Source organism: Vigna angularis, chromosome 3, assembly GCF_016808095.1.
Source record: "Vigna angularis cultivar LongXiaoDou No.4 chromosome 3, ASM1680809v1, whole genome shotgun sequence".
Classification (NCBI taxonomy): domain Eukaryota; kingdom Viridiplantae; phylum Streptophyta; class Magnoliopsida; order Fabales; family Fabaceae; genus Vigna; species Vigna angularis.
This window is the reverse complement of record NC_068972.1, coordinates 37,486,203-37,547,150: the sequence shown is the minus strand read 5'-3', so window position 1 is coordinate 37,547,150 and position 60,948 is coordinate 37,486,203. Positions and strand designations below refer to the sequence as shown.

Sequence of the window (60,948 nt, the reverse complement as noted above, 5' to 3'; positions counted from 1 at the left end):
GCGTATTTAATTAAAGGTACTGCCTTATGGCAGGCGTTGTAGGGTGCTAATACCTTCCCTACACGTAACCGACTCCCGAACATAGAATCTCATTTTCGCAGACCATGCTTTATCATTTTATGGTTTTTCCGTAGTTTTCCAGAATAAACTATGGTGGCGACTCCAAATCTCTTTTTCAAAATTTTTCCTTTTTTCGGATCTTCGTCCCGTCGCGATTTTTCGGTTGCGACAATAACAATTAACAAATTGTTATGAGAAATGAATGAGATTGAGTTATGATCTATAGAGTGACGTTTTGGTTGGAGTGAGTTAGGAATTCATGATAAAATAAGTTTAATGAGGTTTGAGTTGGGTCATACACACTTTAATAGGTCAATTTAGGTTTAGAATACCAAATGAAAGTTGTAGATATTAGTAGAGGTGTATAAGTTAGAATATGTGAGGTCTGGGGAATGTAGGTTTTGCAAAATTGGTGTTATGCAGAATTCTACAAACTTTTTGTTTCTACATTCGTAAAAGCAAGTTATGGGGCTGGACAAGTTAGTTTGGGATAAAAATCTAGATGGCTAAGCAAGAGTTATTGTTGGGCGACAAGACTTCTCTATTTTACTATTCACAGAGCGAGTGGTGGCTCGTTGAGCGAGGAGGGTGTTTTCGCTAGGTGAGACATATACAATAACTTGTCATAGTCTGACATCAATACATATATCTAGATGGTTGAGTTTATGTTCATGGTATGCTTAAGATGTTTGTTTAACTATTGTATGAAATGTAATGTGTGATAAATCGTAATAATGTATGTTTGTTTTTTTTTAACATTAGCTTATCCTTTATATGTTTATTATTTATTTGTTTGTTTATGCTGATTTTCTTTTTGCAATACCTGGTGATGACACATATATTTAGTTTAGTAGATAAGTTAGATAATCTAGTTTTTATTTTGAAAGACATTGTGTAAATAAAACATTTGATTTATTTGGTATTGTGTATAAAATGTTAGACTAATAATTATTTTGAGATAATTATATAAATATATATTTTATATTATTTGAGTTAAATTGTTCTATTATATTAATTTTATATTAGTTCCTTAATGAGAATATTATACATATCACTTATATTACATAAAATTCTTGATCAATGTCAAAACCATTAAAAACGCACCCAAAATCCCTCTGAACGGACGCTAGGTGTCAAGCAGCGAGGATTTGGAAATCAGATAGTGGAAGGCAGGTGTCAGCAGATAGTGGTAAATCTTGCTGTGTGTTGTATGACTCGGGGGCAACACATTCCTTCATCTCGAAGGCGTGCGTTGAGAAACTGGGTTTAGCTGAGAGCGAGATGTAGTTCGACTTGGTGGTGTCAACCCCAGCGGTTGGTGAGGTTAGAACGTCTACGGTTTGCGTCAAATGTCCTATAGAAGTTGAGGGGCGTAGATTTAAAGTTAACCTCATTTGCCTACCTCTTCAAGGTTTGGAGGTGATTCTAGGGATGGATTGGTTGAATGCCAATCACATTCTTATAGATTGTGGAGAGAAGAGACTAGTATTCCCTGATGAAGAAGAAGAAGAGTTTTCGGTAACGCTCGGCCAAATAAGACAAGATATCATGGAGGGTACCAGCTGCTTCTTAGTGTTGTCATATCTAGAAACCACTGAGGACGAACGTTATGGACGTTCGGCGCAAGATGAACGAAAGGATAACCGTTCGGTCATCAGAGAGTTCATGGACGTATTTCCTGATGAAGTTCCAGGATTACCTCCTCCAAGAGAAGTGGAATTTTCAATCGACTTAGTGTCAGGAGCCGGCCCAGTATCCATTGCCCCGTACAGAATGTCTCCAGCAGAGTTGGCTGAGCTCAAGAAGCAGATTGAAGATTTGATGGATAAGAAATTCATCAGGCCGAGCGCATCACCTTGGGGAGCGCCTGTTCTCTTAGTGAAGAAGAAGGATGGCAGCTCTAGGCTTTGTATTGACTACAGACAGTTAAACAAGCTGACCATCAAGAACAAGTACCCTTTACCAAGGATTGATGATCTACTGGATCAACTACATGGAGCTACAATATTCTCGAAGATTGATCTGAGGTCCGGTTATCATCAGATTCGGGTTAAGGAAGGGGACGTCCAGAAGACAGCCTTCCGGTCTCGTTACGGACACTACGAGTATGTAGTGATGTCGTTCGGTGTAACGAACGCACCAGCGATATTCATGGACTACATGAATCGCATCTTTAGGTCGTACCTTGACAAGTTTGTGGTCGTCTTCATTGATGATATCCTCATCTACTCCAAGAGTTGTGAAGAGCATGAAGAACATTTGAGGATGGTGCTGAGCGTATTGAGGGAGAAAGAGTTGTACGCTAAGCTATTCAAGTGTGAGTTTTGGATGAAGAACGTACAGTTCTTGGGGCACGTAGTCTCTGCTGAAGGTATCTTAGTGGACCCGGCCAAGGTACGAGCGGTGTTAGAATGGGAGAGTCCGCGTTCGGTCACTGAAGTCCGAAGTTTCATGGGGCTTGTGGGCTACTATAGGTGTTTTATTGAAGGATTCTCTAAGATAGTAGCTCCGTTGACTCAGCTAACCAGAAAAGATCACCCGTTTGCGTGGACCGATCGGTGTGAATTAAGTTTCCAAGAACTGAAGCAAAAGTTAACGAGCGCTCCAACCTTGGTCATTCCTGACACGGCCAAACCATTCGAAGTCTACCGTGATGCTTCTCATCAAGGTTTGGGCTGTGTGCTTATGCAAGAGAGGAGAGCAGTCGCGTACGCTTCTCGGCAACTGAAGATACACGAGAAGAACTATCCTACGCACGACTTGGAGTTGGCAGCAGTGGTCTTCGCATTGAAGATTTGGAGGCACTACTTGTACGGATCTACATTCCAAGTCTTCAATGATTACGAGAGTCTCAAGTACCTCTTTGATCAGAAGGAGTTGAATATGAGGCATAGGAGGTGGCTTGAGTTCTTGAAGGACTATGACTTCGAACTACTCTACCATCCAAGGAAGGCGAACGTTGTAGCAGACGCTTTGAGTAGAAAGGTAGTTCATGTCTCGTCCATGATGGTCAGAGAATTAAGCTTGGTGGAGAGTTTTAGAGATCTAAGGTTGCAGTTCGACTTGGAACCGAACAATATCAGATGCTGTAACCTTAGAATATCCAGTAACATCTTTGACCAAATCAGAGAGAAGCAATCGGCGGATGAAGACCTGATGAAGATTTTGAGCGCGCTCGGTACAGACCAAGCCAAGTACTTCAACACTGTAACGGACGGTCTCTTACGCTACAGAGATAGGACGTGCGTTCCTAACGATGGCGAGCTGAAGAGGATCATTCTTGAGGAAGGACATCAAAGTCGTCTTAGCAAGCACCCTGGCATGACTAAGATGTATCAAGATCTCAGGAAATCTTTCTGGTGGCCAGGAATGAAGAGTGATGTCGCTCGTTTTGTAGCATCCTGTCTGACTTGTCAACGAGCAAAGGCTGAGCATCAGAGACCGGGCGGTCTACTACAGTAGTTGGAGATTCCTGAATGAATGTGGGACAACATCTCGATGGATTTCGTGACCCACTTACCCCACACGGTCAAGAATCACGACTCCATCTGGGTGATAGTGGATCGGCTGATGAAGAGCGCACACTTCTTAGCCGTTAATTTGAAGATGTCCATGACGAATCTTGCACAACTCTACATCAATGAGATCGTTCGTTTGCATGGAGTGCCTTCTAGCATCATCTCTGACCGAGACACAAGGTTTACGTCTCGGTTTTGGCAGTCCCTCCAAAGTGAATTGGGTAGCAAACTGCAGATGAGTTCAGCTTATCATCCTTAGACAGACGGTCAATCTAAAAGAACCATCCAGACGCTTGAAGATTTGCTGAGAACGTGCGTACTGGACCACATGGGCGTATGGGATGAAGTCTTACCTTTGGTTGAATTCACCTACAACAACAGTTTCCAGTCCAGCATCGGAATGGCTCCATTTGAAGCTCTCTACGGGAGGAAGTGTCGAGCGCCACTATGTTGGTTCCAGGAAGGAGATAAAGTGTTGACTGGACCTGAGCTTATTCAGCAGACGATCGAGACGGTGAAGTTGATCCAAGAGAGGTTGAAGACGTCGAGGAGCAGACAGAAGTCTTACGCTAACAAGAGAAGAAGGCCTATGGAGTTCACTGCAGGAGATCATGTCTTCCTTAGACTGAATCCAACCACTGAGGTAGGCAGAGCCGTTCGTCCCAAGAAGCTATCTCCCAAGTTCGTTGGGCCTTATCAAATCCTAAGAAGAATTGGACTAGTGGCGTACGAGTTATCCTTGCCTCCTCAACTATCCAATCTTCATCTAGTCTTCCACGTTTCTCAACTTCGGAAGTACATAGCCGACCCTTCTCATATACTGGAGTTGGAGGACGTTCGTCTTCGTCAAGACCGCACGCTGGAGATGCAACCAGTTCGTGTTGTAGACAGCCGCACCAAGTACTACAAGAGGAAAGCCATCAAATTGGTGAGAGTGGTGTGGGACGAGAAGACTGGCGACTCTACGTGGGAAGTGGAAGATGCCATGAGGGACTTGTATCCCTATCTGTTTTCGGGTAAGTATTAATTTTCGAGGACGAAAATTTTTGTAGTTAGGGGGAATGTCAGAACCATTAAAAACGCACCCAAAACCCCTCTGAACGGACGCCAGGTGTCAAGCAGCGAGGATTTGGAAATCAAATAGTGGAAGGCAGGTATCAGCAGATGAGCGGATGCTCGTTTTGATGAGGGAAGCAAAACTAATTTTTTTTAAACTCCCGTCACACTCTCTGCATGCACCCTCCTTCTCCAAACTCTGAAATTCTCATTTTCTCCTCCTTCTCTCTAAAAGATATCCCTTCTCTCTACAAATTCTCACCTTTTCTCTTCTCCGATCACCGTTCAGGCACCAGTTCTACTCTTCCGGCGTAGAGGACAATCGTTTCAACAAATCAGTTTCGGATTCTGAACTGGTAAGTTCATCCTTCCTCTATTCGTGTGTTTTCTGTAACATGCAAACCTAGATTCTTGGTTGCATGAGTTGATCCTATCATTCTGAGTATCTTTCTGGTTTTATGTTGGTTATAATTCTTAGAACGTGCCGTAGAACGTTAAGACCTCTGTTAGAAGGAGAACCCTAGTTCGTATCTGTGAACGTTCGACTACCTTAAAAGGTAAGGGAAGTTTATTTAATTTAATTTGTATGTTGTTGTACTGCATGAACGTTCGTTTATTTAATGAGTGGAAATGAAATACGACTGAGTTATGTTTGGATGGTATGAAATATGAAAGTGATTATGATATGAATGTATAAAGTTATGAACTTTAGGTTAAGAAATGAGTTGGAATATAAATGACCCTGATATGAAATTCTCCTAAGAAAGTGTACGTTAATTACTGAACGGTCCTTGACCGTTCGGTAATTCTAGTAAACTTGGTCAGAAGTGGATTCTTTCATTTGGGAAGAATCCTATTTGAGGACGAGCGTCTGCATTTCGAATCACTATGCTTGAGCGTTCGGCCAAGTATAGCTGTGTCTTGGTGTCCCGTTATAAATTTAAGTATCTATATATATATGTATATATATATATATATATGGGGTTTGCTAACGCGCGTACGCCTGTTTTTCAGTTGGTACGTTTTAGCAATGTGTACCGGATTTTAGTAGACAAAAATATCCTTATATATCATGGATTCTAAGTTTTAAAGTTAAGGATATTTTAATAATTTTCATTCTCAAAACTAAAAAAAAAAAAAGAAAATCCCCCAAACCCTTACTCACCTCTCTCATTGCTCTCAACCCTTTCTCTTTCATCTTTCTCCCTCCAATCTTTTCTCTGTCATCCCTACTGTAGCCCCAATTGAAAAAAATCAAAAATTTCTCTCAACTCTTTCTCTTTCATCTTTTTCACTTCAATCTTTTCTCTATCATCCCTACTGTAGCCTCAATTGAAAAAAATCAAAAATTTCTCTCAACTCTTTCTCTTTCATCTTTCTCACTCCAATCTTTTCTCTCTCATCCCTATTGTAGCCCCAATTGAAAAAATCAAAAACACTTGCCGTTAAACAATCTTACAAAAAAAATGATTTTATAATAAGTTTTCATCTTATAATTTTTGTCTTATCTAATTTTATCCAATTTTCACAAGCATAAAAGAATTGGTAATTGACTTGGAAAAAATCAGAAATACTCGTTGTTAAACAATTTCTTACAAAAAATGATTTTATAATGAGTTTTTATTTTATAATTTTTGTCTTATCTAATTTTCACAAGCATAATGACATCAAAGGAATTGATAATTGGCCTGGAAAAAAATCAGAAACACTCATTGTTAAACAATTTCTTACAAAAAATGACTTTATAATGAGTTTTCATTTTATAATTTTTGTGCTATATAATTTTATCTAAATTTCACAAGCATAATGACATCCAAAAGAATTGGTAATTGGTTTGGAGGGTTTTTATAGAGATGATGATTCAACATATGCACGTGATGAAATTAGAGAGGTTAGTGAAGATGGTAAAATTGAAGAGATCTTGAATGAACCTTTGCTAGATAAATTGTTTAAAGGCAAATGTTTCTGATTTTTTCAATTGGAACTACAGTAGGGATGACAGAGAAAAGATTGGAGTGAGAGAGATGAAAGAGAAAGAATTGAGAGGAATGAGAGAGGTGAATAAGGGTTTGGGGTTTTTTTTTTTTAAGTTTTGAGAATGAAAATTATTAAAATACCCTTAACCTTAAAACTTAGAATCCATGATATATAAGGATATTTTTGTCTACTAAAATCCGGTACACATTGCTAAAACGTACCAACTGAAAAACAAGCGTACGCGCGTTAGCAAACCCCTATATATATATATATATATATATATATATATATATATATATATATATATATATATATATATATATATATATATATATATATATATATATATATATATATATATATATATATATATATATATATAAGTAATTGTATATATATATATATATAAGTAATTGTATATTGTAGTTATTCTTAAACACTATCCCAATAGTATTTAGGTATAATTATCAAGGCTTTTCTCTTTAAGTTTAGTAGCATTTGGTCTCATACCAGGTGTTCGTCCTAAACAAGTGTTTGGTCCTACACCAGGCACTCGTTCTATCTCCTTAAGTTAAACTTCCTAATACGAGCGTTCGTTCAAGCCCTCTAGGGTTCGCTCACTATAGTGTTCAGTCTTTGACTGACATTTGGATTTCTTGATACTAAACTCAATTAAACTAAGTATTCACAAGTGTTCGGTTTCTTCATGTGAATCATTCTAAGTATTAGTTTTGAATGCCTTGAAATATCCTTATTCATTGGTTTCATTCTGGAGTCTTTGTTCTTGGTTTGGTCTTTTTGATGTTCAATTAGAGTTCTCAAGAGTCAGTTCATCTAATTGGCTCAATGTTGTAATTGGCGTTCGTTCCATTAGTTTCTGGTGATATATGATTGTACTCGTTATCTTTCTCAACCAGATATCAACCCCTTGGCCTTAATCTATTCTTAAATTTGAATCTCTCGATCTCGCTCTACGTGTTCGGTCTCGTTCTGAGTTCGGGTTGAACGTTCGTTATTTGGAATCCTCATGAATCTTTGTACGAGGTGGTTAAATGAGATGTTTATTAATGAAAGATGAAGAAAATGTGATATGGAAATGTTGTGGATTATGGACGAGCGTTCTGGGGAGGAACGACTCATGTATGAATATTGGAATTTGTAAAGTATGACTGTGGGCATGCTAAGCTGGCTGTTCATCCTAATGTTCTATGAGTACTCGTCTTCACGTAGAGGAGGGTAGGTCATGTGTGGGAACGGCAGGAGGTCCTAGTCCTTAGGGGTACTTTGGACAGATAGGACTAACCTCGAGTGGCAGCTGTTGAGGGCATCCCAGTTACTACATCACCCAGGTGCACGAACGCCTGTAGCTACACAAATTTCATACAGTCCGGACAGTCAGTCTAGTAATAGGCTTTGTATGATATGTATGATGAAATTTATCTTGTGTGTGGGATTGTTTGAAATGTATGTTTATGCATGAATTAAATTACATAAGCTTACCCTGTGTTTCCTGTCTTGTCTTGTATTGTACGTTTGTCTTGTCGCTGTAATGATCATCCGTGTGGATGTGAGCAGAAGGGGACGAGCTGTTGGAAGATGCGCTGGAAGAAGAAAATTTGGTCGAGGTTGAAGTTAAGACCGAACAGTAGAACGTTCGGTCAATAGTTTAGTTTTTGTAGTGAGGTGGTCGTTCGATCACCTTCCCCTTTTGTTATGTATGACCGATCGGTATATTATTTTGTAAACCGTTCGGATAGTTTTGTACCGCTGTACAGTTTAAATTTGTAACTCTGTCTGTAAGGTCGTTCGGCCATAACCGTACGCTCTTCTTAGTATAAGACTGAACTGAAATATTATTAAATGTAATTATTCTATTATATATTTTATTGCTGTATTTTTGGGATGTTACAATCAACTTAATCAAAATTTATTAAATAGAAAGTATTATTTGAATATTAATCACTTTTGAAGTACAATCACTTTTAACTAATATTAAATATTATCTAGATACCAATTATAACTAAATCAATAATTTATAAACAAAAAGATAAAAAAGAAAAGGTATTAAGAATACAAACAAATGCTGTTTCAAAAAACAAACTATTTTACTCCAAAATTTTATGAATTTAAGCATTCTAATATATACTCATTAGTTTTATTATTCAACTAAAATAAGTAATGAAAATATAGACTTAATAATGAATAATATATATAACTTGAATCTCTTTAATTAAGGTCCATTACTTTTTTTTCTTTTTTTTTTCTTCCCCTTACGGAACTTGTAAGAACATAGAAAATATAGTATTAGAGTAGATACGTGTATTAAAATAATGAGATTGAGTATTTTATTTTAAAATAATCTTATAATATAAATAGAATTTTATAAAACTCGTCTCATTATCTAAAACATTGTTTATATCTCTAAACTCTTTCATCTTCGTTCTCTCTTACTTCTCTCTACAAATTCTCGCGCTTGGATTCTCTGTTTGATGATCAGGAGGTACCTAGACAATCACTGCGTCAAGGGCTACAAATCTGACCGATCAATTGGGCAAATCGAGCGGGTAAGCGATTAACCCTTTTCTCTAACGTATAGGGTTTTTGATCCTGCGAAATGATTTTGTTTGCATGAATCAAGAGTTCCTTTCCTTCAATTTCTAACTTAAATTAGGTTCTAAAGGTCCTTTTCTATCACCATTCGGTGATTTGTAGGTGTTTTTAGAGATTCCTTGCGGTGCAAGTCACGGTCGGGGTATTTTTAGAATGGGGCAAGGTTTCTAGAGGTAAGGAAAGCTAGTTAGCTCTTTTAAAATTTTAATATGTTGCATGAATTTGATAGTGATTATGTTTAAGCTGTTTAAATTGAAGAAAATGTAATCTTGTAAGTAGTAATTGGATGCAATGCATGTTTTGTATGTTGATGAATGTTGATCATGTGTGGAATCTGTTATATATGTGTTCATAATGTTTTAGTTGATGTGGTTGAGTTGAATTATACGGAAATTGGACTGCTATAGTGGAATAGAAATACTTGTTAGTGGTTGTCAAGTCTAAAGTGGAGGTTTAAGGTAGTGAAATGGGAAAAAGAGGTGGTTGAACTGATTGGTTGAGGTTGGGGTTGTTTTGAACTAGTTTGGACCTGTTTAATACTTAGTGATGTTAAAGAATTGAGTTAGTAAGGTGGTAGCGGTAATGAGGTAGAGTTCTACTTATGTTAGAACTCAATTTTGAGAAAGTGAGGTTGTGAAAACGTGAGTTTGGAGTTCTGTGTGCAAATGGTCAGTTTGGACAGTCTTGGTATGTCATTTGGGACTTGTTAGAGTCCCTAAGTTGCTTGGAATTGTGCCACAAATGGTAGAATTCAATTTGGGTCTCTAAGTTGAGTTTTTGAGAATTTTTTAGAGATTTTGAGTGTCTTTGTTTAGAATTTGGTTAGAAGTGTCTAAACAACCTTAGTTAAGTATATTTAAGTATATAACACAATCTAGGAGGGTTAGAAGTTGGCAAAAATAGTTAAAATTGGTAAACTTGGTATAGGTTGCGTAATTCTGCAGGTTTGGTGCTGTAGATTATGCAGACTCGCTAAGCGAGTGGAGTCACTCAACGAGTGGTTTTAGAGGTTAACTCTTTGTTTGATGATTCGCACAGTGAGAAGGTGCGCTGAGCGAATGGTTAAGGTTTGGCAACACTGTCAGTTTTATTCGGATAGCGAATGGGTGCGCCCCGCAAGTTAAGTGGAGGTCTGAACCATTGTCTGGACTTTCGCACAACGAATTGGGTCGCTGAGCGAGAAATTGGGGTCTGGTACTATTGGGAGTTTCATTCGCTCAGCTAGCTAGGTCGCTGAGCAAGTGGGTTGAAGTTTGGAGGCATTGTCTGTAGATTCGCACAGCGAGCTGGGTTGCTGTGCGAGAACATTCTATGGACGCTTAGCGAGGGTATGTGCTGAGCGACTGGTTCTTGTCTTTGAGTACCCTATCTCTTCTTGTTTTTTATTGGTTTGATATATAAATTGGATTTGTTGGGAGTGAAGTATGATTATGTATGAATTGTATGAGCAATAAAGTTATGAGTTAAGATTCAAAGTATGGTTTTAAAGTGGTAAAAGTAAGTTTCAAAGTGAATCATCTTGGTGAGGTTCAAGTATGTTAGAATGAATGCAGGAGTTCAGTCTTGGGGGTTATCCTGAAACTCCAATGGTCTTTCATTTTCTTGTAGAGAGGATTGATCCATGTCGTGAGGAGTAGTAGGAGGTCTTAGTCTTGGAGGCTTTCAGTATGCTCCAAGGCTCGGAACATACTCACCTAATGAGTGTGGTAGGGTGAAACTCATTGACAATGACTTTGCAACGCAGTATAAGCTACCACGAGTGCACGACCCGCCACAGCTCGACAATCATTTTAAGTCCGGACAGTCAAAGTCAGTGTTGTGTCATGTATAAAATGTGTTAGAGTTTAATTGAATGGTATGATTGTACGTTATGTGCTTGATAAATATGTTGATTGATCTTTTATTTAAACTAGCATGTTGTTTGTTGTTTGTGTTTTGTATGTGTCATCTCTAGGTGTGAGGAGAGGAAGATGAGGTGTTTTTGGAAGAGACATTGGACGGAGGAGATACTACTGAGTAGTTAAGTTTAGAGTAGTTTTGTATATAGTTTTCGTTAGTTTCTTGTATATAAAATTTTAAATTCTATAATTATTTTAGATAACTGTAAAGTTATTACTTTATATTATAGTTGGATGACTCTTCTATATATTCATATCTGATGACTCTTCTATATATTCTTCTATATATTCATATCTGATGACTCTTCTACATGTTCATATCTGATGACTCTTCTACATGTTCACAGACGATGACTCTTCTACATGTTCACAGACGATGACTCTTCTACATGTTCACAGACGATGACTCTTCTACATGTTCACAGACGATGACTCTTCTACATGTTCACAGACGATGACTCTTCTACATGTTCACAGAGGATGACTCTTCTACATGTTCACAGAGGATGACTCTTCTACATGTTCACAGAGGATGACTCTTCTACATGTTCACAGAGGATGACTCTTCTACATGTTCACAGAGGATGACTCTTCTACATGTTCACAGAGGATGACTCTTCTACATGTTCACAGAGGATGACTCTTCTACATGTTCAAAGAGGATGACTCTTCTACATGTTCAAAGAGGATGACTCTTCTACATGTTCAAAGAGGATGACTCTTCTACATGTTCACAGAGGATGACTCTTCTACATGTTCACAGAGGATGACTCTTCTACATGTTCACAGAGGATGACTCTTCTATATATTCGTCACAGAAGATGACTTTTCTATATATTCGTCACAGAAGATGACTCTTCTATACATATTCGTCACAGAAGATGACTCTTCTATACATATTCGTCACAGAAGATGACTCTTCTATACATATTCGTCACAGAAGATGACTCTTCTATACATATTCGTCACAGAAGATGACTCTTCTATGACTCTTCTATTCTATATATTCATAGAAGGCGACTCTTCTCTTCTATATATTCATAGAAGGCGACTCTTCTCTTCTATATATTCATAGAAGGCGACTCTTCTCTTCTATATATTCATAGAAGGCGACTCTTCTCTTCTATATATTCATAGAAGGCGACTCTTCTCTTCTATATATTCATAGAAGGCGACTCTTCTCTTCTATATATTCATAGAAGGCGACTCTTCTCTTCTATATATTCATAGAAGGCGACTCTTCTCTTCTATATATTCATAGAAGGCGACTCTTCTCTTCTATATATTCATAGAAGGCGACTCTTCTCTTCTATATATTCATAGAAGGCGACTCTTCTCTTCTATATATTCATAGAAGGCGACTCTTCTCTTCTATATATTCATAGAAGGCGACTCTTCTCTTCTATATATTCATAGAAGGCGACTCTTCTCTTCTATATATTCATAGAAGGCGACTCTTCTCTTCTATATATTCATAGAAGACGACTCTTCTCTTCTATATATTCATAGAAGACGACTCTTCTCTTCTATATATTCATAGAAGACGACTCTTCTCTTCTATATATTCATAGAAGACGACTCTTCTCTTCTATATATTCATAGAAGACGACTCTTCTCTTCTATATATTCATAGAAGACGACTCTTCTCTTCTATATATTCATAGAAGACGACTCTTCTCTTCTATATATTCATAGAAGACGACTCTTCTCTTCTATATATTCATAGAAGACGACTCTTCTCTTCTATATATTCATAGAAGACGACTCTTCTGTTCTATATATTCATAGAAGACGACTCTTCTCTTCTATATATTCATAGAAGACGACTCTTCTCTTCTATATATTCATAGAAGACGACTCTTCTCTTCTATATATTCATAGAAGACGACTCTTCTCTTCTATATATTCATAGAAGACGACTCTTCTCTTCTATATATTCATAGAAGACGACTCTTCTCTTCTATATATTCATAGAAGACGACTCTTCTCTTCTATATATTCATAGAAGACGACTCTTCTCTTCTATATATTCATAGAAGACGACTCTTCTCTTCTATATATTCATAGAAGACGACTCTTCTCTTCTATATATTCATAGAAGACGACTCTTCTCTTCTATATATTCATAGAAGATGACTCTTCTCTTCTATATATTCATAGAAGACGACTCTTCTCTTCTATATATTCATAGAAGACGACTCTTCTCTTCTATATATTCATAGAAGACGACTCTTCTCTTCTATATATTCATAGAAGACGACTCTTCTCTTCTATATATTCATAGAAGACGACTCTTCTCTTCTATATATTCATAGAAGACGACTCTTCTCTTCTATATATTCATAGAAGACGACTCTTCTCTTCTATATATTCATAGAAGACGACTCTTCTCTTCTATATATTCATAGAAGACGACTCTTCTCTTCTATATATTCATAGAAGACGACTCTTCTCTTCTATATATTCATAGAAGACGACTCTTCTCTTCTATATATTCATAGAAGACGACTCTTCTCTTCTATATATTCATAGAAGACGACTCTTCTCTTCTATATATTCATAGAAGACGACTCTTCTCTTCTATATATTCATAGAAGACGACTCTTCTCTTCTATATATTCATAGAAGGCGACTCTTCTCTTCTATATATTCATAGAAGGCGACTCTTCTCTTCTATATATTCATAGAAGGCGACTCTTCTCTTCTATATATTCATAGAAGGCGACTCTTCTCTTCTATATATTCATAGAAGGCGACTCTTCTCTTCTATATATTCATAGAAGGCGACTCTTCTCTTCTATATATTCATAGAAGGCGACTCTTCTCTTCTATATATTCATAGAAGGCGACTCTTCTCTTCTATATATTCATAGAAGGCGACTCTTCTCTTCTATATATTCATAGAAGGCGACTCTTCTCTTCTATATATTCATATAAGACGACTCTTCTATATATTCATATAAGACGACTCTTCTATATATTCATATAAGACGACTCTTCTATATATTCATATAAGACGACTCTTCTATATATTCATATAAGACGACTCTTCTATATATTCATATAAGACGACTCTTCTATATATTCATATAAGACGACTCTTCTATATATTCATATAAGACGACTCTTCTATATATTCATATAAGACGACTCTTCTATATATTCATATAAGACGACTCTTCTATATATTCATATAAGACGACTCTTCTATATATTCATATAAGACGACTCTTCTATATATTCATATAAGACGACTCTTCTATATATTCATATAAGACGACTCTTCTATATATTCATATAAGACGACTCTTCTATATATTCATATAAGACGACTCTTCTATATATTCATATAAGACGACTCTTCTATATATTCATATAAGACGACTCTTCTATATATTCATATAAGACGACTCTTCTATATATTCATATAAGACGACTCTTCTATATATTCATATAAGACGACTCTTCTATATATTCATATAAGACGACTCTTCTATATATTCATATAAGACGACTCTTCTATATATTCATATAAGACGACTCTTCTATATATTCATATAAGACGACTCTTCTATATATTCATATAAGACGACTCTTCTATATATTCATATAAGACGACTCTTCTATATATTCATATAAGACGACTCTTCTATATATTCATATAAGACGACTCTTCTATATATTCATATAAGACGACTCTTCTATATATTCATATAAGACGACTCTTCTATATATTCATATAAGACGACTCTTCTATATATTCATATAAGACGACTCTTCTATATATTCATATAAGACGACTCTTCTATATATTCATATAAGACGACTCTTCTATATATTCATATAAGACGACTCTTCTATATATTCATATAAGACGACTCTTCTATATATTCATATAAGACGACTCTTCTATATATTCATATAAGACGACTCTTCTATATATTCATATAAGACGACTCTTCTATATATTCATATAAGACGACTCTTCTATATATTCATATAAGACGACTCTTCTATATATTCATATAAGACGACTCTTCTATATATTCATATAAGACGACTCTTCTATATATTCATATAAGACGACTCTTCTATATATTCATATAAGACGACTCTTCTATATATTCATATAAGACGACTCTTCTATATATTCATATAAGACGACTCTTCTATATATTCATATAAGACGACTCTTCTATATATTCATATAAGACGACTCTTCTATATATTCATATAAGACGACTCTTCTATATATTCATATAAGACGACTCTTCTATATATTCATATAAGACGACTCTTCTATATATTCATATAAGACGACTCTTCTATATATTCATATAAGACGACTCTTCTATATATTCATATAAGACGACTCTTCTATATATTCATATAAGACGACTCTTCTATATATTCATATAAGACGACTCTTCTATATATTCATATAAGATGATATAAGATGACTCTTCTATATATTCATATAAGATGACTCTTCTATATATTCTATATATTTTATACATCTATAAAACTTTTATAGATAAATCACTGGATTCTAATTTCTTGTAGTATTAATTTTTTGGAATCTTACAACATTTTCTCAATATCAATATCTCTTTGTATGCAAAAATCAATATTTAAGGTTCTTGAAAATACGATTTCTGATTTTTTTTTTCGTCTTCCGATGGAGGATTTGTGCAATCCCTTTAATCAAGTATTTTTTCGGAAAACACGAGCTTCGTAATTATCTCACCTAATTTCTATTTTTTTATTAGCAAAATATTGTTGCTCAGAGTAATTTACATTTTTTGATAATTTCTTTTTTAATAACTTTTAGTCTTTTTGAGAGCTACTCGAAGTAACCTTTTTAACAGGCTAACTTGTGTTTTTTAAAACAATCTCTATATCTTTTTATTTTATCTTATACATATTTGTTATATTTCTGTATTCATTTTAAAAGTAAGGCAATTTATATATTTATTTGATTTATAAAAAATATATTAATACATTTATATTAAAAAATAAAAATTGAAACTAATTAAAAAATAGTATACTTTTTAACCGAAACCATCTAGCAATGCTATTAATAAATTGTTTATTAATGAATGCAAAGTTTTTGGTTTAGTAATTTATTTTACATTTAAATAAATTGCAAGCAAAACATACATGGTTAGTCACAAACTCCCGTAAACTTTTTAGACATACCCCATAAATAATCTCGAACTTTTTACAATTTAATATAAAAATTAAATTTCTTACAATTTAGTTTAAAAATATAAACTTTATAAATTAATATAAAATTTATGCATTAAGATATCCTAATCTTAAAATTTTTCAGAGAATTAAAAGTGCAAGTGTTTTCAGAGGTTAAGAAAATTTATACATTGTTGAGAAATTTATGTTACATGATTAGTGAGAAGAAAATGTTGGAAATACCTAAGTCCATCTTCAACGCTAACGTACCTCCAATCGACAACCCTCAAAATCCCCACACCAACTTCTTCCACCCTCACTCCATTCCCACCCTTCTCTTCACACATCCCCACTTTCAAATCCCCCACCAACGCACTCGCCACCGCGACGGAGCAGCACCCCGGCGCCGGAAGCTCCTCCCAGAACCACCCCTCTCCACCACCCACCAGCCTCACCTTCCCCTCGCGCTCCACCGCCGTGAAAACCCCTCCCCACCCTTTCAGCACCACGTTCCACGTCACCCTCACCTCCTCCTCCCCCTCCTTCAAAACCACGCCGCCGTCACACCCCACTCCAAAGCGAAACACCCCCGCCGTCTCCATGCGCAATGTCTCACCCGCTCTCACGCCGGAAGCCACAACACCATCGCGGGTGGAGACGGAGACGGAAAAGACAAGGTCCTCGAGCGAGAGACTCGGCTTCGGGGGCCTCTGGCTGCGGCGAGCGGCAGCCGCGTGGCCCATCACGAAAAGGCGGCGGTAGGCGACGGCAGAGGAAAGGATGGCCAGAGAGGGAAATTGGGTAGTCAAGAGAGGCTTCCAAACGTGATCGGATGACATGGAAGAGAACCATGACTTTGACACGCAAGAAGCTATGGTTAGGGTTTTGGGGTCAAGGTAGGTGGCTACGAGAATGAGAGCTTCCCATGGTGGTGGTGACATTCTCGTACTGTAGCAAAACTTTGTTTCCCTTAAGGTTTGCTTCGGAGTTACAGTGAGATGAAGATGATAATGATTTGTGTCGTTTTGAGGTTTCTGGCATCGTGTTTAAATTGTTTGGAAAACGAGGTGGTGGAGGAGACACGTGGAGTAAGGGTGTTGTTTGCATGGCTATGAAATGCCACGTTAGATTGGATGGTGAAAGGTGAAGCCTGCCTTTGTTATGGCACGTGCTAGGTTTTATTTAGAACATTCTTGCCACATTTATTATTTTTTAGGTGTGAAATTAAATTGAAGAAGCACTTTATAAAGAAACTAATAAATTTTACTTTATATTTAAATGCGTTCAAATGTTATTTTTAATTAATATTTTATTTATTAGATTAATTTGAGACATAAATTATGTAATAATATTTTCACTTAATTTAATATCCCATTAATAGCAACATTTTAGTTAATGTAATAGGAGAAATAATGGGTATAATATAAAGTCATATACTCGATTTTTTGAATAATTATTTTTTAAAATTTATATCAAAATTTTACATCACATATATATAAAAAGGAACGAGTGAGCATTACTTTGATATCTATGTTTTTCTTATCCTTATTAGGGAACAATAGTGAGTCTCGTTTTAAACTTAGTGACAAGAAAAATTATGTTTAGGAAATATTTTTTAAATGGAAGAAGTCATTTAAATACACCATTTTTTAAAAATAAAATTCAAGTCATTTACGACTTCGGTGTTTTTATAAATATTTTAAAAATTAAATTAGCAATTGAATTGACAGAGTTATGGAGTAAATATGTTGTTGACAGAATTAATGGATTAGTTGAATTCATGGACTATTTGAAATAGTGGGTTAGTTGAATAGTATAGGAAGGAAATGATAAACTTTAATTATAATAAACGGTTTGGAGTTTTTTAAGGTTAAAAAGAGTTGTTTAATGTTGCTAAAATAAGTTTGCTAAAATTGAAAAATAAATATGGATATCTAATCTATTATTATTATTATTATAAACAATTATCTCACTTTTTTTTTCACCAATCTTCGTATAACACTAATGAAAGTTGAACATGGCTAAGTGAAATATTAACAAAAATGAATTCTTTCTAAAATTGGTCTATCAAATGCACTTGTTAAAGTTATAGCTTTTTAACATGAGTTTATATAAAACATGGACGTTTAGTTTATTTGACATGTAAAAGCTTCCTTTAATAGACGTTTTACATTGAACCATTGAACTTGTGTATTGTAATTTTTGTTCTTCTGAAACTCCTCTATTTTTTCGGGTATACAATCTTATAGTTAGTCTATTGTATTAGAATCATCCTTTGAATGAGTTTCAATTCAACTTTTTACATGTGTTTTGTGTTAACTATGATCGTACCTATGATTTGAAGCTATTTGAGTCTCATAATTCTTAAATTTGAGTGTATGTCTTTTTCAACCTTATAATGATCACGGTTTATTGTTAATTTTTTCTTGCGTCTCAAAAATTTTGTTCTCATAAAGTGTCTTGCATTTTGAACATGTTAAGTCTTAAACTTAAGAACTACATCTTATTTTTGTAATGACTTGCTTTTAAAGAATGAATTTGTAGATACCAAAGTTTTATGAAAAGAATAAATCTGCTTTAAAGCAATAAAGAGATTGTAAGAAGAAAGGGCAAAAACATGATCATCTTCTTTAGGTTTATGTGATTATACCAATAGCTTGATTTTTTTTTAAAGCATACATACATATATATATATATATATATATATATATATATATATATATATATTTAAAATTGAAGTGTTTTGTGAAATGAAAAGAGGGGAGTGCAGTTAATAATTATGGGGTGTAGAAAGGGGGAAGTCCCATTTGTTTTAAGGGACTAAGACTTCAAAGCCCAATAGTAAATAATTTCAGAATTCTAATAAATTTTAGCGTGGAGTAAAATTAGATTATCAGGTTTCATGGGTAGAAAAAAGGAGGTGCAGGAAGAAATAGCCCCAGGGTCACTCCACTTCTTATCTTACCAATACTTTTTCTCAAAAATTACTTTTGTATTGTTATTTGAACAATTATGAGATGTAGCTTTGTAAGATTTCATACATTCTCTACCTTAATTAACATGTTACGTAAATAAACAACTGTGTTATATAAAAGTAATGCCACATCTTTTACTCCGATGATAATTGTATCGGATATAGTGTATACCGAAAGGTTATCACCACTACAACAGTGGTCAACCAGGATGAATGATTTTTGGGTCAGTGTTTAAGTTATTGGACCAAGGGTCCAGCAGAAGATAAAATAATCAAAGGAATAATCAAGAATATCTAATTGAAGATTTGATTAAAGATATTGATAAAACCGTTTATGAGTAACTAACTGGATGTCTAGGTAAGGTTATTTTTATTTGGCTTATGAAACACTTATAAATACAATGACAAGGCCAAAGGCCTGGTACGTTCAATTGAGACTCCTCTACGTTCTACTTATGTCCGATCAGGACTTAAATACTAAACTGTGATAAACAGTTCATAAAACCGCTCCTAACTTGAGCGTCAGAGTGCCTTTTGCAGGTACCTCCCCCATCAAGAGCACAACCGAACGACATCTAGAGTCCAACTGAACGACATCCAGAGTCCAAGCAAGTGGGGCATTCGATTCCAGCGTCGGACAGCAACAAAGCCACGTCAAAAAGGTTAGTCTCTCGGTCCTACAAATCCCTACCGAAACATTTTGACGCCCACCGTGGGACCGAGAGCAGACAGAAGAAGCCCAAAATGTTTCGGTAGGGATTTGTATGACCGAGAGACTAACTTTTCTGACGTGGCTTTGCTGCTTTACGATGCTGGAATCAAATGCTCCGCTTGCTTGGACTCTAGATGCCATTCGGTTGTGCTCTTGATGGGGGGAGGTACCTACAAAAGACACTTTGACGCTCAAGTTAGGAGCGATTTTATGAACTATTTATCACAATTTAGTATTTAAGTCCTGATCGAATGTAAGTAGAACGTAGAGGAGTCTTAGTTGAACGTACTTGGCCTTTAGTCTTGTCATTGTATTTATAAGTGTTTCATAAACTAAATAAAAACAACCTTACCTGGAAATTCGGTTAATTACTCATAAACGACTTTATCAATATCTTTAATCAGATCTTCAATCAGATATTCTTGATTATTCCTTTGATTATTTTATCTTCCGCTAGACCCTTGGTCCAATAACTTAAACACTGACCCAAAAATCATTCGTCCTGGTTGACTTTTAGGTAGTTTGGTTGACCATTGTTGTAATGGTGACCGAACAGTTAACAATTAATAACTGTTCGGTATACACTATATCCAATATAATAACTTTTCTTAAAACAAAGTTGTTCAAAACCACCTTAGTAAGTACATTGAAGATAAACTTAATAAAAACTCATTATTTTTCTGTATTTCTTTTTATCATATCTTAATATATCATTCATATATTTCACCATCTTTGTTTCATGTAGACATGAGGTGTTGAGAAAACATTTTTCAATGAATAATAATATGTTGATATATATTACCATTCATTTGACATCATTTGACATATATTATAAATATAAAATAGTTATAAAAAGATGAATTTTTATTTTTATAAAAAAAATGAAAAATAATATTAAATATGAATGTAACAAATTTGTATTTAAAATTATCATTATTTTTTTTTTCGAAATTAACGATTTGAGGATATACCTTGCAATGTGATCTCTTCCTACTACAAATGGAGTGAGAATTTTGATAGTATACATTATTAGCAAAAGCATCCAAATTTAAGTAAAAACCCTAAAAAATCGACACATACAAACAAATGGTTCTTCACGAGACCAATCCAACACAACAAATTGAATACTCCTCTTTGTGTGGTTGAGACATCTCACTCTCTCTTCCACTTATCCTATTTGGGAATTTTGTAATGCACAATTAAGAAATACTTAATTTCATTATGAGTTGTTAATTAAAAAGCAGCTATGATTTGTTTTAGGTTATTTTGAGAAAGAAAAGTTTTTTTTTTATGAATAATTAAGGAGTAAGAAAGAAAAAGAAGAATAATGCATGAAAGGGTTCACGGGCATTCAGTGATTAGAAGGATTCCCAAACTTGTTTCTTTCTAAAAATAAGACAAGATAAAGAAATGCTGAGATCGTACTGTATGCTGTTTTTTTCTTGTTCTATCGCTTTCTATGTGCACATCTCACAATCTATCATTCACATGCATCCATCATATTCTTTAATCTTTCTTTCAATTTTCTACTTTCATATAGTAAAATCTCCTCACTTAAACTTTCTATCTTTTAAAAAAGGATTAAAATATAAACCTCATTAGTATTTTAGAAGAAAGTTCACTTTTTTTTTTATGTGGGTAAATAATCTTTAGGAGTATTATTATGATTAAAAATTATAAAAGTTCTAATTTTTATTTTACAAATCAGCATCTGTTATATATTATACTTCAATTTAAATTTTTAGTTAAAAAATGTAATATTTCATATTTTCCAATCTTAAAGTAGTGATTTTTTATTCTATATTTTAAAGGTGTCTAACCCTTCATTTGGAACAAATAATAAAGAATAAAAAATTATATATGAGTTCCAAAAGTTCTTATGTCACATAAATATTCCCTAATGATTCCATGCTATAATAATATAAGGACACGTTCCAAAGTTTCTCTAACACATGTCTCTCTTTCAACCACCAACATGTCGTTCTAATTCCATTTCCACATTCATGGGGACAGTAACATACTGCTATAGAAAGGTTGAAAAAGTTTTATATAAATAAATAAATAAATATATATATATATATATATATATATATATATATATATATATATATATATATATATTCTCTAGAGAATTCAAAATTATCACTACTATCACTTGGATTATAATTTCTTTTCACAAAAATAAGTACATTTTCAGAGTTTTTTTTTATATATTAAATAATATTATCAGAATCTACTTGTTAACCTCGGTGAATGCTTATATTTATTCTTACTTTGTGAATGAGTTATTTTCCAAGCATCACAAAAACCCTTCATTTCGGTTATCAAGGAACTGAAAATGTAACATCACGTACTATACTAAAACTCTCATTATTTCTAACTTATAATAGACAAACTAAACTCTTCAATATTCATATATTAACCACTTTTACTGCAAATTAGATGAAAATTAGATACATGTTTTATTTTTTAAATTTAAGAAAATTTAACAGAACATTGTAATAATATTAATTGAGAGTAAAGAATGATAGTTACGAGTAGAGACAAATTCAGCATATGATTGAGAACGATAACGTGTTGTGATAAGAAACAGGAGGTGTGAGAAGAGCCAATTTAATATGCTATGTTGTAGAATCTGCAGTGGTCATAATGAAAAAAAAATGGCTGTTTCTTCGCTACCATTTGCATCAAATTTCAGGTGAAAAAATGGACAAAGTCTCAGCCAATTTCCCATATAAGTACCCAACTCTGCTCTACTTGGAAACCATTCTTCACATAACACAACTTCCCTCTGTGTCTGAAGGAGTGTCGCAGTGAGTCAGCAATATGCCTACAAACCTAACCATCCTTCTCTTTTGCCTGCTTCCAATGCTTCTTCTTTTCAAGGAGACTCATGTAAGATAACATCTTCAAGGTTTATGCATTCTTTTTTCCACCAGACAGAATCATTATATGTTTCTGTAGCATAAACTAACGTTGTCATCTTCAGGCTAAGACTGTTGTTGCTGCTACTACCACTGACTCTCCAACTCCAGCACCAGCACCAGCACCAGCACAAGAACCTCAGCCTAACAAGGTAACAAAACAACCATGTTTTTATTTTTTTTTACTTTCTTGTGTTGATTTTGTCCCTGTTTTCTTATTCAGTCACAGCATGGGAGCACTGAAGGCAGTCTTCAACCACAAGGTATGAATGAATGATGGATATATATATAAGATTGGTATATAATAAAGAAAATGAATGATGAAATTATTACAGAATGTGGTCCTCGTTGTGCGGAGAGATGTTCAAAGACACAGTACAAGAAACCTTGTTTGTTCTTCTGCCAGAAGTGTTGTGCCAAATGTCTGTGTGTTCCCCCTGGAACCTATGGCAACAAGGAAGTATGTCCCTGCTACAACAACTGGAAGACCAAAAGGGGAGGACCCAAATGCCCTTGAATCTTCAAACTTTCACAATCTTAGATTTCTTTCGATCGATCTTAAAACGAAGAAGTTACCAAAATCTGTATTACACAGCCTATGTATTTCAATCAATATTTCAAATTAACTTCCCTTTCACTTTGCAAATGGACCTTCAAATGATATAAGAAATACCAAAATACTCGTAAAACATGCATGCAAGTAATTTCTATGAGACAAAATCTTAATTGAAATTTTTAACTCTTTAAACTCAACTTGATTTAGACTTGTAACACTTTCGAATCATGGATCTGATATAAAAGGAAGAGAGAACGGTGAATACATTTTTCAAAGTCATAAGTTTAAGAATATAATTTTAGAAAGATGGATTTTTATAAGAAAACCAGGAGTAAAATATTTAATTTTCTATTTATGATCTTATAAAATAAATTTAATTAAAATGTTAATTTTTATAAAACTTTTATTTGTTTTTCCTACAACTTATAAAAACAAAATCTTACCATATTTTTTTATAGCTTTAAAATTTTTGGATATATTTTTAAAGGAAAAATAAATTATAATGATTATCTAAACACTCACCACATGAACGAATTCAATTACTTTTTTTCGGGAAAAGCACCTTAACTTTAATTAATTTTTATGTGTTGAATAGTTAATTTTAATTTATAAAAAAAAGTTAAAATTGAGTAAAGTTAAATTAAGGTTTTTTTTTTCGAAAAAAAGCCACTAAATTTATTCTCCTCACAGACAAGTTTTACTATTCATTGTAGTAGTCCGAGATTACACATAACTTTACCCAAAATTATATTAAGATTTTATATCATTATAATTTATATAATTCATACCAATGAGCAGTTAATATTTTCATCACTGCTAGATATCCAAATTGAAAAAAAAAATACTTAGAATTATCAATATGTAAAATTAGTCAATGATAATATATTTAATTATTGGCTAAACATATCAAACACATTCAAGTATTTAAAGTGATTCTTTTATATTTTTTATTGTTTTTATTTTTGCATTATATTATAAAACTTTTTAAAAATATAATTTTTTTTCATAATTTAAACTAAAAAAAATAAAGGAGAAAAATTTAAGTAAATAAACTTAATCCACCAAATTTGGATAGGAAGAAGTTATGTATAATTTCTTTATATTATTTGCATATTTTTATCAATTATTTTATAATATTTGTTTAGATTGTTTATAAATTATTGTTAAGACAATGTATACCATACTTTTAACTAGTTCATTTATTCTTGAAACTATATCAAGATATACAATTCAAAATTAAAAACAATTTTAGATTAATTTGTGATTGCACTTTGATACATAGAAGAAATATAACGACGACTATGTAACTAAATAAATAAAATTATTACTTAACGTATATAAGACTAAATACTTTTTTTGTTCTCTAATTTATTTAAAAAATTTAATTAGACTCCTAATTTTTATTTGATTCAATTAAATTTTCTAGTTTTTAAAAATAATCAAATTAAGTTTTCTAAATTAATTACAAGATGTTATTATTAATACTAATACTGACACGTGTCTGTCACATATTATTAATACTATTATGGGACACTGTAATGATCTAACATGTGATTTTTTTTATAAGAAATGAAAAATAAAATAATAAATAATTTAAAAAATAAAAAATATCATAAATTAACATGTAACATGTAAAAACATAACATTAATGTTAATCTAATAGAAAGAAAAAAATTAAATCATTTTTAAAAGTTAAAAAACTTAATTAAACAAAATAAAAATAATGAGTCTAATTATTTTTTTTAAATAGAGGACGTAAAAAGTATTTAGCCTTAAATCTTTTATTATTTAATATTTGATGGTGTGAGCTCTCCTATTGTGTAAGGGTTGGAATGAGTAATTACAAATTGTTGATTCTGTCGTCATGTAATTACGAAGAGTAATCACAAAAATTATATTAGAGGAGCAAAACATACATGCATATTAAATGTAATTATAATTGCACCCATATAATCAACAATACCGACACTTCAATATTCATACAAGTTAATCTATATGGATTGAGTTAATTCACTTTTTGACACTCCTAAATATATACCCTCCTTTTTCTCTTTTATTTATTCTTTAGAGAAAATAATAGGATATAATAATACCTATAATAATAATAATTTTATTACTAGTAGTAATAAATTTCTTTGTGAATGGAAAATATATAAGTTTATAAAATATGGAAAGATTATTAAGAAATTTTGGTAACTTAATTTGTAAGACCCATGAAAAAATATATTTATAATAGTAAATTTTAGCATTTTATTAGTAATAATAATTTTAATGGATAAAAAAAAAATGTAGATTTTTGGATATAAAATTATAGTAATTCTAGAGGGAGAGCTTCAAATTTTTGATAACTTATTTAGGATTTTTTTTAAGAAAAGTGAATAGTGAATAGTAAATAGTAAATAGTGAATATTGAATAGTAAATAGTTAAAAAAAATATTAAAATAAATTGTGGAGGAGAACACTCCACGTAGAATTAATGATTCAGAGATAAGAATGGTGAATAAAAAATAATTTTTTAATAGTAAAAATGAATAGTAAAAGTGAATAGTAAAAATGAATAGTAAAAATGAATAGTAATTTTTTTTGGCTATAAATAGCCAAGGGGGGGAGGCTGAAAATTTGCACCAAAATTCTAGAGAATTTGTGAGAGAAGAGAGTTTGAAAAAATTCTAGTTGAAGAGGGGAAATTCTGGAAGTTTCCGGAGACCGATTTGAGAAGAGGAAACTAAGTCTGGAATAGAGGTAAGGGGAGCTAACTTGAGTATTTCCTTTTGTATTATTTTGAGTCTTGAATATGCTATATTTTGCTTTTGTCTGATCTTAAATCTTGAATATGGAGTATTTTGTTTCTGTATGATCTTGAATTTTAAATGAGAGTATGCTTTTGTATTGATATCCAAGTGTGATAGTTGTAAAATGTGATGTTGATTATGTTATGCCATTTGTATGTTATTAGTTGTTTATTTTTGTATTTTGGAAGGATTAGAAATTGTCTAACCGGCTCTGCCAGATTCAACTTCTTGTTTCCCCAAACTTTTTATTTCTTTACTTATTTATTTTATTGCATTTTTGGAAGGATTAGAAGTTGTCTAACCGGCTCTGCCAGATTCAACTTCTTGTTTCCCCAAACTTTTTATTTCTTTCTTATTTATTTTATTGCATTTTTGGAAGGATTAGAAGTTGTCTAACCGGCTCTGCCAGATTCAACTTCTTGTTTCCCCAAACTTTTTATTTCTTTCTTATTTATTTTATTGCATTTTTGGAAGGATTAGAAGTTGTCTAACCGGCTCTGCCAGATTCAACTTCTTGTTTCCTCAAACTATTTATTGCTTTACTTATTTATTTTATTGCATTTTTGGAAGGATTAGAAGTTGTCTAACCGGCTCTGCCAGATTCAACTTCTTATTTCCCCAGACATGTATTGTTCTTGTTATTTAATTATATTGTATTTTGGATGGATTAGAAGTTGTCTAACCGGTTCTGCCAGATTCAACTTCTTGTTTCCCCATAAATTTTTATATTAAGATTATTTTTATGATTATCAAATATTGTATTCTTATATGACCATTTATAGTAATATTTTTTTTATTGTTAATTGTTTATAATTATCTTGTATGAATTCTGTTATGAATGTTTATTGTGATGTTTGATATGAAATTATGCATTTGAAATATAGTATGAGTCTCGGGGAGAGACTCTATAATGGCATGGTATTAGTGTATATGTTGATGTTGAGGGTCCTGTTGTTGGTGGTGATCCTAAAACTCTAATAATCTTCCAGTCTCAATTAGAGAAGGATGTGTTATGTGGTGAGAGTAGTAGGAGGTCCTAGTCTATGTTTATAGACATTAATGGATTAACCTTGTGGGTGATGTGATATATTATATTTGGCCAAAAAATTTTTGTTGTTGAAATCACCACAAGTGCATGACCACCCGAGACTTCCATCAACATTATATCCGGATAATAGAGTCTAGTATGATAATTGCATCTTGCTAGAATTTATGGTGAATTATTACGTATAATAATAGTGTCATGCTTTTCTTTGAACTTTGCATGGTAGCTCACCCTTACTTGTTTGTTTGTGCCGGAAAAATCTTATTTTTGCGATGATCGTATAATATTTTTGTTATACGGGAGCAGATGAGGGAACGACGTCTGAACCAATTCAAGTGAAGAAGGAAGCAGCAGAAAATTGAAGAATATTTTAAGAAAAAAAAATAAAATTAAGAGTGTTTTATTTATGTGTGAAAATATAATGTATTTCCAGTGTGAACTATGTAACTCCTAAATGGAGGATTGTAATATTGTACGATGTTTTCTTTATTAATGAAATAATTGGTGTGTGAGATGTTTTATAATTTGGGGTGTTACAATACCACTTAGAATTTATTAAACTTATCCTGAATATTCTTGGGTTGGTTTATAAATCTCATATTAAATGATATTAATATTTAAAGAGAAATATTTTATACTTGTTTTTGAATATTATTAATATATATTCATCGATAATTGTTGTATCTTCCCATTTGAATGAAGTTATATTATTATATTGTTAGTTAAAATATATTTTTTAATATATAAATTTCTATTACTACTATAATTTTTTGTATTTTTGGTGGAGATTTCTTTTGTAAATTTCTTTCAAAAATTAAAAAAACGCGTTTTCCATCATTTTTTTTCTGTAAAACGTTGTTGGTGGGTAATTCTTCTGTGGATAATTAGTTACCATATAATTTAAAAATTTGTAGGAAATTTTTTACAAAAATTTCTATGAAAAATATCTGCAAAAAATTTTCTTGCAAAAAGAATTCGCAACAATTTTTCTTGAAAAAAAAAATTAATTCGAAAAATAGTCGGTACTTTTTCCTGATAATTTAAATTTCGCATGTATATATATGTTAAAAAATTGTTTCATTCATTTATTTTTTATGTGTTGTTTGTACTGTGAATTAATGATTATTCTACGTAAATAAATAAATATAAAAAGTTAAATATTTTTTATATTTTAATTCTTATTACATAAATATTTGTATTTATGTCTATTTTGTAAAGGGTCAGGTAAATGAAAACTAAACTAATTTAAAAGAAATTAAACTCATTTGAAAAAAAAATTAAATAGATTGATACAGTCTAATTATAAATTATAACTTCTGCCAGGAAAAATGTTAATTAATCTTTATAACATTTACTTTTGAAAATGTAAAATTCTTTCATATTAATATTCCATGAAAATGAAACTATTTTGCTATTGCTATTTGTTACTTATCACATCTCATGTTTTACTTTTATTATATGAGAAAAACTATTTGCTGTCTTCTAACAAAATAAAATGATAAAATAATAATAATTCAATGTAAACCACTTCAAATTAAGTTTAACTTTCACACTGTCCATTTGAAAAACAAAACAATAAAGTTACAATTGAAGTATATATATAGTTTATTAAAAATACCTAAAACTAAGCATGTAAACTATAATAAAGAAAAGAAATAGAGAAAGTAAAAGATAAAATAAGAAATAGCAAATAATTAGATAGAAAATAATAAATTTATTTCATTTATTTATTATTAGTTTTAATTGCTTACGATTATTATATTTATTAAAATAAAAATAGTCCGATAATTAAATAGGGTATTGATAATCATAATCAATTTAAGAAGATAGATATAATGTTTTTTATAAATAGATTTATTTTTGGGTAAATGCTAAAAGATAAACCTCATTATATCCTAACCAATAAACTGTTAAAATTGAGTTGATTATTAAATCGAAGGTGAAAGGGTGGAATTAGCTATAATTAATGGGCTTTTTCTCCCAGAATAGGTGCAGTTAAAACGTATGGGGTACAGTAAGTAAAAGCCTAATTATAAGTTGGAACCATTGGTCTCATCATAACATAACAAGAGCACAATCCCCACAATCATAGATATTCTGTTTCCATAACGAGAGCTTCTTTGGAATAGTATTTGGTTCATTCTCTTCGAATTAATTTAATTTTTATTATTATAAATTAGAATGAATATTAGTTAATTAATTTAATTTTTAATATCAGAACTAAAGTTCTCAATTTGGCCCTTCTTACATAGTTTGGCCCTGGTCCCCATGGGTTAGGATTAGGAAAATCATGTAAACCAAAAAGTCCTTTGTAGAAAAAGTCCACGGGGCCAAAATATTTACAAAAGTCCCATGGGCTAGGGTCAACCCATGGACTTTTCTTTAGAAAAAAATATTCATTTTAAATACAAAGATGTAGTGAGTCACATATTTATCTTTGTTAGTAATAATTTATAACCATAATTGATTCATGTGTAATTATAATTTTTTGCCAATAAAATTAATTTTCTACTTCATAACTATTTCTATATTAATAAGTTTAATAATAATGCTTTTATACAATTATTTCTTAATTTCAAAATTCTGTTTTGATAATATTTTTCATTTTAATTTTGGTTTGTAAATTTGACGGTTCAGAGATATCAACATAAAATAGGTTTGAAAGTTAAAAAATTTAATTTAATTTGTAAAATTTTGATGGACTAACGAATTTATTTATAGATGATAATCTATTTTGTCACTAGTTTAAATCAATATCATTTGATTAAGATTTGTTATCAAAATTACAATTTTTTTTAAATTGGTGTGAACATGTTAAAATTTTGACTTAATAACTTTTTTACTTTTTTAATTTTCCAAATTTAATAAAATTAATATTTATTATTTATAAAGTTATATAATTCTTTTAGAATTTTTTTTATGAAACATATAATTTAGTCATTTACATCAATTTATATATTTTTATGTTTTTTCATATATTTTATATTATATTCATTTGTCTTTTTTATTAGTTTCTTAAGAGATATTAATGTAATTTATTTATTATTATAATTTTTATTTATTTTATATGTTAATAATTAAATACAATAATAATTTTAATTTTAGTATTATATATTATAACGTTATATTTATTTAAAAATATTGTATATATTATTTAATTATTTTTTATTACAATCGGCTCAATTATGATAAATAATTCAATAAAAACGATCTTTGTTGGATAAAGATAGGTCTGGTTTTAAAATATTAATTTAATCTAAAAGGTTAGAATAAAAAATTTGATTTTATAACCACCAGAATTACATCTAGATCTTGTATACTAACATATATGATATTTATAACAGTTTTGCCTAACAAGGATTTTCACTAAAAAGTTAGTTCTTTTATTACGTGAAATTAATTTTAAACTTTAAAAAGTTTGTGGTTTAATTTTTTAATGTATATATATTTATACAAAACATTCAACAAAAGAATTTTATATGACAAACTATAAAAAATAAAAATTTTACACTCATATTAAAAATTCATCCAAACACTATATTTGAATTTAAAATCTATCCATAATTAATATTTTAAATATTTATATAGATATCATAATTCGATTATTGAAAAATCGAATTTAAAATTTTCTTTTTTAACTTTCCAAAATAATAAAATTATATATTTAGAATATACTTATAATTAAACAATTATTTTAAATATTTTTTTATAAAATTAATATTTATATTTAATTAAAAAAATATTATATATCATGTAAAATTTGGGAACTATTGAAATTGTAAAATAAATAAAAGAAATAACTAAAGAAACATTAAAAGTGAATTAATTTACTTTGGGGCTAGCTCCATCCTAATCCTACCCAAACCCACTTTATGTGGGGTTTTGGGGATTGGGGCTTTTAAAAAGCTCCCTATTAAGTGGGTTAGAAAATCGAGTCTTGATTTTAGAAGGAATGAGGGTCAACCCACGAGTTAGGGCTCAAATGACACCTCTAATCAGAATTTCGAATTATTAAATTACTCTTTCAAATTTTAATAGTTAGTCTTTTTTATGACTATTAGTATTTAAAATTTAATCAACTTCGAATTTTAATATTCAAATATATATTAAAAATAATATTTTCAATTTACTTTTTAAACATTTGAATCTGCTGATTTAACTTGAACACTTTCAATCTATAACCTCTAAATATATGTTTTATTATCATTTAAATTTTAAATTAGACATTAAATTGAAAGAAAACTTAAGACTTAAAATCAAATTTTAAAAATGGTTGAAAAATATGTTTTCGTTATCATCATTTAAACCATAACTTTTGTTACATTTGTTGTAATTTTAAAGATTGATATAATAATTCGAATTTTAAAGACTGATATTCATAAAAAGAAATATTATAAATGAACTAAATTCCAAATAAAATATATATATTTAAATCTTTAAAGAAGTGTATTCATATATATCTTTAAATTCGAGATAAAAGATATATTCGAGTCTGATTCAAACTATAAGTCTTTAAAAATTGAATAAACTATCTTTAAAATTCGAATTAAAGGCATATTTAAATAAGCTTATTCATAAAGTAAAATTCTCTCCAACAAATTACAGATAAAATTTAAAAAACTATTTAGTTAATTTATATATAAATCATGAAAAATTATAGCTTAATATCACTTTTGATCATTATTTTTGTCAAACTTTGTTTAATGTAAGACTATTTTTTTATGGTTAAATGTGGTCCCAATTTTAATTTAGGTTCCATTTGTTTTTTTTATGATGACGTATTAATGTTATGTGTCAAGTTAATATTAACATCCGTATCATCTTATGTGTCAATATTTTATATTCAATTCAAATCTAATTTTCATTAATTTTATTCAATTGAGTTTTAATTTTGTTTATTTCTAAATTGAGTCTAAATTTATTTTTAAATTGAGTCTAAATTTATTTTTTTATTAAAATTCACATTTTTATTAAATATTTTTTTCATGATTTTTAAACCAACTATAACTATATTATTAGAATATAATTATTAGATGTTTATTCAATCTTTTCTACATGTAAAAAAATAGGGCTAGAGTTGGTTTAAAAATAATGAACAATTTTTCTTCTAATTTTAAAAATAATAAAGGATTTTTCTTCTAATTTTAAAGATAACGAAGAATTTGCCATATAATTTTAAAAAGGGTTAAATATGGTTTTAGTCCCTACACTATTAAGCAAATTTGTTTTTAGTCTCTTTTTCAAAGTAAGGTACATTTTAGTCCTCTTCCTTAAAAAAAACCTTAATTTTTGATTCTCCGGAGGATAAAAAAATTAACGTTTTTTTTAAATAGAAGGACTAAAATGTATCTTACTTACTTTGACTTTGAAAGATGGACTAAAAACAAATTCGCTTAAAAAAAACCTTAATTTTTGATTCTCCGGAGGATAAAAAATTAACGTTTTTTTTAAATAGAAGGATTAAAATGTATCTTACTTACTTTGAAAGATGGACTAAAAACAAATTCGCTTGATAGTTTAGGGACTAAAAACATATTTAACTCTTTTAAAAATAATGAAGAATTTTTTTTCAAATTTTAAAATAATGAAGAATTTTCGTTCTAATTTTTAAAATAATATAGAATTTTTCTTCTAACTTTAAAAATAACGAAGAATTTTCCTTTCAATTTTAAAAATTGTGAAGAATTTCCCTTCTAATTTAAAAATAATGAAAAAAATTTCTTCTAATTTTAAAAATAATAACAAATTTTTCTTCTAATTTTAAATATTAAAGAATTTTCCTACTATTTTTTAAAATAATGAAAAAATTTTCTTTTGAAATTTAAAATTGAGACTAAATTAAATAAAATTAACCATAAGACACTAATGCGTACCATTGATACTAACTTTATACGTTATACTTGACATATGACGTTAATAACACACGGTAGTTTGACAAGTATCCAACTTTTTTTAAATTTTGAAAAAAAAAATTAAAAAAAAAAACTATTGGCACATATATTATTCATATTTTTACTGTTTAATGTGTTTCTAATTTTCATAATTTATGTTAGTTTAATTCCTTTTTCATTGAATAAAGTGGATGAAAAGAGGATCAAATATTGAGCCAAAACTTATTTTATGATCTCTTAAAGATACATTGTATTAAATTTTGTAAAGATGTCCGTAATATATAAGAAAAGTTAGGAAGCTAATGAAAAAACAGTGTTTTCTAATAGAAAGCATCACTCTGATGTTCTTCGGTCAAGAAAAAGGCCCAAGAATGTGGCTTGACGGCGTGTGTGGATAGTTTGTTGAGAAACAGCGGTTGGTGTTTTGGTTTTGAAAGATGAGCATGGGTCGGAGGTGGAACTACGACCATGCGTTTTTTATGTTGTGTCTGCTTCTTGTTCTGTTCTTGTGCATTTTGCATGGGAAGCACCACCGTAGTTGGCTTGGCAGAAGCAGGTTCCAAAGTTGCAACAGAAGGCTGTGGACGAGGGTACAACAAATCTGTTGGGAAAAAGTTGTATTGTTGGAATCCTGCCATGGATGTTTTTGATGTCTTCGATGATCACACAAACCAGGATGAACGACAAAGACAACTGAGAACTGAGAACTGAGAAGAGAGTGAATGTTGTATTTGAATATATATAGAAAGGCTTCAAGGGATTCTTATCTTTTTAATAGATTACACTTGTAGATATCAGATTTGTTTTAATCATACTAGATTTTGGATTCTGTCATATCTTTTTAGTTAAACCTGTTTAATCTTATTTTTTTCTTTATCTTTTCAATATTTCATTTTTCTTTTAAAAAATCAATTTCGTTCTTATGTAAACGTGATTTGTATTTTGTAAACATTTATACAAAAACAATTTAGTTTTAAGATATCGAGTCCTCACTATCTTAATTTATTTTTATTAAAATTTGTAATTAAAGTTCAATGTTTTAAAATAATTTAAGAGTTTTCAGTTTTTAGTATTTCTTAGTATTTTTTATTTTTTTAATGCTTTCTATATATATTAATATAAATTTTATCTTATGTAATGTACTTTATCTATATCATTAGTTTTATTTATTTTACTCTTTAAATAACAATCTTAAATATTTTTTTTATCTTTTATGTAATTATTTATTTTAATTTAAATATTTTTTAAATTAAAATATTATCTTGCCATTTTATCTTTTAAGTGAGTATTCATTTAAATTTGAATATTTTTTAAAATTAAATCAACTATTTAGAATAAAAAAAGATATACATATGCAGATAACATGTATTTCCACTTATTATACGAAAGAAAATAAAATAGTTACTATATATTATATTGAAGTTATGTTGTAAAAATAATTTAATATTTTCCATTAAATAATTCAGTCACAATTATGGTTGCTAATTGCAACTGAAATAATTCGTAAAAAGTGATTAAACATGGAATTAATAACCAAAAGACTCTTTAAGCAAATTAAATTGAATTATATTATATGAAAATAAATTAATAATTTTTATAAATTAAAAAATTAAAAATATTCAAACAATCTTAACTAAACTACTTAAACTGTTTTTTAGGTCTGCTAATTCTATATATATTTTTTATCTAAAACAGTTTTTGAAAAAAATAAATAAAGCAATTTAATCATTTAATTTACATTCTTATTTGCTAGTAGAAAGATATGTACCTCATATTTGCATATCTAAATTTTTATTACACTAAAATAATAAAATTTCTAGAGAATGAATAATTTAGAAAAAATGCATGTGGTGGTTATTTGTTAAAAGTTTAATTAAAAACATACCAAAATAATTATGAAAATATGTATCCTTTATATAATAGTAGAGAATAAAATTTATCCTTTAACAAATGACGTAAAATATTTATCACTTTATTTTCAACTCAAATTTATATATGAATTGATTTATTAAAAATATATATAATCACCAATTATTTATACACAATATCGGGTTATTGCATTATTGCAAGTTGGCATAGCCTATTATATGAAATGAAATATAAACCTATATATATATATATATATATATATATATATATATATATATATATATATATATATATATATATATATATATATATATATATATACGAAAGATAAACTTTTAATTAATAACCTATATTTTGTAAAGTGTGTATAGGTTTGGTAAGATCTACTATGTTTTATATTATTTTAATAAATATTTTTATGATGATAAATTATTTATAAGTTTTAGATGTCAAGAATGTTAAAGTTTATAATAATTGAGTGAGTTTATTTAGAAAGATAAACTTTTTTTAAAATTTTACAGGAGTATATAAGATATTACAATTATTCTGATAAAGAATATAGTTATTTATTTTTTAAGATAAAAGTTTAACATGAAAATTTTTTTCAATAAATAATACCAAAAACTTATATTCTAATTTATTAATTTTATTAAAGTTCAATCTCAATTATTATTTAACGTATCGCATTTAATTATTATAATAATTTAGTCAAGTTTAGTTATTACAATTATAAAGTTTTTTTTGCCAAGAACTAAGAATCCAATAATAAACTATCCAAATTCACAGATGAAATTGGAAGTTAGATGCTTCTTCTCTCACCTCCCCACATTTTTTTCTTATATTTAACATTTCAAAAATAATATTTTTAACAAATTTTGAAATTTGTTGAAGCTTTCGAAAAATTTTTCAACGAATTTCGAAATCTCTTAAGCTTTGTTCACTTGAATGGATTTGAGGGAGAGTGGTTGAATGAATTTGAGAAGATTTGAATTTGAGGGAGAATGGTTGAATGAATTTGAGAAGATTTGAAGATAAATTTTTTGTTGTTTATTTGAGTAGATTTGGAGGTAAGAGTGGATTTAGAAGTAAAGTTTGTGACAATTAGTTTAGGATTTAATTGATGTGACAAATTAAAAAAAATTTACTTCCAAATTCACTCTCAGTTATCTCCAAATCCACTCAAATAAACAACAAAAAATTTATCCTCAAATCCTCTCAAATTCATTCAATCACTCTCTTCCAAATCCATTCAAGTGAACAAAGTGTTAAAGAAAAAATCATTTAACAAATTTTAAAATCTAATGAAGAAAAGAAGTGGAGTGTAAGATTTTTTAAAATATAGAAAATAGTTTTGAAATTTTAAAAAAATTAGAAATGAAGGAAGAAATGTAGAAAAGTGCACGAAGAAACACTTAAACATAGATTTTATAAAATAAACAAAAAATCATACATGAAAAACTCAATAAAAAATTATCCAAATTCACATTTTTATTCTTTAACACTAAGTCATAATGGGAATGAATATAGTTTCAAATTTTGGAACTCATCTTGATCAAAACAAAAAAACTCGTCAACAGAGTGTTTCAAAGTTAATAATAGAGTGTTTCAAAGTTAACATTAAATTATCTAAGAGAAAGACAAATATTACATAAAAGTTCAATAATAAGGATCATAAATAAACATTTATGTTCTTATTATGTCTTATTTATTGTAGTAATACATATATTTTAAATTAAAATATGAATAATGGATTTCAAAATTTAGATCTCAATACCAATCTTTTACAAAATTGCAAATACCCTTTTAGTGTGAATTGCATATATTGTTTTTGTAAATGAAACATTCAATCTTACAAAATATAATCATGATTTAAAAATTTAATATGAGAATAGTGAGTTTTAAATTCTAATGGTATACGTAGACTTCGATTATGACTATAAATAAGAATTTAATTTATATTCAATGACAACAAAAAATTCATAAAAAATTATTTATAAGAAAAAACTCAAACCAATATTTTTATTTAATATAATTTTTTTAAATTCTCTATATGATTCACATCTTTAAGTTTCAATGAGAATCAATAACACATGACTCAACATAATGACACTAATTAATAATTAAAGACATAATTTTATTTTAAGATCAAACATACACCATCGTCATATAGAACTCACAATAAGACCAACAAAATTACTCTTTAGATCTCTAGAGTTTTAACGAAAGATCCAATACATCACCATTAGCATTAGCATGATTGAAATGACCATGGTTGAGGATTGGTTTCTCCAACAATTTGATGAATGGCTTTGTTCCATCAATTGGTGAAACTTCCATGGTAAGATTTTCTTGAGCCAAATGACCATCAATGTGGTCTATGAGTGCTTGGAGATTTGGAAGGACATTCTTGCACACTCGACATTGAAGTACATTTTCATTTGGAAAGTTCATAATATTGTTTGACATGATTTGAAACAAGAATTCAACAAGATCAAATGTGAGTATTTCCAACGCTCTAATGAAATTTATATAAAAAAATATTTACACACATTGAATGTTCACATAAAAAAAATAAAATTAAATAAATAATATTTATTAAGAATATTTAAGGCATTAATTTTTATTTTATACGTTAAATGTAGGTTGTTAAAATATAAAAAAGTAACCGATATAATAAATGAATATATTTCTTTTATAAGAGTAGAAAAGGTACGTGAAGAGAAACTTTAGGGAAAGATACCACTTTCAATAAATCTACATATTTAGTTTTACTAACTCAAACTAGGGGTGTTTATGAGTTAGTTTAGACCAATTTAGATTTAAAACAAATGACTCGACCAAACCATTTAAGAATGAGTTGGTTTGGATTGGATCAATTGGATGCATCTATATATAAGCATATGAATTCTATTTTAAGAACAAATACATAATGTTGTTTAAAATTTCTCACTAAGAAGATAAACAATATTTTTATATTTTGATTAATACAACATCAATTGATTTCATTTAATTGGATTTGTATATCACAAATCTAATATGGTTTGATTGAATTTGATTAGTTCAAATAGGATTTGATTGATTTAGATAGGGTTTCATCTAGGAAGGATAATTAAGGCAGGTTCATTATATTTTGACTTACCTACATTTGATTTGCAAAAGGAAGATGAAGACAAACCACTTGGTATAAGAATTGTAGACTAGTTTTGTTGGCCTCTTACGCATAATGGTTGCCCCGCAGGTCAAGCCAGATAAGCAATATTATAAAACATTACACACAAATGTAGCAACAATAATTTTTGTTTTAATGTTTTACATCTTTGTTGCACCCTAGAAGTCTACAATTGACTACATACTTGAAATAAAAATGAACATACCATTAACACTACATCAAATAAATATATCAAAATTAAATATTTAGTAAACAAGAAAAAATAAAAAGAAATTATTTTTTAAGATATTAAAAAACTATAGTAATTAACCGTCATCTTGTCTTGACTTCAAAAGCATAATAATTGTTTTTTCATTTCAATAACATTGAATATGGCCTTGGAAGAACTTTCTTCTTCTACTTTTTTTCATAATTATAATTTCCATCATATGCTAAAATTGAATTTAGAATTAGAATAATACAATAAAAGTTTTAATGTTTCGGTAGGTTCCTTTTCTCGTCCTGAATCTCAAATAGGCTCCCTACTTATTTAGTGTCTCAATTGAGTCCTTATTTTTGAAAAATTGAAACAAATAGGGATTTGCTGTCAAATTGGACAAACATCTTTTAAGAGGCCATTACGTGGCATGCTGACAATATTTTTGCTTAAGTTAAACCTTCTCGCTTGGACGAGATATGCATTGCAACATTTTCGCGTAAGCAAAAACTAAGTTTTCTGGGCGAGATTTAGGCTAAAACTTGGGATGCCCACTGGAACATTTTCGCTTACACGAAACTTTGCTCGCTTGGGCAACAATGTCCTGGAACTAAGGTTGAGTCACTGGAGCTTTTTCGCTTAGGCGAAACTTGGGTCACCTCGGCGAATCCTTTTAAAATTGTTGCCTTGTCAATCTAGCTTAAGTGAAAATTTTTAGCTTATGAGAGTCCACGCGACCCTATGTTAAAACTCAGAAAAGGAATGACTGATTTATAACCTCTTTCTTTCCAACACAGTGCCTTCTTTCCTCAAATTATAGGGCGCGAGGTATGAAGAGATAAAACAATGGTACTTTATCACATAAAGAAAAGTGGTTTTGCTTCCACATGAATATGATCCCTTCTTGATTAAGATTCCTACTTTTTGATAAACCATCGGTATTGAGGTAAGGTAACTCATTTTCATGGATTACACAACAAAGTATACTTTGATGAAATTCAACCCTAAAACAACTACCAAGAGAGCCAAAGAGTAGACTGAGTATAACACAACTTCATTCATTCAAGATAGTCAAATACATTGATATTTAAATTTCATTCACAAATTCACTTTAACATATCATCTATTGCATCCTAACAAGATGAATATATCAACAAAACTTGTGTTTCAATTTTTTGCATATCTCGCCTAGGTGAGAAGGTTTAGCTTAGGCAAAAATACTGTCAGCATATGTCATGTAAGGGTCTCTTAAATGACGTTTGTCCAATTTGACGGCAAGTCTCTATTTGTTTTAATTTTTAAAAAATGACTCAATTGAGTAGAAGACTTATTTGAGATTCTGGATAAAAAATGGACCTATCAAAACATTAAACCTACAATAAAATTACGATCATTAAAAAAAATTATTCTCCTAAAAAATCTAAGCTTCTAATTAGAAGTATAAATAATTGCTTCCACAATTTTATGCAAGAAATGATTCGTATATATTTTAGCGATTTGAGAGTTAATATTAAATGTAAGTAATATTTGGCTTAAGGATTTAAGCGTGAAGTAAAAGAATAACAAAACAAAATAAAAGAGGGATGTCTTACTTGAGAATTAAAGTATAATGGATGTTTTATGTAGGTTATGTCAGATAGTTCGTCGTACCCCGTCAATGACCCCTGCGAGTTGTAATTTATATGGTATACGCCTAAATGGGTTAAAACACTCTCTCTGTTTCACATTTTTTTTCTAGTAGGTTGGTGAACCAACTTACACATTGTCATCTCTTCTAACATCAAATTGAAGTCAAACTAATTAACCTTTTTCGTGAAAACGTTAAATTAATTATTCTCATCTTTTATTATATTTTAAAATCATTTAAAGCTTCTTTAATTATATGTCAAATTGTTTGATTAGGTTTTTCTTCTTCTTGAAATTCGAAATAAATATCCTTCTACTCATTCAAATTTTAAAAAAATAAATTATTTTATTCCCTCAATTCTTCTTGTAAAATATAATTTAATTTTGAAGCACTATTTGAAAAATAAGTTTACAAAATTCGTTTTAGTCTCTCAAATTCAGTGTTCATATATTAAAATAATATATTTTTTCACTTTTAAGAACTAAAATAAACTACTTTTTGAAATATGAGAAATTATCATAAATTTCAGAACTAAAAACGTGACAAAGCAATTCTAAATAATATATAAATACTTTGTATGTATAGAAAAAATAACGACAATATAATTAGATAGCTACCATTGTTAGATTAATAAAAAAAATTGGCATATAGATGTTTAAATGGATATCAAAATATTTTAATAATTTTATTTATATAATTTTATGTATAGAAAAATGAATAACTTTGTTGATAAATATTTCTAAAACATAATCCTTCTATATTTCTTATATAATATTATAAGAAAATTTATTATTATTAACAAAATTTATAAGTAACGTAGTAATTATAGACAAAAAAATAATTTTAGAAATTAAGTTGTGGTAATTATTACAGTAGAGTTTTGTTTGTGGCTAAATTTATTCACTGTGTTAACTTCATATTATTTTGTGGAGGTAAATTATCTACAAAATAATCATTTGCTAATGACATTCTTCAAATTATGTCATATTGATACAATAAACATGGTAAAAAATCCACTACATCCATTTGGATGACAAAAGTAATCCACCATTAAGAGATAATTGATTAAATGAAAAGAAAAACATACTTATTGATATCAAGGTTCAAACATAAAAATGTATGCACCATCAAAATATGACTACTTCAAGGTGCATAACTTTGCAAAGAGAAAAAAAAATGTGGGATAATGTAATAGTATATATGTGATTTCATCAAGGTAAAAATAACAAACTCATTTTACTCACTACAAAATACGAGTTGTTTAATATGGAGGATGAAACATGTTGAATATGTTTAAAATTATGTGTCTTGATTAAATATTGTGTGCTTGCTTAGATGGTGGAGACCATAGGTAATTATGTTGTGCACATTAAAGAATCTAAACACTTTATCAATCAAAAATCTTAGGATACTTAAAAGTTTAAGAGTTCAAATTGTAACAAGAAAGAATACTTAAGAGGGATAAATACATACTTAAAACACATAAATACATGAGAACACTTTTTCAAAGGCTTTAAAGCTTATAAGCCATCACACAAGGAAGACTTAGATGATGAAAATGAAATATAATTTATCTCAAAGAAAATCCATAATAATGTTAATTTTTATCATTAAATTTAGTCATGCTACCTTAATAGAATAAACTCTTCTTTAAATGTTAAGTTACTTAGTTCCCCTTTTGATATTTTCTTTTTGTAAGTAATTGGATTTTGATTTCTCTCATCTAATTGTACCACTAATTCCCATTATTTATTGCTTAACAATTGGCACCAGGTCATGTTCAAAAGAAATAAAAACAAACATGTCCTTAAACCACAATCCTTTGTTTCGTTTTTTATTTTGTGCTTAAATAATAAATTGTAAAACCTATGTTTATAACCATTATCCTATCATGTTTAGCCTAACAAGCACACGTAGTATGGATAAATAAACATGTGTTTTTGCATATTTTTTTGTCTAATAAGCTTTTGCTTGGACAAATGATAAAGAATATTTCATCTTAGAGATGATAAGCATTAAACATTTATGGTACACGTTGAAGACTTATAAACACTTACTCTCTTTATGTAGAAATTGTTTGATTCTTTATTTTTCTTAAGAGGATCTTGCAATGATATGCTTACATCAATATTTCTTGAATAGTGTGCTTAAAATGTGTTTACACAAACAAATTTTTTAAAAAGACAAAATTTTAGTGCCACATAGTCAACCAACTACAACAAGTCATGTGCGTTTTCAATAAGGAGGGAGAAGTTACCTTCCTAAGTTTAATAAGTCATGTTGTGTATCAAAGAAGTTGCACAAAGAAGTCATATGCATTTAATGGTTCATGAAGAACATTTAATGCATTTATGTGCTTGAATGTGGCTAGATGAAAGTCGATAAAGAAAAAAGGGTCATAACCTCACAAAGACTCAAAAAGGTTTCATAATGACTATTTTCTTCTGAACTCCATATATAGAAGTTTTAAAGATGAAAAAAGGATTGATTTTTTTTTAATGATAAAGCATATGTGTGAGCAAGAACATTGAGTGTGTTCAAAGAAACCTAAAAAAGTGTTTATCATCTTGTATTTGTCTTAGATAAGAGTTATTATAATCTAAATAATACTCAAATATAAGGCATAAGTGACTACGATTTAAAGAATGTTCAAGTCTTAGCTAATAATGACTACGTTCTAAAGAATATTCATATTTAGTTAGGATTGGTTGTGTTCCAAAAAATACGTGTGTTTAACTAAAAGTGGTTGAGTCTAAACAATATTTATATCTTGCAACGATATGCCTTATTGAAACTTGATCAGGTTTATCAAGAATTGGATGTGTATATGCATATTTCAGAAGAATGGATATAAAAATACTTTACATATAAATCTCTTCATCCTTTTTAGCTTTTATATTGTATATTATTATCTACAACTAACTTAAAGAACATATTTTTTGTGAAGTTATGCCTGATGAGCTTTATAAAATGCATTGCTCAAGAAAAAACAACATTAAACTTCGTCTATTTATGTTTATCCAAACAAAGATTTACATAGTTTTTAAAAATATTAAAAACAAAATTCAACCATTTCTTTTATGGTGGCTTTGGTTACTAGATGCACATAGGGGTGGGCAAATTGAATTGTACTAAACTATCTTGTTAAAAACTGTACTGAACCCAAAAATAGTTCACTTGAACTAAACTAAACTAAAAAGTAGTTCAGATGAATTGAACTGAACTACTTTTTATCCTATCAAACTGCACTGCACTGAACTCAACTGAATTGAACTAAACTATAGTGTAAACTGAACTACTTTGTTAACTACACTAAATTTAACTCATAAAGTTTAAGTTTTCAATACAAAATCAAATCATAACAGATCACAATATGGGGTGCCTTTTCAGCTTGCTCTAGCCGCATCACCTGTCTAGAAAAGGTCAGCAACTGATTCACAAACTGTCAACAACTAACAAAATCCTAAATGTAAAACATATCTTTCAAATAACTTACTGTCCAAAGACTAATCCAAATATGAATTTCCAAAAACTCTGCATAAATATGGATCCTACATTGGATATACTTTTACAACATCTTATGGTTTATTATGTGGTAAGGTAAGTAATATTAGACCAATTAGGATGTAATAGAGAAATAAAGAAAAATGACCAAACTTGTATGCTTACGATCAACTATGATCTAATGTGCTTAGTTTTCTTTCAAGCATATCAACAAACATGTAGAGATCATAAATTTGAGAAAAATCAACCCAGTGCAAATGATGAGTCAACTCCCAAGAGAAAAAGATAGCAAAAATGGCAACAAAATTCTGCTCCACGAAGAATCTTATGGTGGCAACGGAGTACTTAAACGGATGCGGGAGAAGCTCCAACAAAACCCCTGGAAGATGGCTAGGGTCGAGCAGCAGAGGGCTAATTGGGGGAGAGGAGAGGAGGGATGGGCGGCGGCGGAGAGGAAGAGGTCAACGACGGCAAAAAAGTTGTGATAGTGATAATTGAATATGAATTCTGATGGAGAAAGAAATTGAGCAAAGAAAATAAGACAAACAGTTAACGCAGTTAACTTAACTGAAATTATTTAAAATTCAGTTTTTTTAAACTGAATTAAAGAATAGTTTAATTAGTTATTAGTACACAACAGTTTGATTTTTTTAAGTATAATATAGTACAAATAACTGTAATTTAGTACAGTTTGGTAAATTATGTCCAGCCTAGATGCACGCTAGTATCAATTATAAGAGAAGTTTAGTACCAATATCTTGAATCTTTTATAAACTGTGATATTACTATGTGTTATGATATATATACAAGTGTTGCTAAGATGTCACCTTGACCCCAACATACAATGAGAATAAGGGAAGGGGATAACATAGAGAAAGCAAAGATGTTATATGTTAATAAGTACACCACATGACGTACCATTTCATATGTCCCATCCATTATTTTTTAAATATCAACCCTTCCCTGTACACATTAGTTGCAACCCTTACTATACTTTTGTTGAACCCACTTTCCCCACCCCACACTTACCCATTGCTATTGTGACACCCATTTACATCTTTTATGACTCCTTCACAATCCCTTTCCCCTATCATAGTTGGAGACACACTATCCATATCCCTAACTTTTATGCTACCTAGACAATTTGCATCCCCATCCCTTTTGACGACCACTAACCAACTCCAATCCCATCTCCAAAAATCTCAAGTAATCTCATCACAAACTAATGTTGATGTTGATTCATAAGTCACAATTGATTTGACTTTCCAATATCAACATATGATTGAAACTTATAGTTGAGGATAATAATTCATTTCAAATTTGATCATTCTTTGTATGTTATATACCAATGATTGCTTATTCTCTCATAAATTTGAATGACTTTTCTTTGTAATTAGGTTTTTTTGCATCTAGATTACTTCTCAGCCTATAAATGTATTAAGCAATAAATTCTCGAGTCTTAAACAACATAAAAAGTGATTGTAAAAAAATTTAATATCATTTTAATTCAAAATCTTAAAATAATAAATTTTCAACATTTATAACATTTGAAAATGTAGCCTAAGCATAATTAGTGACATGAAATTCATGCAAACAAGAATTGGTAGCTATTTGTATCATTAGCTTAGCCATAACCATTTTGAAAACAATAAAGCTTCTTTTGTTCTGTTTTGACAAAGTTAACAATTGATCAGCTCAGAGAATATTTTAATATGTACCTAATCATGGATACATACATAATTATTATATAATAGCACGAAAATTTCGTGGTATACGACAAAATATATATATATATATATATATATATATATATATATATATATATATATATATATACATATATATATATATATATATATATATATATATATATATATTCTATCACGTCTTTTTCACGTCACTTAATAATTATAATAATTAAAATATAAGATAATTTTTTTTTCAATATACTTTTTAAAGACTAAACTATAATGAAATTTTAATTTTAAAAATGAAATAATATTTTTAATGTATGATGATTGACTATGTAAATAAAATCATATTATATTTGTTATGAGAACATTCAGCCACAATTATTATTTTCTTGTGATTCATAAATCATAATAACCCTTTTTATGTCCATTTCACATAACACAGTCTGAACATTTATTCTCAAAGGTTGTAAACTTCATAAAATACACGACACCAAACTGAACTTTTCAACTTTTGTACATCCTTAAAAGACGACACACAATGTGTTTCAAATACCACAGTATGCCTTGATCCGAGAATCAGATTTTAAGGCTTCTTGAGTGAGAAAGAAACGTAGGTATCCATAGTGGTCAAGTGGTTTATAACGTAGAGGATGTTCCTCATCAACTAGCTCCTCTTCTGCTTCCATTATCTTACCAGCATATGAAAGTAGTCCCATTGAGTATCTTTCTTTCTTTGACTTTACTATAACTCTGTGTTCACAAGCTCGTATTCTTCCATTACTCCATACCTGAGTCATCAACTTTTAATAATTTAATAGGAAAATAAATTAAAAAATACAAAATTTTATATTCATAATAATTTAAGTGACTGACCATCAATGCATCACCAGCCATGACCAAGAACAAGGAAGGTGAAACACCGACTTCAAACCATTTGCCATTCTTCAATTTGACAGCCAAGCCTTCTACCTTCTGATTGAGTATAGTTAGAAGAGCAGTGTCAGAATGAGGAGCCACTCCCAAATTACTCTCACCCACTTCTGGTATTCTGTATTTGTATCCTCTAAGAACATATTCAGTTGATTCAAGTAAACACTCAAGTTTCTTCCTCTCCACTCCATAGCTCTCAAACATCATTCTCTTCACAATATGATCCACTTCCACTATTTCCTTCGCATACGAATTTACACTTTCACTACATAAACAGTGACAGAGTGCATGAAGTGAAACTCTTAATCCTCATGAAACCTTTACTTTTAGTCTATTCAGAAAATCAATCTAGCTTTAATTCCTTGATGAAAAGTAAAAGCATGAAAGTTACCAGAAAGCATGATTTCCTTGTGGCCACATAACATGTGTGTATTTCTGACAATCCTGAAAGCTGAGTGGATTCATGATACCTGCGGATTCATATAAAGGAATCTGAGGTCGCTGGCCAGAGTAGCTGAATATAGGTTTATCAGTGGTTTTCCTTCGTTTTGTTTCTGTTGGGAGGTCAAAAAATTTCTTCATTTCTGAGTAAACAGAGTCATATGTTTCCGAACTTATGTTATCATAGAGTGCCAAGAAACCACCATGATCCTCAAGAGCACTACGAACTACTTGACAAGTTGAAAGCCATGTATGTGTAGAATCTTTCAGATTTTGCTTAGTGAAGTCTACCACTGGTAGCTCACACTCTGTTTCGGATCCCATCACCTTTTGGACTTTAAGCTCCCAACCTACACATTTCTGTAAGATCTTAGATATATACAATTTCATGTTCTTTCTTTTTCAGTTCAATATATAATATTTATTTTTGAAGTTTCTATATCTTTTTAAAGACTTAGGGACATCTTTAAACTTAATTGAATCCAACCACTTCCCCTAATTATATATATATATATATATATACACACCTTTTTGGATTATTAAAATTAATGATGTTATTATTATACAAAATATAAATGCTAATTTGATATAATTAAAATACATATTGTATATTTTCAAATTTTGATTTTTATACTTTGAAATTTTAAAATAAACATATTAGATATAAAATTGTTAGTTTATAAAATCTTCCAAAACTAGAATTTCTAAAGAGCAACAATGAGTTTTAAAGACTTTTGTAATTATCGAAGGTTAATTAATGGTAAATTTTAATATGATAAGGAATTTTATTATTGAGATTTAATTTTTTATTGGTACATTGATTTACTTTTGTTTTTATTTATGTTTTTTTTTTCATTCATGTATTTTTATTATGAATTTAGTATGTTGTTTCATGTTTTTTTTTATTCTTTTTTAATAAACTCTTCATGTAGCGATAATTATATTTAATATGAGTTTATTAGAACTAAAATCTCTAACAGATTGACGTAATCAATTGGGATTTCTAGACATATTGGCATAAGAAATTAATCCTTATAAGAATGTTTTCCTAAAACTAAAATACGAGGCCTAAGGGAAAGTAGAAGTTTCACATCAGAAAAAGAGAGTAAATTAGAGTTATATTATAAAAGTTAATTACCGGATGAAGAGAAATTTCTGAAATTGTGTGGCTATTTTGTTTTTAAGAGGTGCTTTTAGAAAAAATAACTTTGTAAAATAACTAGGAGGATTTCTCTATAAATCTCATATTCTCGAATCATATGTAAAAATTTTCTCTTTTTCATACTCTCACAGAAGAGACTCTATTTTTCTCACCTTCGCCGTGGCGTTCTCTCTCTCTGTTTTTCTTCTCTTCTCGAAGGTGTGTCTTCTGCCGCACATATTGCTTCCATTTTATAATGGGAAGGAGAGCAAATCCTTCTTCCTTTTTCATTTCACAAAAAATAAAGTATGTGAAAAGAGGACTAAATATAAAATAAATACACCAAATAAAAATAAATAATTAATAAACTTTGAGATATCAATATAATTGTAACTGAGATGTTTGTCTAACTGATTTTGTTTACACCAACTTAGGATAAAATATTTTTTATTCTTACAAATTTTAATTTTTTTTATTCATTGAACTTAAAAATTGTTAGATTTTTGGAATTTAAATAAAATTTTCTATAATTTGAAAAAAACATTAAAATTGTTTAAATTTTAAAAAAGTAAGATAGTTCTTTTTCATGATATATCAATATATATGTTCTAATAAAAAAATTATAAGATGCAACTTTTAAATATAATATGACATGTTCTTAGCCAATATAGGAAATACACTAAAGTTTCTAATCTTTTTAAAAATGGATAATGATTGATAAAAAAAATCATAAATAAATTCAAACGAGAATTGGCAGCTTTCTTTGTCATAGTCTTTTTTAAAAACAAGAAATTAAGCTTTTTTTACGGTTATTTTACAAAGTTGACAATTGATAAGCTCAGAGACTATTTCAGTAGTATTTATCAGGAAACTTTAAATCTAATCCATAAATTATTTTAATCTGTGGGGACAAAATCTACATATATGCCAATAATATTGTAAAGTTATGGAGCAAAAGAATACAATTAATGGGACAAGAGTATAGATTGGGCATTTTATTTATCATAATCTATATATCCCTCAAAATATCAACATAGATATCAATTACCCTTTTTCTATTTCTCTCATATGTTTGCTGTTAACACGTACATCCATTTATGAAACTAGTTTTTTCATTTCTTTTTTGCCCACTTTGAACGACATCAAAGACTATATCTATATACATATTATCATATTTAAAGCTAGATCAAACGACACATAATTAAACAAAAATGTTTAAATATTTAATAAAAATTAATAGCGAGACTTACTTGAAAATATATAATTTCATAAATTACTTTTTTAACTTTTTTTGTGTTTATAAATTATTTAAATTTTGAGGTTTATATTTACTTAAAGATTTAGTAATGGATATTTTAGAGACAATAGTAGTTTAAAACCAGTGATACTTAAATATTTTAATATTAAAATATTTTAATATAAATAGTTTTGTTACGAATGAGTTTAATTATTTTAATATATACAATTTTCTTAGAAATTGTTTTTTAGAGTTTTTTGATTTTTCTCTAAGATTTTTTTCTTTGTTTGTCTGATTAAAGAATTAATATATCCTTGCGACGAGCTCTTCAATTTGGATCGAACAATTTCTCTGTTCGCGTAAGTTGAGTTTTAATTATTTTCTTGGTTTTTTTTTGTTATTTGTTGCATGTGAGTCTTCTTTCACTTGCATATGTCTTTTTCGTCATGTATATATGAGTCTATGAGGATTAGTGATCATAATGATATGTCATTATCGTTCTTGTGATGTTTCTATGTGTAGATAGAGCATATTACTAGTTGGGAGGAGTTTTGCTGATTAGGGTCTTGTAAGTTGTTGGTTAGGTAAATGAAACTCATTGCACTGGTTTTAAGTTATAGATACCTTGAAATTTCTAATTTTATGATTCTATAATGAATCTAATCGAATGAACGATTGATATATATGTGAGATGAGTGTGATTTGTTGAACTGTGGTTAGGTTCTTAAATTGCATGAATTGATTGTATAATGAAATTTGGGAATGTTGTCTCATTCGTATTGCATATGAGATGATTTGAGTTAATGAAGGTTATGTAATTCGAATTTGGTGTGTTTTGGCATTTGTGTTGGCTATTGAACTGAACTTGCAGGGTTGGAATGACATAAATTTGCATAATTATGTTCTATTCAGACTTGTTAAGCGAGAATATACTTGTTGGACGAAGTCAAAGTCAGAGAGTATTAGCTTGGTGGTCGTTGGACAAGAATATACTTGTTAGGCTAAGTCAAAGTCAGAGAGCTTATTGACTTGACAGTAATTGGGTGAGACAAGTCTCGTAGTGAGAATTTAAGCCTGAGTTCTACTGACAATCTCGCTGGCCAATTATCTAGTCATTGGGAGAGTATGCTTCCAGGTACTACTCGCTGAGTGAGTAGATATTCTCACTGAGTGAAATTAATAGAGTCTAACTCTATTTATATGTACTTTTCTGGTATGTTTAATGTAGGATTATGTGATATAAAAATGATAGTTGGTTTAAGAAGTTTATCTAAGAATGGTTTATAGATTTATGAATAAATATGCATGTGAATAATGATGTATGATATTGTAATGTTGATGAGTATTGTATATGTGTTTGACGTTGTTTCATGGATCTCGTGGGGAGATTCTATGGTAGTGTTTCATTAGTGTACGCATTGATGTAGGAGTCCAAATGTTGGAGGTTATCCTATCGGTTTAATAACCATTCAAACACATGTATAGTAGAATAAGGTATATGGTGAGAGATGTATAGGAAGTCCTAGTCTAGGACTTTACACTAGCCAAAGATGATATTTGACTAACCTTATGTGTGGTAGAGGCCATCACAAGTGCAAGACCTCTCGAGATTTCTCATCAATGCTTTGTCTGGATAATTGAATCTAATATGAGTCTTCATATATGATATGGTTGTTTTTATGAGTGAGTGATGTATGATAATATCTCTATATTTGTTTTATGAAAACCATTTTGCACATTAATTGACCATATAGTTTCTTATGGTGTTGTCTATGTTTAGTTTTTTTGTAATGATCATATTGTTAGTGTGAATAGAAGAAAGATAGGTGTTGAAACATCTTTAGTGAAAGATAATGATGCAGCATAATTTTCTTCTTTTGATTGTCTAGTATTATCCTTAGTTATTTTAGATATATTTATTATTATGGTTATTTTTTAGATAACTGCATTAATATTATATTAATATTATATCTATATAATTTGAGATGAGATGTTATATTTTATTTTAAATTATTTTTCTAAAACGTTGTAAAATCACTTATGTAATTAAAAGAAAAGAGCAGAACTAGATTTCTAATATTGAAATAGTGAAAAATGAACGAATTATCAAATTAAAATCTGGTGAAATTAATCCTTTTCAAAATTTGGTTTTAGGCAATATAATTTACAAAACTTGGATAATTTTTTGTAAAATATAAAAGTAAAAATAAAAAAATAAAAAGGCTAAAAGCATGTACTTCCCGGTCGTTGGCCGGAGTAGCTAAATATAGAGTTTTGAGTGATCTCCATAGGATTTTTATTGTATTGGGAGGTGAAAGAATTTTTTAATACTAATATATTTTTTCCACTGATAACCCTTTGTAAAGATTTTGAAGCTAATATTAGATATGCAAGTTATCAGTAGTATAGTTAAATTGATGAATGTATAGTTAAATTAAAATATTATTATATATTTATATAATTTAAATAAATGAATATAAATCTTGATTTAATAATATTCAGACATAGAAATAAAATAAAATCTGTGAATAATTAAAATTAGTGTTATGATCACCTTGAAGGAGTATTTGGTGAAGTGAAAATAATTATATTAAACATTTATCCGTGATTATCTGCATGTATAAGATATTGACGGTTTGATATGCAGAGGATGAAGAAAAGTTTGTATTTTCTGATTGAACCTATTTGTAGTGTTGCCACTAATCATATTTTTTTATAAAAGAAAATGGTCCTTAACATGTAACGTTCGAAGTAATATTCCGTAATATTCCTGGACCACTAAATAATTTTACAAATTAAGATGGATATCAATTAATTCATTTATTTATTTTACTTTACAATAATTCCTAATAAAAAAAATAAATCTTCAATAAATGTTTTACGTCATGTGTTATTATTCTACGAGATAACCAAATATATTTGTCTGCTTTAGTTTAATTCAACAATTATAACTTTAATTTGGATATAAGATCTTAATCCTAACCTCTGGCGTTTAAATTAGTACCAAAGTCTTCCCACCACAACTTAAAGATGAGTTTAGTAACATAATAGTCTCAGAATTATCATTTTCAAGCTGTCGTTAAAAATTTATATTTTTGATAGTGGTTTCATAACTTTCGTTATATATATTAAATATGATAAGAATTGTATATAAAATTATCATTGTATGTAACACAAATAAGGTTGATAAAGTGTTATTTATTTACATTATGAATGGTATACGGTCCATCTAATCAAGGTCGCTTGTTACATCCATTAATGGTTGTTTGGTCCATTCGCTACAACAAATGGTGGGCCATAGTTGGGCCAGCGTTTAAGTTATTATTGGGCCAATAGTCCAGCAGACGATAAAATAATCAAATATATCTGATTAAAGATATTGATAAGTTGTTTATCACTAACTAACCAAATCTAAAGGTAAGTCTGTTTTTATTTTATTATATATGTGCTAGTTTAGGATCTATGAGACACTTATAAATATAAGGTCAAGGCCAAAAGTCAGATACATTCTACTTACGTTCGATCAGAACTAAAATACTCAACTGTGATAAATAGTTCACTAAACCGCTCCTAACTTGAGCGTTTGAGTGTCTTTTGCATGTATCTTCCCCTGGTCAAGAATACAACCGAGCGGAACAGGCGACAACTGAGCGGGACAGGTGACAACCGAGCGAAGCAGGCAACACAGGCATTGGAAAGCAGGAAAGTCACATCAGGAAAGGTACGTTTCTCGGTCCTACAAATCCCTACCGAAACACATTCTATTTAAATTTATGTGTTATTGCAGGTTTATTTGACAATGAAGATACCAACCTATTAAATCAATTCAAATATATTAAATAAAATAATCAATACAAACGATCTTAAAACAAACCAAATATATTTAAAAACTGTATAAAATACAGTATATTTACAATATAAACTAAATTTTAAAAATAATTAAAACAAAAAATAATAGAAAATTCAACAAGAACATTAAACACTAAAAAATGCGATTTATCTATCTATATTTACATATAAATACTTTTTTTAATAATTTATACGAGAAAACATTTGACTATTGTGTGTTTTGTTGGTGTTAATACTTGTCATCAATATTTTTGAATTAATACTTTTATCACAATTTTGTTTTATATATATTTGATATGAAAATCTCAAATAATAAACTAATTCTTCAATGATATGAAAGGTCTAGGCGGATCCATGTTAGTTTCTACAAACTCTATCACATTATACTATCTATTATGTATGATATTTTTAAACCTTACATTTAATGATAATATTTATTCATTTAACAGGAACAATTTCAAGCAAAATGTTCTCAAATAAGATCTGAGACTGCATCTGTTGGTGCCTCAGCATGTAGTTTTCTAGACCCTGCGGAGGAGGAAAGATTGAGAAACCGATGTTGGTTAGAGGCTGCTGGTGGAAAATACAAGGAACGCGTCAGTTCGCAAGATGATTGTGTCGATAGTTACATCCAACAGACACATGCATCTTCTTCTACTCAACAACAAAATTCAGAAGAAATTCATAACCTTAAATCGCAATTACAACAATATGGTCAGCAACTTCAAAAGTTTGAAGGCTTTATTGGCGTCATCCTGTCGTACCTTTCGCCTTTGACAGCCGCAGTTGCACAAGACTTTTTCAACCTCCAAAATCCTCAAGTTCAAAATCAAGCACCCAATGATGTCCAACCAGAACAACAATCTCCAGACCAGCAACCACCAGATCAACAACCACCAGAACAACAACCACAACATGGAAATGATGATTATATGGATTATTAGGCATTTTATAGAACTTATTTCCATTACTCTTGAACTTATTTAGAACCAAAGCCAATTTATGAACTTACCTAATGTTTACTCTGGCAAATATATTGTTGTAAACAATATTTTTATATTCATGTACAATGTTTCTTTTGTGGATTAAGTGTATGTGAAAAATCTATTGGTTTTATAAGTCAATGTACAATATATAATGTACAGGTCTACTAATTGTGAATGTTCAGTATAATATTCATGTTTGCTTGTATGAATTGTGCATGTTCAGGAATACTGCTACATGGTATTTATTTAGCTCTTCTTTAACCATTATATACGGATATATCCTAATTTAATTAAGTATATATAAGTTATATATGGATATATCCGTATATAAGTTATATACGAATATATATATATATATATATATAAGTTATATACGGATATATCTGTATATAGCTTATATACGGATATATCCGTATATAGCTTATATACGAATATATCCGTATATAGCTTATATACGAATATATTCATATATAACTTATATATTATATACAAATATATATGTATATATATACAGATAAATCCGTATATAACTTAAATATGATAGTTTAATATATGAATTTTTACTCGTATGTACGTATATAACTAAGTGTTATATACGGATTTTGGGTCTTATATATGAATTTTGACGGTATGTAATTCAATTTTTTTTGTAGTGTTATATTTTACAATATTAAGTATAAATATATATTAAAAGTAATATTTGTATTATTTTAAAAAAAGTTTATTACATTTAATATTTATGGAAGTATTATAAACATTTTTCTATCAGTGTTAATCACCTTATGGGATGAAAATAATTATATTTTTCAGCTATTTTGATGTGTTATCTATAAAACAATGACACAGAGGAAAATAAAATAAAATAAAAGGACAAATTTGGCATGATATGAAGAGGAAGAAGGGAACTTTGTATTTTCTGATTCAACCTATTTGAGGAGTTGCTGATTAATGATATTTTGAAATAAAAATGGTCCTCAAAATGTAAAATATAAAATTATTTTGATGGCAACTTCATTCTACAATAACCAATAAATATTCCTGGACCACTCAATAATTTTACAAATTAAGATGATCATGATTAATTCATTAGACTTTATAATAATTCGTAATAAAATAAATAAATCTTCAATAAATCTATAACGTCATGGCTTATTGTATGAGAAAACGAAATATGTTTGTCTTTTATGAAAAGAAATTTCTGTTTATCGAATAACCATGCTTAGCTTGTCTCCGTGTAGGATACATATATATAAATATAATAAAATTGAAAATTTGATAAATAAAGTATCTGTGCATTAGAAAAAATACATTAATTCAATAAGTCAAAGTACAAATTGGTTATAAGATCTTATAATTTATTTTTTTAATTTTCAGTATTTGTTCCTTAATCCCAAAGCCTTAGAAACCTTTGAAGTATGGTTTAACAAAAGAACTCACCAATTTTTTCCTCTTTAACTTTTTTTCTTCAATCAAATTGTTATAAGTTCTATTAAATGCTTATAAGCTTTAGTAAAAATGAAAATAATGAATTTAGTGTAATTGATGGATAGTAAGACGGAGAAATAGGATAATAAAGAAAATTATAATAAGATGATCAGTTATATTTAGTTGATTTTGTAAATTTGTTATTTTTTTTTTTGGTTTTGATCTTGTTTGTTGTTTTTAGAAAATATGTCAAATATGTAATTTCATGAAATTTATTTTTTTAATATTAATATAATCAGAAATATCAATCTCTTTAAATCAATTTAAGATCACATCAAATTTTTATTGGATGAATGATTATGTAGAATGCTATAAAATGAAATATCAGACACTTGATTGTGTTCGTATTTAAAACCACAACTTTCAGATACAACCATAAAGCTAATTCTTTATGCAAAAACACATTTCAGAATGTTCTAAAAGCTTATTTCTGAACTCCAAAATTTGGTAACCCATTCATTCTTCTCCATTAAAAGGAAACCAAACAAAATGAACATATATCAGCAGCATAACAACATTGTCACAAAGTAGAAGAACATTTGAAAATAAAATGTCAAGGGTCAAAACAGGTATTAGAAACTTATGAGAGTGCAGGTAGCAAATAAGGGGTGCTAGAAACAAAAGTCGAAAGAAAACATAACTGGATATTTTATGGGTTGGCTCCATTTAGATTTTGATGTGAAATTATAATTTATTTTTATTTTAAATTTTAATATAATTTAATCTTTAAATTTTAAAAATAAATAAATATAATTCTTTTAATTTAGATAATTATTTAATATATAAAAAAATTTAACATTATTAAGTTAAAATTATTATCTACATTCATTTTTAAAATTGTTTATATATATATATATATATATATATATATATATATATATATATTCTTCCGATGAATGGAATTAAATTTATTAAGTTATAAATTTTTATTTTTGTTTACTATTGGAAAATTTTCTGCTAGTCGTGTAAGGACAAGGTATTAAGTGTCTGTCGATCCAAAAAATTTCAAACTACTACAGAAACATGCGATTTTCTGAAAATATATTTAACGTGCAATATGTAGAAGTGGGATGAAGAAAATGGTCTCATGAATTGAAATTTTCTTTGTTCCCTGAATCTCCTTCAAATCTGACATATTCTAATTTTGGTTAACCATAATTGGTTTGAAATAGAACTATATCTCTTATGTTAAACTAATTCACTCAATATTTCGCTGTTAAGTTGTTACCATTAACTTTAATAAACAAAGAACACCCATTGGAACAATGTCATAGGGTTTGGTGTTTCCTATTTTTCAAGTCTTGCATGACCTAGAAAGAACGTTTTCTTAGGGGACAAATCTGTTGTGGAACAACCTAATTTGTTTCCAAAGATCAATGATTCTTTAGCAAGCTTCAAGAAATGAAGGGAAATGCAAGTGACATTGTTATTTGTCCTAAACCGAGAAGAGTTAGGGTTTTTCCAGCAAAGTCATTGAGATGGAAATGTTGGCAACAAGATGAAGAGTCAAATTCAAAAGCAGGGACAGAACATTTAGACATCAATTCTTTGATCCAAGATAGAGATGTTTCGTCACCCCCATTTTTTCTTGGCTCTCCTCCTATGAGAGTTGCTAACCCTTTGATCCAAGATGCAGAATTTGGATATCAAAAACATGCATCTCCGATTTCATTGTCTCCTTCTTCTGTTTCATCATCTTCCCCACTCAGAAAAGGAGGGTGTGTGAGAATGAGTTTTGGAATCAAATCAGCTGAAGTTAGAGTAGTAGGGTTTGATTGCCATGTTGGAACTTTTGTTTGATCCCTTTGCAAAGGAGTGTACATACAACACCAAGGGTTCAAGGATTTGTTCATTCTGTACATATCAAATATGGTTTTGAAAAGATGATCATCATCTTTTTTCTTTTGTTCATGTGTGGGATACAACAAAATCATGAACAAGGAGAAGAATGAGATAGTGACTATGTCGACCGAGATGGTCCTGCTTCTTTCGTTCCATCCATCTTACTTCTTACAGATACCATAAATGTTTTTTTTTCATAGAATATAAGTTAGTCTCTCGTAATAGGCGTTAATTATTCTTACAGGATTAAATATATTTTGTAAGAGCTCCAACAATTCAAACACTTCATTCTTAACTTTAGAGATACTCCTATTTTCCAAGGATGCTCGTCCTCTTCAAGTCAGATAGGATTGTGCTTGCAATAAACAATTTAATGCTCAAGTCAGTCAAGTGTGTCAATAAACTATAAATATAATAATTAAGTGTGTCAATAAACTATAAATATAATAATTAATGTATCTCGTAGAATGTATTATTTGTAGTATCCATGGGCCTTACCTATATGGGTCTAGGTAAAGTATTTAATAATCTATTAATCTTGAATTAATTATTTTCTTTTTAACTTAATTGTTGATTGTCTTGACTAACAATCTAACTCATTATGTGTCTTGATCAAATAGGTATGGACCAAGTAAGACTTAGCATATTAATATGTATTCAATCATTAATATGTTTTATTTTGATTGTGTTTAAAAGATAATTGACCATATAATATTATATATATATATATATATATATATATATATATATATATATTATGCAATTATAAGTAATTTTTAGTATAAACATAATAATTTAGACAACTCGTGAATATCTTAATTAAAATATTTGTCACTAGTAAAATATCAAAGACAAGAAAACAATTAAATTAATAAAAACATTTTACAATGGTGCGATGCATCAAACAGAAAAACTATCAAAGATAGAGACACATGAGGAATTTCACAACGTATTGATGAAACCCAATTTTTTAAAAACTAAATAAAGCCTACAAACTGTGTTTTGAAATGAAAATAAATGTTGTTTTATGGATGTTATCTTCTTCTGGTCCCTTGATTGATGTTGTATTGGTCAAAGTTCAATGAAATGGACCTTCCAACATCACAGAATAAGATTATATATGGTTTTGTTAGGTTTCCCATGCATATATGACCAAGAAAGAAAGAGCCAATGCATATTCGTGGATATTAAATTATTAAAATGAATTAGTATTTGGCAGCCTCATTATAATTGTAATTAATTAAAATTCAAATAATTAGAATAAACCAAAGATTTTGTTTGAAAATGAATGGTTATAAAAAGAGTGGTCCTAGGTGTTGATTATCATTGAAAGGGACACATTTGGCTATTTCTAATTCTATAACATTGTAAATTTGGACCACAAAATCAAATAAATAACAAAGAGAGAGACCATAATTCTATAACTAAAACTCTGGGACCAGAAAATGAAACAAAATTCATATTGATATCAATTAAAACTAATATATTACAAATCTGGGACAAGAAATGAAACAAAATTGGACGTTTATATATATATATATATATATATATATATATATATATATATATATATATATATATATATATATATATGTTCGAATTTAAAAATTATATTGCACGAATATTTTTCTTCAAAATGATGGAAAAATATAATAGTTATCTCAATTGACGACAATAGAAAAAAAATACAAGAATGATTGAACACAGACTTGATAAAATTATATTTCAAATAAAAATTTAGTTAATTTTATCCTATCAACATTAGATTGTAAGCCTCCCTAAGGTAACGAAAGTAATTGAATTTTATTTTAACTAAAAAAATACTAGGTAATAAATAATTTAAAATTATAATTATTCTTATATGTGGTTTTTTAGTATAATAAAAAAATTACAACTTTACAATAATTTTAATATTTATATTAATTTTATTTGAATCTAATTAACATTTAAAATAATTGAGCACGTGTTTAATATTTAATAATTCTTAATTTAATAAGTATGAAGTGTTTTTTTTTTTAAATTAATAATATCTAGAATTTTAAATTTTGAAAAACATATTTTAATTAAATATTAACGTTAATTTTAAAAAAATGAATATAATGATTTTCAGAAATCAAATATATGTTTAATTATATTAACTATTAATAAATTTTAATAAATTAAAATAATTAACGTTATTATAATAAAATTATAACATTTTTATTATACTAAAAATAAGATTATATATGTCTACTTGACCAAATATAATTTAATGCATAGTAAGTTTTTACTAATTGATACCGTTATCATAATTCATAATTCAACAGTTTCATATCCTTTATCTGTGGAAAATGATAATTATAGTACACTATTAGTAAAAATATTTCGATACCATTAGCTAATACATTTTTTATTATAACTAAATTGTAATTTACATTATTAAATTTTAAAGTATATCATAACGGTTTAATTAAATTAAATTATGTATTATATATTTTCATTTTTTATCTTTTAAGTTCAGAAAATCATTTTAAAATGATTCACTTAGAAAAATGAGATCACTAGTGCAGTCAAGGGAAACGACAACGATTGTTTTCGTCCATAGAATGTGATTCCTAAACCAAGGCATATACAGCGGGTAGGTTTTATGTCTCGGTTCAAAACTGAAGCAGTAGGGTTTTTTTTTTCTTTGAAGGACTTTTCGCCTCGGTTCCTTATGAACCGAGGCAGTAGAATGATTTTTTTTTTGCTTTTGTCTATAAAAAAACCCTCCTTTCATTGTGCAAATCTGAAAGCCAACCAGCAGATCACGCCACCACCGCCTTCGAAGTAGCCACCGCCAGCGTCCACGCAAATCGTGACAGCCTCCTTTCATTGTGCGTAGAGAACTTGTGGCAGAGCACCATCTTTCCTTCGTGGCAGGAGCAAACAATTTCCCCCAATCTTCACTGTCAATGCCGCCATCATCAAACCCTAAATCAAATAGTTTCCCCCAACCTCACTTCGTGCAACCTCCATTCATACTCATCAACAATTTTCAACCTGCAAAGCGCCATCCAGAAATCGAAATCTTCAAGGGATGGTCTAAACCCTAGAATCGAAACCTACAAGAGAACCTTGACTTTTTTTGTGTCGATGCCGAGGACGGAGCCTCCGCTGTGGGAGGGTCAAGCTCTGAAAAGCCACCTGGAGCCACCCTCCAGGAGTGCAACCGAGGTCGAGAACGGTGGCGCCACGGTTGAGCCACGTAGCTTAGTCGTTGAGCCTCCTTATAGAAAATATCTGCAGTTTCACCTACACCCATCTCTTGGTGGTGGTTGTTGTGTTCTGGCTGCAGCGGAAGTGCATTAGGTTGGAGCATAGAGAAGAAAGAGAAACAAGAAAAAGAAAAGGGAAATGGGAGATGGAAGAGGAACGGTCGTGCAGGAGAAAATATCAAGGACCAACGACCTCGGTTCCTAGGATAATCGATGCCTTCGGATCGAACGACCTTGGTTCCTAAGATAATCGATGTCTTTGGACCGAACGACCTCGGTTCCTAGGCCAATCGATGCCTTAGGTCTGACTGGTCAACATAGCAGGCAGCATAGCAAGTTTTTCAAAGAGGATAGACAGGTCTTTCGGCCTTGGGTGCCTTGTTAACCGAGTTCATATCTCCTTTATGTTTTGGGTGAGAAGGATCCAATACCTATAAGTTCGGTTTAATTACGACAATGCCACCGCGTTTTGATAGGCTTTGATTTTTCATACATCGAAACTTATTGGACGAGTTAAAAAGCATACTTTTTATTAGTGGATA

General features: G+C 29.6%; 4 protein-coding genes across 4 annotated transcripts; 2 read left to right on the top strand and 2 right to left on the bottom strand.

Moving 5' to 3' along the window:
• Window positions 1-16,455: 16,455 nt before the first annotated feature.
• Window positions 16,456-17,342, bottom strand: LOC108325663 (probable F-box protein At5g04010). The gene has a single exon (XM_017558759.2). It carries the CDS (start codon window positions 17,245-17,247, stop codon window positions 16,510-16,512), a length of 738 nt encoding a protein of 245 aa, XP_017414248.1. The 5' UTR covers window positions 17,248-17,342; the 3' UTR covers window positions 16,456-16,509.
• Window positions 17,343-22,674: 5,332 nt separating this feature from the next.
• LOC108325611 (protein GAST1) lies at window positions 22,675-23,562 on the top strand. The gene is made up of 4 exons (XM_017558705.2): window positions 22,675-22,887; window positions 22,982-23,068; window positions 23,140-23,179; window positions 23,252-23,562. The coding sequence occupies exons 1-4, from the start codon at window positions 22,819-22,821 to the stop codon at window positions 23,431-23,433; spliced, it is 378 nt and encodes a 125-aa protein (XP_017414194.1). The 5' UTR covers window positions 22,675-22,818; the 3' UTR covers window positions 23,434-23,562.
• Window positions 23,563-45,686: 22,124 nt separating this feature from the next.
• LOC108325717 (probable 2-oxoglutarate-dependent dioxygenase AOP1) lies at window positions 45,687-47,982 on the bottom strand. Its single transcript, XM_017558811.2, has 4 exons — window positions 47,945-47,982; window positions 46,581-46,980; window positions 46,133-46,454; window positions 45,687-46,047 (listed from the first exon to the last, which is right to left on the bottom strand). Exons 2-4 carry the CDS (start codon window positions 46,952-46,954, stop codon window positions 45,805-45,807), a joined length of 939 nt encoding a protein of 312 aa, XP_017414300.1. The 5' UTR covers window positions 46,955-46,980; window positions 47,945-47,982; the 3' UTR covers window positions 45,687-45,804.
• Window positions 47,983-56,729: 8,747 nt separating this feature from the next.
• LOC108324444 (uncharacterized) lies at window positions 56,730-57,128 on the top strand. Its single transcript, XM_017557393.1, has one exon. It carries the CDS (start codon window positions 56,730-56,732, stop codon window positions 57,126-57,128), a length of 399 nt encoding a protein of 132 aa, XP_017412882.1.
• Window positions 57,129-60,948: the final 3,820 nt, after the last annotated feature.

Coding starts and splice junctions, on each gene's coding strand:
- LOC108325717 (XM_017558811.2), bottom strand. CDS start 46,954: ATGGGATCCGAAACAGAGTGTGAGCTACCAGTGGTAGACTTCACTAAG. Junction 46,455..46,580: donor CAAGGAAATCATGCTTTCTG/GTAACTTTCATG, acceptor CTGTTTATGTAG/TGAAAGTGTAAATTCGTATG. Junction 46,048..46,132: donor TGGCTGGTGATGCATTGATG/GTCAGTCACTTA, acceptor TTGATGACTCAG/GTATGGAGTAATGGAAGAAT.
- LOC108325663 (XM_017558759.2), bottom strand. CDS start 17,247: ATGTCACCACCACCATGGGAAGCTCTCATTCTCGTAGCCACCTACCTT.
- LOC108324444 (XM_017557393.1), top strand. CDS start 56,730: ATGAAGGGAAATGCAAGTGACATTGTTATTTGTCCTAAACCGAGAAGA.
- LOC108325611 (XM_017558705.2), top strand. CDS start 22,819: ATGCCTACAAACCTAACCATCCTTCTCTTTTGCCTGCTTCCAATGCTT. Junction 23,069..23,139: donor AAGAACCTCAGCCTAACAAG/GTAACAAAACAA, acceptor TTTCTTATTCAG/TCACAGCATGGGAGCACTGA. Junction 23,180..23,251: donor AGGCAGTCTTCAACCACAAG/GTATGAATGAAT, acceptor AAATTATTACAG/AATGTGGTCCTCGTTGTGCG.